Raw genomic sequence first — 70,374 nt, forward strand, 5'->3', positions numbered from 1 at the left:
TCATGCTGTGGAATGCATTCTGTGCATTGGGGCTTTAGTGAGGTTTCCTCTTTTTTAGTTCTGTGCCAACTTCAGGCATTTAACCTGGAGGTTTTTAACCTGATTTTTAATGCATTAGTTACTTTAGTTTAGAGGCAAGTTTTCTGCAGGTAATTTTTAACACAATATACATAATTGTACTAGAAAAATACTTTGGAAAGTAAATGATATTTGGAGGACCTTGATCTGAAAATGCCATCTCAAAATATGAAAGAAGAGTCACTATGTAAAATCAACTCGTTTTAAAAGTACAGCTGTAATAGTATAAGTAATGAGAACCCAGCACTTCTCAGCAAGTTCATCAGTGGACTTGGGTTATATTTAAAGGCTTCAGAGGTTAGTAGTGCTTGCATTCCTTATTATTAGAGTCTAATTTACTTGTAATTTAACTATTTTTGCTTCTTTTGAAAGATAACCTTAACATCAACATGGAAGGAAGTGAAAAAAATCATTAAAGAAGATCCAAGGTGCATTAAGTTCTCTTCGAGCGACAGGGTGAGTGGTTTGCTTTGCTCTTGCCCATTTCCAGTCTGGTGCAGGGTACAGGAGTGACTTGGTGGCTGCTGCAGTGGGTTCAGCTCTGTGTGGACACAGGTGTTAGTAGTTAAATATGATTTTTTAAAAATTTTAAATGTAGAAGGTAAGGAATAGTGTAATTAACATGTAATTACTGCTGGTGTTCAGTTGCAGGAAGTACTGGAGCTGCACCCAGTGACTGGTGTTATCTTTCCTCTTTCAGAAAAAGCAGAGGGAGTTTGAGGAGTACATCCGGGACAAATACATCACTGCCAAAGCCGACTTCCGCACGCTGCTCAAAGAGACCAAATTCATCACTTACAGGTGGGGACTGCAGTGCTAGTGCAGCACGTGGCTGTTACTCTGCTTTGCCATACAAACAGCAGCAGGCTGATGGCTGGTTTTTCCTAGTTGATATCTGTTACTGAAGTCTTTAACGGTTCTTAATTAACACAGCCCAAGTGTGGGCAGCGAGCCTGTGTTTTCTGTGCCCAGAGCACTGTTAGGTGCCCAGTCCCCAGCTGATGTGGCATCCTTCTTGCTCAGAAGATGCCCAGTCCCTGCAGCCTTCCCTGGCTGGCCTGTCTGTGGCTCCCTGTGCCTCCTGAGGGTGGGGAGGTTCCCCGGGCTCCCCGCCTCCCCCGCGCTGCAGCGGTACTCTCACACTTGCTTTCAGATCCAAAAAGCTGATCCAGGAGTCCGATCAGCACCTGAAGGACGTGGAGAAGATCCTGCAGAACGACAAGCGGTACCTGGTGCTGGACTGCGTGCCCGAGGAGCGGCGCAAGCTCATCGTGTCCTACGTGGATGACCTGGACCGGCGCGGGCCGCCGCCGCCCCCCACCGCCTCCGAGCCCACGCGGAGAACAACCAAATAGGCACGGGATGCTGCTCGGCCAGGGGGCTGGCAAACCCAAACGCTTGCATGAGCCATCTGTCAGGTTACACACATCCATTGCCGTGAATATATCCAAACATCTGAGGAGCAGAGGCAGAAGCAGCCTTAGTGAACGTAAAATGATCTCTGGGGGGAAAACCAACAACACAAACTCACATTAAAGATATTTATGAGTTATTTGGAGTATGAGTGACAAATCCCAAGGTGTGGGCTGTCTGGTGGGTCTCGGGGGGTGTGTGTGAGGTGTGGGTGTCTGGTACCTGGGGCTTTCCTCTCAGCAGTGTCCTACACGTGAGCCCCACGGGTGACGGCGTTGTGGTTTGAGTGTGTCCCACGTGTGTGCCACCAGCTGCCTCCTGCTGCCTGCACTCCGGGCAGGAGGAGGTGACACGCTCTGGTAGCTTACACTGCTGATCACTGACAGCCCACTCTGGGAACACCAGTCCCAGCTCTCTGCTTCCACCCTTGGGAATGGAACTAAATCTGTTAGAGCCAGGGTTAGAGCTGAGTGGAGAACAGGGACTGGGAGACTGAACCAGGTTTATTCACAGGCTTCTCTGTTCCTGCCCCCAGCCATCGATTTGCAGCAGTCAGGTTGCTCTGCCCAAGTGAAGTTCTGTCTAATGAGTTTTGCTCGAAGCTGGAAATCCCAGAGGTGACCGAGCAGGCCAGGACGGTTGTATAAACACATTTTTATTTACGATAAAGTGATCTTTACATACTTCTGGATTAGACTGTGCATACCCCTCTGGGCAATTCTTGTAAACTATACTCCTGTTTTGAATGTTAAACTTGTGTTTCTAAAGTTTAATTTTGAAATGTTGGGATTGTTCAGTTTATGTATTTGAACTACAATAAACCAACCCTTTTTATATATGGATTGTACAGGCCTAATCCCAATTTCTGTTGGATTTTGTTGGACTTGTGAATTTATGAGTAAAGCAAATGACTGAAGTGATATTGCCTGCATTCTTGGCTGTGCTGAGCAGAACAGGGCCTGTGGCACTGAGCAGTGTGGGGTCAGCATGTGGGCCAGGGGGGTGAGCAGAATAATTTTCCAGTTTAGCTCTTTTGTCAGGTGCTTAGACATGAGCTGGCAATGCTTGCAGAGCCAGTTTCTTTCTGCTGGTTGTGTTTACACGTGGCTCTTGCTCTTAGAGGAGCAGAGGCAGAAGTCCCTTCTTCCCTCATCCTGACAAGTGAATTCTTGTCAGCAGTTGGTGTTGGTGGCCAGGGCCAGGACTTGCAGGCTGAGCCCCAAGAGAGAAGGGTTGTTTGACAAAGGTTGGGACAGTCTGGGGAGACGTGTGGCACTGACAGCAGAATGTGGAGCTCTGAGGTGCTCCTAGTGAGGGTGAACACCCAAAGTCAGGGCGAGTGTCCCTCCCCTCTTGGTATCTGCCCCTTCCACTGGTGTGAGGGTACTCAAACCATCTGAAACCAGTGTCAGTCAAAGCCTGTGTTGGGACTGGAGCAATGAGGATTGCAGGTAACACCAAAAGTGTGAGAGCCTGTGGGACATGAAGCTGCCATCTGGAAAGTAAAATCACAACCAGCCAGGGAGGCTTGCAGGGCTGGGGGAGCCCTGGCTGGGCTGTGGGACAGCCAGGTCAGCTCATTCCAGGGCTCAGCTGCCAGGACAGACCCCCCTGACTCCCCAGCACAGGGTGGGCACAGGGGCACCCTGCTGCCCTCCCCACATCTGCTGTGGCCCATCTGCCCCTGCCAGCCAGCACGGTGCCCTTGGTCGTGTCTGGGACACAGGTGGTGCCCAGAGCAGGGTGCTGTGCTGGGGTCCTGTCCCTGTGCCCACTCCCTGGCTCTGCCAGTGTCTGGATTTCCTCTTGTTCAGCACAGCCCAGTGGGAAGCTGTGTGTTTGTTATGGCTGGTTTAGAATATCATTAACTTGTTCATTAAATAAGATGGCTATTAATTTTAATTGATCTGGTTTATGGAGACCAGATGTTCATAAAAATTTATTTGCTTATTCTGTGGATAAAAGCATCATGCCCATGTGCAGGGCTCCTGGCTGGGCATGCTGCTGGTGGACCATGGAGCTGGTCCCCCCTGGCAGCCCCTTAGGCAGAGTCCCCAGTTTCCCCAGAGGCAGGGGGACAGCCTGTGGAATCCTCATCCAGAGAGAAGGCTGGGTTTAAGGGATGCTGACATCTTCCCTACCACCATTCCTATGGCAGCCCGGGAGGTCCCCTGCCCTGCCCTGCCCTCTGTGGCCAAGCACTCACAGCAGGGCAGTGGTTAAATCCAAGCAAGCTTAAGAAAGGGAAAGAAACTCTGCGCTTTTGAAAAAAAAAAAAAGCTGAACTAAGTTCTGCCTTGTGGAGCAGCCAGATCCAGCAGCCCAGAATGTCCTGTACAGGATGGAGCAGAGCCAGGGCTGGGTTCCTCCTGTTTCAGTTGATTAAGGTCCTGCAGCTAATGTGAAGGTAAATGAGTGTCTGAGGAACATGTCCCTGACTGCACAGTCCGTGCCCTGCAGCTGCTAATTAAGGGCTGCAGTTTGAATTCATCACCAGGAGCAGCCCAGAATTGGGGCAGGGACTGGGGAGGGGCTGGCAGCTCCTTCCAGGGCTGTACCCAGAACCGAGGCTCCTGTGCAGGGGGGACCTGCGAGTGCTCCCCTGTTACACAGTGCCCCACTGCCCCACACCCTCAGGGGGCCCCAGAATCCGGGGGGGCTTGGGGATCCTCTGGCACCCCCTCAGCACAGCCCTGGCCCCCCTCAGCCCAGGAGCCCTGGGCCACTGCAGAGCCACATCCCCGGCACACGAGAGGCACAACAGGCACCGAGTCCACACAGACACGTTTGGGACAACTTTACTTCTGACACCGCAGCGCAGGCTTTCCTTACACAACCAAAAAGGAGCATTTTCTTATAAAATGGTGCATTTACTCTTGCTATTTTATTTTACCATTTCATTTTTTAAAAAAGTTACTCCTGAAAGCCATCCCTCGGAATAAATCCATAAGCCAGTGCACTTTGTTCTTCCCTTGGAATGGCTCCTCTGAAAGTGGCGTGTGGGGGCCCCTGCCTCCAGCCAGCTCCTGGTTTCCGTGCAGTCCATGAGCTCTGTGGGTGTGTAGCAGTTCCTTTCTCTGGTCGAGGCATGCCATGATGCTCATGGTGCCCGCAGAGAGGCTGTCCTGGGGGACACCTGGCCTTGGTGACTCGTGTCCGATCCCTGAAGGCCTTGGGTGCTGGGGGTGCCAGGTGCCCCCTCGGGAGGGATGGCAACAGGGTCACCCTTGTGGAGCCACTGCCGAAGTGACGGTGTTGAATTTTGTAATTGATTTCATTTGCTTCTTGCTGCAGGAGCAGTTTTCAGATTTACAGAAAATCCAGTCAGTCTTTTTTTATTGAACAGCTGCTCAAGTAAAGAGGGACCTGACCAATCTGTAGAGTAGAAAGAGGCAGCCTCGCCATGCAAAGAGAAAGAGTTACCGGTTTTATTATTATTATCATTGTTATTATAATGTAGGACTGCAGACAGCCTCTCTCTGACACAGTCAGGGGCTAACAGCAATATACAGTTGGATTTTTTTTAGGTCATAAATTAGGAACTTATACTTTATCTTAAAAAAATTGAATAAATAAATAAATTAATTAAAAAAGAGAAAGAGAGAAAGAGAGAGAGAGACAGTCAGTCACGACATGCAAGAGCTCACAACAGAATGAGAAAAATGACCAAAGCAAAGCCCAGAACTGCAGCAGAGCCCAGGGTTGGTTTGGTTTGCGATCAATGCAGGTCGGAAGCATCATTTATAAAGGTATTTCATATACCAAAGAAGGCACCACAGTATCTACAAAGCCAAATCCTCAGGAGGGTTCTGGGGCTGGGGGAGCAACCTGGCTGGAGCAGACACATCTGGAGGTGCAGCACATACCCCCTGCCCCTTAATCTTGTCCATTGCAAAACTGAACTTTTCCATTTTACGTTTGGTTTTGCTGTCTCTGTTGGTAAAACACAAAGTAATTGTAATAAAAAGACAAATGTGGAAAATGGCAAAGGGAGGCAACATTCCAATCTTCCACACAACAGGTGGAATATTTCTGGGATCAGGTTTAAAGCAATTGGAGTGGGACCACTGCCACCAGAGCTGGCCAGAGCCCACGGTGTGTTACCCCATCAATCCCTTCCCCAGCTGACAGCTCCCTCCACATCGCCTCCTCAGCCATCAGCAGAGGGCTGCTGCCACCCCAGCACTGCCTGGGGACAGGGGACAGCCAGGCCTGACATCCTCACACTATCCTGTAAGAAGTCTCAGCTCCCCCTGTGTAAATCTGGTGTCTGGGGGTGCCCCCAGTGGCCCCTGGGCCGAGTGCTCCACCGCGATCTGCAGAGCAGGAACTGAACAAAGAACAGGAAGGAAAGGAAAACAAAGAAAGAAGGAAAGAAAGAAAAGGAACAGTTGAAACCTTGTGTTTACTGGTATCAGTACATGAGACTCCTAAAGAAGACCTGGTCCTCCTAGTTAACCTTGTCCTGGAATATGTACAGGTTGTTCGTGGCTGCCACAGCGATGATGTTCTCAGAGGGGTGCCAAGCTGTGTGCAGGATCTTTTTGCTAAAGTCCAGACTGTCCACACTGATCTCGTCTTTCCTGCGCTTCCCACCCACGCAGACCTTGCGGGGTTTGAGGATGGCACGGGGCTTGCTGTTCTCCCGCGACGCCTCCAGCGTCACATCGCGCTTGGTGTTGCGGTCGAACATGCGGAAGAAGTTGTTGTAGGAGCCGGTCATGATGACACTGCAACGGGGAAGGACAGATGATTTTCACACCTTTTCAGGGGCAAACTGCTGGTGACCAGAGCAAGGCTGAATATTCAGAGGCATAATGAGATTTGGGTAAGCATTGGAATTTGTCTCAGGCCCTGTTGTGCTTTGTCAGCTCACTATGATGGCTCAGACAAAAACCACGACAGCCCTGCCAGGGGCTCACACACTTCCTGCCACCTAGCTCGGTGTAAGTCACCCCTGGATACTCATCATCCCCAGATTCTGGCAATCTGAAGCTAAAGCCACCACCACCTTCCTCCAGCGGTGGGTGACAGAGAGGCAGAACTGATTCTGTCCAGGAGAGAGTGGAACCCTCAGACATCCCCACTTGCATACAGGCTGCAGGTGTAGGTGGTCCCTGCTGCACCTGTGCAGACCCCACACCAGCCAAAGGCCAGGAAGGGGCGGCCACGGGAGCCCCTGGGGCAAAGCAAAGGGAGCATCCCGGGCTGAGGGCAGCCACGCCGCACGTGCTCACCTGTCAGACCCGTTCCAGACGCACTCAAACTTGTCAAAGATGCAGTCGTTCTCGTAGAGCGAGCACAGCTTGCTGCGCAGGTAGTCGTGGACCTGCCGGCGGGAGGCACAGGATGAGCCCCACGGTGCCCAGCACAGCCCAGGGACTGGCAGCCTCAGCCTGGCTCACAGCCAGAGCTGGCAGCGTTGGGCACTGCCTGGCACCCTGTGCCCTCCCACACTGCTGTTCTCACCTCCAGCCACCCTGAACACGGCTTGGGCACCCCCAGGCAGTGCCAGGGGACATCCCCTGGCAAAGGGTGACAGTGACAGGCTCCTGCTCTGCACAAGGCCTCCCACATGGCTCTCCCAGCACCTGAGCTTTCTCTCCTCACCCACCTTCAGCCTGGGGACATGGTGACAACCCACCAGGCCACTTGAGCCCACATTTAACCACCCTGCTTTCCACCATCTAGGGGCATAAAGCTCCCACACAACAGGTGCACACCCACCCCTCCTGCCACTGGCCCAGAGTGTGGCTCAGGAAGGAACTCAGCGGGTGCCCCACTGCTGCATGCACCTGGCTGTGCCACGCTCACCTGGTAGGTCTCAATGGGCCGGTTCTCCATGTTCAAGTCCCACATCTTGACAGTGAGGTAGTCCCGGGTCATGATGTACCTTCCACTGTGGCTGAATTTGACATCAGAGATTGAGGAGATGATCTCAGAAAAAAATGACCGGTTACTTGGGTCTTCAGGCTCTTCAAAAACTGTGCAGGAGGAAAGAACAAGCCCCAGCATTAGCTGAGGTGGGAGCTCCCTGATCTCAGGCCAGGGAACTGCCACCCTGTCCTGGCACCACAGGAAGCTTCTGGGAGAGAGCACTTGCATGATGCTGTACCCAGCACCCACATGTGCTTACGTTTATCACCCCCCCACCAAGTCCTGGAGCTCCACTATAGTGGGAAAATGTCTGAAGTGCCCATATAAATGATCTCTACAATGCAGAACAGGCACTGCCCACAGCAGGACGCAGAGCTGCGGCCTTTCACCACCAGCAGAAACCCGGAGGCTTTTTCCATATAAGAAGTGATAGCAACAAGAAAAACCAAAGATCTCAGGCAGGCAGGAAGCAGCTGAACCCAGGGCGTGTCTCTGTTGCTCACAGCAGGTCAGTCATGAGGCACTGGTCTGCCTGTGAGGACTCTGCCCTGGGTGCCTCTGGGAATGGGCAGTAGGGCCATGGCCACCAGCTCTGCTGTGGGATGTGTGCACTCTGCACTGGCAGCAGCAGCAGGGGCTCTGCTGGCACTGGGGTCCAGCACACAGGCAGGGCCATGACCAGGCTCCCAGCACACACACAGAGGAGATGCCAGGATGGGCACACAGGGGTCCAGCACACAGGCAGGGCCATGACCAGGCTCCCAGCACACACACAGAGGAGATGCCAGGATGGGCGTCCCAGCACACAGCTGGTGCTGCCCAGTCCCTCAGTGGGTCTGTGAACCAAAGCCAGTGGCCGGGCAGGGGCTCGGGCCAGCTATTTTTGGGCTGAAGGCTTTTGTGTGGCTTTGCTCCTGCTGCAGAAGCAGATCTGGGCTGCTGAGCTCACGGAAAGGATTTCTGAGCACTAATTCCCTCTTACACAACAAACCTACTTTCTCTGGCACTGAGCAGGTGCTGCCCTGCCCGCAGCAGCTCCTTCTGCCAGCTCCCTCCTCCCGCAGCAGCCTTCCCAGCTCCCTCTCCAGGGGAGCAGGCTGCACCCCGAGATGGCCCTGGAGGGGAGCTGAGTGGCCGTGGGGATCGCAGCCCGGGACACCAGGGGAGCATGGAACGGGGCGCCAGGGCAGACCCAAGCCCATGGGCCTCCCCACTCCCTTTTTTGCGCTGTTTTCACCCGAGCGCCGCGGGGCTCGCTCACACTTGGCGTGGCGGTCGCACAGGGCCGCGGTGCGCATGTCGCACAGGCGGATGGTGCCCTTGCTGCTGCTGTACACGAAGGTGTTGCAGTGGTGCGGGTGGAACTCGGCCGCCGTGATCACCTCCGTCAGCTCCTCCATGTTGGCCGGTTTGATGTCCACGATGTCTGGCAGGGCCAGTCAAGGAGCCCACGCAGCCAGCCCAGCCCAGCCCAGCCCAGCCCAGCCCCTGTTGATGTCTCTGGCACTGGTGCTTCCCCTCACCCATGCAAACCGTGTGTTCCAGGCAGGCACCACCATCACAGGGCCAAACTGCAGCATGGAGTGGCACCAGCCCACTCCAGCAGGGAAGGCCAACACCCAGCATGTCTTCTGCTAAACTGGGGACTCCTGCTCTGGTACCAGCCTGAAGACCCTCTGTGGCACACGAGACCTGATCTGCCCACCCGTGCCAGGCCTCAGTAAACGTCTTTTAGTGCAACATTGTGCCATGGTGAGTAGCCATACTGAAAACACCAATGGCAGCAAAGCCACAACAACCAACAGAAAACCCCTATGTAAGTCCCTTGGGCCATGTGAACTCCCTGAGGTTTGTCACAGATTTAGCACTCCTCATCCTCATCCATGCAAATAAGCAGGCACCACAGCACTACTCTCCTGCAGCTGCTCAGAGCTCCCATAGCCACATGCCTGTGACTGCTGAAATCCTCTTCATCTGCCTAAATCATGCCCCAGGGATTTCTCAGCAGGAAACACCATATAAATACCCTCAATGATTCGTGCCCTGTTTATTATTTCCAGTGTGGCTGTTACAAGCGTGACTGTCACAACCTCATTTGTAGAGCAGTGACTGGCAGCCTGTCACCACTGCAGGGTGCACCGGGACCTCAGCATTACGGCTTCCATCCTCCCCGAGGCACCATTACTGCTTCCATCTTCCCCAAGGCACCATTACTGCTTCTTCCCCAAGGCATCTGTCTCCTCCATCACCTGCAGACCACCCCGCCTCTGCCTGGCCCACCAGACCCTGCAGGCAAATTCAGAAATGTGTCACCCACACATCAGCTGATAGCAGCAGTGGTGGCAATGCCAGCTGAGCCCTGTGCCGTGGAGGGAGCAGCCCCATGGGAGTGCTGCATGCCTCATCTGGGCACGGCCTGGCATCCCACCAGGGGCACAGGAGAGATGAGAGGGCAGTGCCTTGAGAACGGGGGGTCTGGAGACTCTCAGTGCTCTGCAGTCAGGTGCACAGCAGGCAGCACTATTTCATGCTCCTGAACTCCTGCCAGCCTTGCAGAGGGTGAAGCTCCTGCAGCGAGGCACCACAACTGGTGTGGGGCTAAGGAGCTGTGGCACTGCCCTCTCTGTCCCCATCCCCACAGGCATGGGCACAGCCTGGCTGCTTCCCTTGGGGCTGCACCTCCCTGGGACCAGGGCCATTCCCAGAGCCACACACACCAAAGGATACTAAAACTTTGATTCGTGATTTCAAAATTCCACAGGTTTATCCTCAGGTCGTCCGCTGACATGTAGGTCTCGTAGTCGCTGTTGACGGAGATGGAGTTGATGTGGTAGGTGTGTGCGTTGGCAAACACCCTCCGGGGAGTGGCCTCCACCATCAGGTCCATGGGCCGGAGCACGGGCACCTGCAGGGCGAGGAGAGAGCGTCAGCACCCACGGGCAGGGTGCAGCCAGCTGCCCCAGCCCAGGCCAGCACCTGGCGGGGGGGGATGGCCTCACAGGGGAGACACCAATAAATGGGGCAATGTGACAGCAGCTGGAACTGGTTCTTGTGTTTTTTTGAAGCAGGCACAGGCCAAGTGAGCTTCTGCCTAAGCCACCTGGATCAATCAGCGCTGCCACAACAACCCTGAACAGCAGAGACCTCCTTGTGCCCCCTGCTCCAGCTCCAGAGCCCACCTCAGGACAGGCTCTGGTGTCACACACACCCATTATTAAATGGTAATTCAGTTTAACAAAGCTCATCAAGTACACAGAAAGACTGTGTCAAAGAAAATAAAACACTAATAAATTCAATTACTTTCTGTTTTCAGGAAGGGGGGGCGATGCCCGTCACTTTTAATTTAAAACAAAGTAAATCTTAATTTTGATTCCTGTTTTTAGCAGGTACCTCATGCCAAAGACCTGCCACTCACTCCAAGCACACATGGCACTTGTGCAGGACAGACATCCCCCTCTGGTGAGAGCTGAACAGCGCCAGGCCAGCACAGCCCTGCTGCCCCAGCCCAGCCCAGCCCCCTGCTGCACACCAGCACGGCCGGAGCTCAGCGTGCTCCACAGGATTTGGTCAAGTGGGATTAGTCAAGCTGAAGCTCGGATTGACCCCAGCCTCGAGTCTCCGAGAAGGAAACTGTAATCCGGTCCCTGGCAAATCAGGGAGCAGAGAAGTGCTCAGGGATAAATCCAGTGAGTTTTCCACCTGCCCCAGCAGCTGAGCTCCTCCAGGCACACTCCCCAGAATTAATTTCCTACCTACATAGGTTACATTCTGTGACTGCCCAATGCCACTTCAAGCTCAGCATTTTGCAGACAAAATGAGCATCAAGCACTGTTTTCATGGCAGACTTCACAGTGCAAAGTGACAGCTTCACACTGCTCAGAATTCTGTCACATTTGACCTGCCCTGTGACATGCAGAAGGGACCTTCCTGCAGGAGGACAAAGCTGCTGCCTCACTGCTCGTCCACGCAGCTGATGGAGCTGCTGCCTCCATCTCTTGTCCCTGCCTTGTCACTGAAATGCTCTGCAGAATGTGCACAAGGCAAAGGGGCAAGTCTCTTTGCTGAGGCAGAAAAGCAGCAGCAGCACAGCCGACCTCCTCCAAGGCATCTGCATCAGAGCCCCTCTGGGACTGCTGTCAGGGGAATCAGAGGCAGTGGGGCACAGCTCAGCCTCCCTGGGAAACTGCACAGGGCCCAAGAGATCCGAGTGCTTCCGCAAAATGGAGACACAAACCAGGACTGATCATGGAATTTGCCGGAACAGAGAGAGTGGAGTGGCAGCTCTTTGGCGAGGGCTCTGTGGCAGCCACAAACACGAGGAAAGCGGCACACACACTGCACCCCAGCAGCAGAGCCTGCAGCAAGCACCCACAGCACCCAGCGCCTGCCCCGGGGCAGGGCGCTTGGGGTGTCACCCCAGACTGCCCTGCACTGGGAGCGACCAAAGCCAACACATCCTCTCTTTGGAAAGGTTTAAGCCCTGGATATCACTTGTGTTAATTATCTCCTAGTATGTCCCGAGGCACAGGTACAGCAAGTGGAACTCAGGAACACACCAAGGCAGCTACACAAGGTCAGAGGGCTGCAGCTGTTAGACTGGGGGTGATTCAAATCACCAGAGCTCTTCTAATGGCAGCAAACACCTCACTACACAGCCTGAGCAGAGTTAAATATTCTTTTTGCGCTGTGTGGGTTAGAAATTCCTCAGAGGATGATGCTCATCAAGTGCATTTAAACCATTAAGCCAAATGGATGAGAAATTATGGCAGCAAGGTGCATTAGAACCCTTTTTTCACTTGTCTGTGGTTGAAAATTAAACCATGGATGGATGTGGCTTTAATTTAAAGCATACCCATCACATGGGTATGGACAATTACTTGTCAGATTTACACCAAGCTGCAGCAAAACGCTTACAGCCATTGTAAATATCTGTCTAAGTAAAATCATCAAAACATTAGATCAAATGGGGCTGGTGGAAGACTCCTCAATCTCCTGCCCTCAGGGACCACAGGCACTGCACAGCAGACACCAATAAGCATCACAGCGAGCACTCAAAGCGTGTCTGACCTCCCGGGGCAGGAGTGACAGCACTGACCCCAGTGCAGACACCAAACAGCAGCTCCTCCAGCCACACAGCACTGAGCTGCTGCCAGCAGCGCATGGGCTGAGGCAAAACAGAGGCTGAAACTTTCAAGGCAGTGAGTGAACTCCAACGCTGTTCGGTTCTCTGATATTTCAGTATGACTTTCTACGAGGGAGAAAGAAATCCCAGGGCCTTCCCAGTGCCTTTGAGCAGGGAAGGAAGCACCACCTGGGATAATACCCTTAACACTGCTGCCTTTCAAATCCTGCCTCCCAGCCTGCCAAGGGCTGACAGCCCCAGCTCTGACAGCCAGGCACTGAGCAAACCTCTCCAACGGGCTGTCAGGTACCATGTTAGGCTGGAAATGCTGCCTGAAACTTAACAGCAGATACACATCTACATGAAATATACACTGTCTTGCTGTGTAAAGAAAAACACTGCCAGTCACCGGGAACAACCCTGCACAGAGACAAGAATTAACTGCCTGCCCAGGGTTCTCAATGGCTTCATGCACAATGAACTGGGGCCCATAAAATGAGTCATAGTAATCATAGCACAATCATAGTAATAATTTCATATGTATAAATATAAAACCCACAAGTACTCAAAATGCAAATTCTGACAGGGTGTTAGTAAATTACAAGCTGCTGTGGTCTGATTAAGGTCATGACCAGGAGGAAAACTCATTTGGAGGAAGTACTTCTGTTCCTACAGAAGCAGCAGCTACATTTGGGAATGCTCCAAGCTGGGAGAGCTTCTGCCCTGCCTCCTCACTGGGATGGGGGCAGCCCGTGGGGCAGCAGCACACTGTGGCACCAGACATGGGTACCAGGCATGGGACATGCTGCCCAGCATCAGCACAGCCCAGGCAGCCCTGGCAGCTCCCATGCACCAGTCACAGCACCAGAGCTGCCCTTCAGCACCAAACTAGCGCGGCACGACGGCACTGCAGTGCCCACGGCAGCCCCCATGGCAGGCCCCACGGCACACAGGGGACACCAGCAGCAGTTTCCATCCCAGACCCACATGGAATGGCTCCTCAGCCACCACGGTCCCCCACACTCACCCGCAGCACGGTGATCATGGAGGGGTCTCGGAGACGGCCATCCTCATCCTTGAGGTTGTATCCCTCCGGTCTCTTGTCCCGCTCGCTGACCTTCCATAGCTTCACAGTCTTATCTGGGGAGGAGAGAGGAGAGCATCAAGGTGGCTGCTCCCCGAGCCGCCCACTGACAGAGGTGCCCAGGCTGGAAAACCTCCTGTGCCCCAGTGCCATTGCTGGCAGAGGTGACAGAGGTACCTGTGCCCCAGTGCCATTGCTGGCAGAGGTGACAGAGGTACCTGTACCCCCAGTGCCATTGCTGGCAGCAGTGACAGAGGTACCTGTGCCCCGGTGCCATTGCTGGCAGCGGTGACAGAGGTACCTGTGCCCCAGTGCCATTGCTGGCAGAGGTGACAGAGGTACCTGTGCCCCAGTGCCATTGCTGGCTGTGGTGACAGAGGTACCTGTGCCCCAGTGCCATTGTGGCAGAGGGGACAGAGGTACCTGTGCCCCAGTGTCATTGTGGCAGAGGTGACAGAGGTCCCTGTGCCCCAGTGCCATTGCTGGCAGAGGTGACAGAGGTACCTGTGCCCACAGCCAGCTGCGGCTGCACAGCCCTGTGGAGGAGCACGGCTGTGCAGGGCACACCTCAGGGCCCTGAAGCCTGACAGGGTGTCTGTACTCACCCAGAGCCATGCTGACCTTCCCCTTCCAGAACTGTGCAGAGCCAGGACTCACCAGGACTGGAGGCATCTCCCAGCCCCAGCAGCTCCCTGTCTCCTCCCAGCATCCCACTCCCTGTGCCACAGAGCCCCCGCAGAAAGAACGCCAGGAACACGTGGGGTAACTCTGAATAATGGTGTTTTCTTCACTCCCTCCTGGCAGGGACTCCATCCATAGTTTATCATCACTTCCACCAGGTTTCATACAAAACCCCATCATCCATCTTCATTTTCTCTCTTACACAGCAACTCCAAAGCAGTGTCAATTAATTTTGTTTTTATTAACATGCCCTATTTTGGGGGGGGGGTTTCACTATAAAATCTTAGTGTAATAGTAAGAGCAAAAAGAAACAGTATAACACAGGAGTATTTCCAAACTAATTGTTTTGATAACCTGCCTGCATATGGAACACCACCCAAATGGAAGGGTAATATCCCTGGTAATCAAAGAACTATTTAAAAACTCAATTAACAGAACATTATGCTGCATAATTAATCTTCATTTCATTTCAATGATTTTCCCCCAAATGAGTTTAATAAGTCTTTGAATTTTATTACAATGATCAATAGAGTCAATTCTATAACACAAGGTAAGTTGGTTATGGAATATAATTAGACCCCTCCTTTTCCCCTGAAGAAATTAAGTCACATCCATCTTAAGGTCCCATTCATCCCAAGTAATATTCCTAGATCCTCATGATACTTATCAGAACATAACATGGAACTGCTGAGCCCAACGTGACTGCAAATTGAAACAAAACACCTGCAGTTTGTCTTAAAAAAAATAAAAAATCCCAGGATCCTGAGAATAAAAACCGTCAGTTGTTGTCAGGCAGAAGCCTCCCTCTCTCCCTCAAACGGAGGGGCTGCCATGAAATACACCTGGTGCAGAGGGATTGAGCTCTGCCAGACCCATTGCCCCAGGACACCTGTGGGACCATGCAGGGAGAGTTTTAGCAATTATTTCCCCGAATAAAGAGCACAGAGAGGAGCAGGCGGGTGGTGGGAGCCAGGGCCGAGGCAGCGTGCCACATACCGTTGGTGGAGAGCAGGAAGTAGGCCGCGTTCTGCTGCGGCAGCCATCGGATCTTGTTGATCTTCTCCTCAATCTCCAGGCTCTTCAGGTAATCGAACTCGGGCTCGTGGCTCTGGAAGGTGCTGTAGACATTGTACTCTCCCCTGCGGTGGGGCTGGTTCTTGCTCTGGAGGGACAGGGGCGCAGGCTCAGGGCGCGCTGGCGGCAGCGAGCGCGGGGCCGAACGCCCGGCACGGCCTCGGCTGCCACCACGGCCCCTGAGAGCGCGGTGGGAAGGGAGCGGGTGAGAGGGAATGGCAGGGAATGAAGCAGGAACACAGCAAGGACGGAGTGGCAATGGAGGGGGAACAGAATGGGAACACAGTGGGGATGGAGAGGAAACGGAGAGGGAACGCAGAGGGAACGCAGCAGGAATGGATCCCACCCCACTGCCTGTCCCCAGTGAACGGCTGGGACCGAGCACCCGCTCCTGCCTGTGCTGAACCCAGCCACACAAGAGCTGCTGGCAGAGGTAGGGGCACGGGATGGGCAGCCTTGCTCTGGGCGGGTGGGTGAAGCCCCACATGTCCCCTTGAACAGGAGCTGAGTGGATGCATTCAGAATTATGCTTAAAGTTCAGGAAAAGCAGTAGAATAATGAAATGAGAGGAAAAGGAGAAATTGACTTGTACTGGAACGGCTGATGAGGTGTCTGCACATGTGATGGTCAACCACTGAGTTATCTTCAGTGTATGTAGAAATAATGTTAAAGCCTTAACTTTGACAAAAATTTAAAACTATCATCGGACCATGACCTGTCTCATGCCTTCCTTCCAGCACAGCTGAGGACAGATCCCACTGACTCAGAGCAGAGCAACTAACTGGGACAGCTTTGGAAATGGTGGGGGCCATCCCAGGTGGCAGGAGCAGGCACAGCTCCCCCAGCCAGGCTGGCAGGGTGCCCGCCAGCACAGGGCCATGCTGAAGGCTGACCACACGCTTCTCCAGCAGGCACAACCCACAGCTTCCAACAAAGCATTTGCTAGCACTTCTGAGCAAAGTTTTGGAAGGGAAACTTAATTGTTGCATCCATCTACACTGGTGGATGGCAGAATTTTGGTGGTATGAGGGGTTCTTGGGGTGGTGTCGTCCCTAAGGTGGGCACTTGCCACACACTCAGATGCGCTGCCTGGTCCCTGTTACACCTGGAGCAGAAGGATGCAGGCAATGTGATGCTTGGAAGGTGTTTGGCAGGAGGAAAACTGGCCCTGCTGATGTTAACAGCTGCTTTTCAGCTCGTAGTATGCCAGGAGAGCCCTGAGCTTAGGAGTGACACAGACGGATTAGGGAACAGCAGGACGCTTCACTTAAAAGGATAAAATGGCATTTTGCATTCACTGGCACTCACCTCCTGCTCACGCTGAAATATTACAACCCGGCCCCCCTTGTCCCCTGTTGCCAGTAACTCTCCAGTGTGGTTGAACTCAACAGTGGAGATGATGTCAGCTGGTAAAGAGAAGACAAAGACAGTTTCAGTAACTGCAGCCTGACTTCCACAGGCATCCAGGAAGCTCCATGCCCTGTACAGCGACATGCCTCGTTGGTACCCTGTGGCACCTCCATAAATCCCTGTTTTTCTATCATCTTTAACACTGAACGGGCTCAGCATTATGCTGTCATGGCCCCCTGCCCCGGCCTGTGTCCCAGCTCTGGTTCCAGTGGATTTCCAGGTACTGTGCCTGTGCTCAGTGCAGCCTGAGGACTGCTGTCACAGCAGGGGCCCAGGGCTGGGCACTACAGTGTGGCACGGCACAGCATGGCACAGCATGCTCCCCTCGTGCCCTGGGGAGTTGCCCACACCATGTGGGGTGACACAATCAATTCCTGGGGCCTGGGGAGGGCTTGGTGCTGCGGGTGCCCCCAGCATCTCCTCTCAGCACCTGGCTGATGGGCAGAGCTGGCTCCCACCTGGCCCTCGTGCCACCCTCTGCCTGGGTGGTGGTTTGCCTTCACCCTGAGGAGAGGGAGCAGGCAGGTTAACCTCACCTTTGTCCTCTCTCCCTGAGCTTCTCAGGTAGAACAGCTCTGGTGACTGCATCAACATTGCTGCTTTCCCCTGCTGAAGCTACCATCGCCTACCAAGGTGGTGCCTGTCAGCCCTCCCTCAGCTGAAAAGGCCCTGCACTGACACCACTCCCCTTCCCCACAAACCAGGGTCCATCTGCAGGATTCTGGGCTCAGTGGCAGGAGAAGCCAGGGGACACACAGAGACCTGTAAGTGCAAACGCTTTAATCTGCAGTGTTTACCCTCCAGGCAGCGCAGGGGGAGCTGCTAATGATTGGATTTATTTGGCCTATTTTTAGAAGAATGTCAGAGGTTAATTCCACAGCAATTACTGCCCAACTGGTGCTCACCCACTGCCTGGGGAGCCACTCTCCAGCAGCATGAAGAAGCTGGGGAACTGGAAGAATGACTGCAGCCCCGGAGCCTCAGCACAGGACAGGCTCTGCCATGAACACTTGGCCATATCAGCTGCCAGCTCAGCTCACTCCTGCCCTTCTCACGTCTGCAGCACCAGGGCTGGCAGGGCTGCAGCCCAGGGCTCAGGGCAGGGTGCTGGCCACGGCTGCAAGCACTGGCTGTGCCCACAAGCCATGGCACTGCCCGGGCTGTGGCCACTCAGAGCCCTCTGAGCAGTGCTCTGGTTCCTCCTGCGTGTTAGCTCTGGTGTGTGCCAGCAGAGAGAGCCTCAGAGACATATAACCTGAGCTGCCCCCTCTCCCTCCCCAGGAGTTTTATCCCAGATACAGCCTAGAAAGCTACCTCAGCAAACGAGAAAAGACCAAATGCAGCAAGTGGCCCAAGCTCGTGGTGCAGCTCGGAACACCCCTGGGGTCTGTCCTCCAGGATGCCAGCCCAGACAGCATCCCCCAAGCCCACACCCCCTGCTGCAGCACCACCCAGACAGGGCACCTGAGAGCCCCCTCACACACCCACGGGCTGCCCCAAAACAACACCTCTGTGCCCCAGACAGCGTCCCAGCTGAGCAAGAGGCTTCTGTGTTTGGCACCAAGCCTGGCTAGCAGCTCCAGCTCAGCCCTGGCTCACACTGAGGCTTCACTGCTGCAGCAGGTGACCCCACCCTGGAGAGCATCACTGTGAGCCATGGGCTGAGCCTGGTGTCCCCAGGTGTCACACGGATGACGCTGGGAGCCGGCTGGGAGCAGCTGCTCCAGCAGCAGCCAGGGGACTCAGTGGCTCTGGCTGGGCAGTGCTAACGTGCACCTCATAATGAGACATGCTGCTTCCTTCTAAAATTACTCAATTGAAAACGTACCTGTTTTGCTCTATTTAATCCTCTCCATTACCAGCTGCTGGTTTTAGGTCATTCCCTTTTCAATGAATTAAAAATAACTTTGTGCGCTGCAGTGAGGTGCTTTTCAGACATGATCTAAGGCAGCAGCCTGAGAGCAGGGCTGTGGTCTGAGCCACCAGGGCCAGGCACCACAGACACCCTCGTGCCACCCCAGCCCAGCGCCCATGTACACTGCACCCATGGACAAGGGGGTTTCACATCCACACATCCCCCAGACCTGAGCTGTACTCATGCCCATCATCAGGACTTCAGACAAGGATACCAATAGAGCCTGGATAACTACACTTTCACATTTTAAAAAAATACCCTAAATATTAAAAAACCCTCTTGTGAGTAGAAGCATCCAGCCCAAGCCCAAATCCACCCCAGCTGACAGAAGCACCATTCCCCCAGCACCCATGGTCTGGGCACTGGCTCTTTCCCTGGTGTGTCTGGGCAGTAACAGCAGCCTGGCACAGAAGAACATCCAGAGGGCAGCTGGGGGAGTCCCACAGAGGAACCAGCTCAGGATCAGAGAGTGACACCAGCTCCTTTCCAAAGGTGTCTCTGAAGCAGCCAGAGGTCGGTCACGGCTGCTGCACACCCCACCTGCACCCTCGAGAGACACGACAGGGTGGTTGCTAATGAAAATGCACATGTACTCGTGTTGAGATGATCAATAATTTATGCCCATTTCTCCTAAGGTTCCTTCAGCAGTTTTGTGACAACAGAAAGGAAAAAACCTTGCCTCTTTTTTGCTTTTTCCTTTCCTTCATCACCTCCTACACACCCAGTGCCCCAATGCGGGAATTTAAAGCAAACAGTTTCCATGGAGACCCAGCCCGTCGTCCTCCCTCCCCTCCCATCCTCCCTTCCCTCGGCATCTCTGTGCCTTCATGCTCTCATGCTAAAAATATCCAAGATGGGATTTGATTTCCGCCGTAGCGATACAGTTTTATCAGAAAAATGGGAAATTTACAACACACCCCCCTCCCCCTCTCCCAGCGTGGAGGAAGGCATGCTCTCTGCCAGGAACAGGGAATGAATGTTCTTAAAAAGAAAGAAGATAAACTGGGGAAGCTGCAGTCGGTGCTGAGACCTCCTGGATCCCTGGAGCAGCCTGCTCTGCAGCAGGGAGCTGCCCACACAGCCACCCCTCTCCTTCTGCCCAGCTGGGCAGGGGCCTGGCTGTCACATCCCTGCTCCCAGAGCACCCCAAGCACCCTGTCCTCGCTCCCAAAGCCTTCCAGGCACATCATCCCCGCTCCTGGCACATCCCATCTGCTCCAGCAGCTCCATGCAAAGGGCCCTGGTCCCGCCTGTCCTGGGGAGGCCACGGGACACCACGCCTGTCCCAACACCTGTCCCAACACCTGTGCCAGGAGCTCGTGGCCCCAGTGTGCACAGGATGACACCCCTGTGAGGCCCAGGCCACAGCAGTGCAGCCACTCCATGGCAGGGACATCCCTGGAGTCAAACCCAGCGGGCAGAGGGTGCCCCCAGCCCTCCAGGGCTCTGCCCTCTGCCTGCTGTCCCAGTGGAACATGCCTCCTTTGGGGTAGGAAGTGAGAGGCAGGTCTGTGACCACACACAGTCACGGAATCATTTAGGTGGGAAAGCCCCTGAAATCGAATCCAACCATTCCCCCAGCACTGTCAAGGTCACCACTAACCCATGTCCCCAAGTGCCACAGCTACACATCTGTTACATCCCTCCAGGGATGGTGACTCCATCACTGCAGCCTGTGCCAGGGCTGGTCAGCCCTTTCAGAGAAGGAATTTTTCCTAATATCCAAACTAAACTTCCCTTCTGGTGCAAGAAGAACCTGTCCCCTCCTGTCAGGAGCTGTGCAGAGCCACAAGGGCCCCCTGAGCCTCCTTTTCTCCAGGCTGAGCCCCTCCCCAGCTTCCTCAGCTGCTCCTCATCAGCCTTGTGCTCCTGACCCTTCACAGCCCCGGTGCTCTGCCACAGCCCAGCCCCAGGAGCTGTCCTGATGACACCATCGAGCCAATTCCTTCCCCAGACAGAACTCTGTGTTTCTGGGGCAGCCCCTGCCCTCCCCTGCCTGCTCAGCTCTGGTGCCAGGGGACAGGAGGGGTCTGGGGAGCGTGGCTCTGGATGCTCTGCTCTCTTTACTGTGCATAAATCACTCGGTGGACAGCACCATGCACAAAGCTTCCAACTGCAGATGATAATAAATTGGGAAGCACCATAAATAACAGCAAACCAGGCTGCCAAAGGAAGGATTTAGGTCATTCAAATCCCAGGCTATGAGTTGCCAAGTCGAGTTTAACACTGATAAGTGTGGGGTAATAACTCACCACAGCCACATCCCTCATCCCCCACTGGACCCCCCAAGGGAGTGGTGGCTGCAGGGTTTGCCAAGGAGATGGAGATGTGGCCCCTGGCTGGGAGCACAACCAAGCCATGGCACAGCAGCCACTCCCTGCTCTGCTCGCCCACGAGGGACAGAGCAAGTGGGACAACAACAGGTCCTGTCAATTGAGGACAAAACCCACATCTGAAACCACCCAGGATGAAGACAGCAAAAGGGTAATGAAAAATTAAGGGGCTTATGGAGGCAACGTCTGGTAATGGGAGAGCCAGAGCACAGGTCCACCCATAGATCCCCTGTGGAGGTCTCAGTGCATCCCACCTTCTCTGCATCCCACTACACCACAGCAGGAGACAGACCCTGAGCTCAGAAAGGGGTTTTGAGAAGGACACAAACATTAGAACTACAACTGACTAACAGCCCAATCCTCAGCTTGTCAAGGATGTCTGACCCTCAGTGACAGGCTGTGGTCTTGCTTTGCTCAGAAAATGGTGAGACTCTACATTTCCCTGTTTAAAAGAAACCCCTTTGGTCTCCCTTTCTGTCTGCCTCTCTTAAAACAGACAAAAAAACAAGAGCCAGCACAGTGTTTACTCTGAAAGGCATTGCCATCAGTGCTGAGGAATTCACCTCCACGGCCGGGCTTTATGTGCAGTTTGATGGGAGCTGTGGCCCTGTCAGAGCTCAGGCCTGGACACTGAAGGCACTCTGAAGGAGCCAGGAGCTTCTCTCCCCTCTGTCAGGCCAGATTTAACCCAGCACAGCCAGCAGCTGCAGCAGAGCTGGACCCTCAGCCCCCAGCCCAGCAGGCAGAGCAAGAGGCTCATTCAAAGGCTGGAATGCAACTCCCTTCCCTGCCCATGAAAAAGTGTCAGAGAGGGCCCCTCAGGTACAGAAATGGCAGGATAGAGAGGAAGAAAGCCTGGGCGAGGCCATGGAGCTGAAGGGGACAAGGAGCTGGCATCCAAGTCCACCAGAGCAGGGCTAGGCACAATGTGCAGGGCAGTGTGGGGAGCCTGGGCCATCAATCCTGCCCCAAACTGTGTGGTCCACGGCCGGGCTTTATGTGCAGTTTGATGGGAGCTGTGGCCCTACCAGAGCTCAGGCCTGGACACTGAAGGCACTCTGAAGGAGCCAGGAGCTTCTCTCCCCTCTGTCAGGCCAGATTTAACCCAGCACAGCCAGCAGCTGCAGCAGAGCTGGACCCTCAGCCCCCAGCCCAGCAGGCAGAGCAAGAGGCTCATTCAAAGGCTGGAATGCAACTCCCTTCCCTGGCCATGAAAAAGTGTCAGACAAGAACTGAACCGGGGGGGACTTTAGAGCCCCTCAGGTACAGAAATGGCAGGATAGAGAGGAAGAAAGCCTGGGCGAGGCCATGGAGCTGAAGGGGACAAGGAGCTGGCATCCAAGTCCACCAGAGCAGGGCTAGGCACAATGTGCAGGGCAATGTGGGGAGCCTGGGCCATCAATCCTGCCCCAAACTGTGTGGTCCACGGCAGGGGGGCATGAGGGCAAAGGACAGCAGAGGTTAAACTGCAATCTAACAGCATGCAAAATCACACGTGATTGATTGGCATTGATTATCCCCTGCTGAGGTGAATCATAGCCTGGGAAACAGAAATCAATTCCACTGCATTAAGCCCAGTAAGGATCTGGAGGATCAGCAAAACGCCCTGAAACACCATAGCTTGCTGACACCACAAAGTGAAGCACAGCAAGCCAAGGTCCAGCATGGCATGGCCCAGAATGGCATGGCATGGCACAGCATGGCATGGCACAGCCCAGCATGGCACGGCAGCTGCCCGACCCCTTCATCCCAGTCAGGCCAGGGCTGTGGTGAGCGAGGGATGGGTTAGTGGAAAGCACCATGCCTGAAGAGCTCCCAGCTCCCAGCCAGGGGCAGGCCCACCCCTCCAGCCATCGTGAGTCCTGCTCCTGCAGGGATCAGGCTGGGTCATGGGGAGTCAAGACTCACTCGGCACCCCCAGCAGCTCGGGCAGGGCTGGACCCTGCTCCTCATCACAACATGATGCTGCAGAGCTACCAACAGCTGCTCCTCTTCCCCAGAATGGAATAACACTCCTAGACTGAGCAGCTAAAAATACTGGCACATTCCAAATTTCTGTGCCCTTGTTACAGCAAAGAGGAATTTCGTGCTACCCAACGTGGATGAAAGAAACTCCCATCTGGCAGCAGCCCTCGTGTCACTCAGCATCCCCCACCAAGGCACACATTTCAGAATGCCAGCGTGCAAGAATGTGAACTTACATCATTCCATCATCCTGGCCAGGTGTAATTTACTGGAGCTGATGGAAAGGAGAGTTCAGGAGGAAATTACCTCATGGAAGGGGTCAGCACAGACTCCCAGGGAGCAGGGGCTCTCACAGCCCCAGGGGCTCTCACAGCCCCAGGGGCCCAGGGCGAGGAGCAAGCGCTGCTCCAGAGCCCAGTGCACCAGCAGAGACCAGGGGATGTGATGGGCTGGGCCATCGACAGGAGCAGAACAGTAAAACAGAAAGGGAAGGGAGGGGCAGCTTTCAGGCAGAGCCACAGCTAGCCCACCTGAGCAGGTGAACAGAGTGAAGCAGGGCAGGAGAGCTGCCTTTGGCCCAGCTGCCCTGGCCCCACACAGCACCCAAGCCTGCCCACCAGTCCTGCTGGGTCCTGGGCATGCACACAACACAAAACTCTTCTATCTGCATCAAGATGCACAACCCATTAACTCTTGGATTAATGGCAATTTTTAATTGGTCAGGCTATGAACACCTGAATTAAGCTGTTACACATCGCACCTGTGGTGCCAGGACAGCAAGTAAATCAAGACAATTAGCCTGGGACCCAAGAATCTCTCTAGCAGTGCAAATAACCCTCACTTTGTGAGGAAAGCCAAGAGCTGCTCTAGGGTGCCCCAGAACACCCTGCTGCCAGGAGAGCCAAGCAGCCCCAGCATCAGCCCCAGCTCTGGGTGGGTGGGAGAGGCTCACAGGTCCTACCCCAGTGAACAGTCCAGGCTGTGGCAGGACAGACCCTCTGCATGTGCACCTGAGATAACCACAAACCATGGTCTACAGGCAACTTCTTTTAAGAAATCCCAGAATATTCTGAGTTGAAAGGGATCTGCAAGGATCTCCGAGTCAGTGACTGCCCCATACAGAGACTGAACTCACAAGCTTGGCACCATGCTCTAACCAACAGAGCTAATCTTAGGGGCTTAAAAGCAAACTGACTGAGAGTTGGGCAGTTACTGAAACCCACAGTTTCTTGAATGACTTTTTTCTCTGTTTACTATTCTTTTCTACATTATTCATCTTGCATTCACACACGGGTTCATCAGGGCAGCCCTCCGTGCCTCCCTGGTGCTCCCAGGGCTGGGCTCAGGGGACAGCACTGGGGCAGTGGCTCAGGCTGGCAGCAGCCTGCCCTCCTGCCCGTGCCCCCCTGCCCTGTGCTCGGCTGCTCCCCGCACTCACTGCCTGTGCTGGCTCACACTGCCAGAGCATTCCAGGCAACTCATCCCACTGCTCTGTCCCTTGGCTCCCTGCAGGATTTATGCTGCATCCCTGTGCCAAGAGGCTTAGCTGCACAGCAGACACAACCTCCTCAAAATGGCTGATTTGGGCTTAGGAATAGTGATGGAAAATCCAAGTCCATCTGCAAAATACACCCTTAAAAAAAAAAAAAAGAGACTTTGTAAAAAGCAGCTGAGCATTGATCAAGTCCTCCACCCTTTCCACAGTAAAACCTTTAAAAATTCTGATGATTTCTGCCACAGAACTGTCAGGGCACTTCTCATGCTTGGGCATAAAGGCATAAGCAACCTAAAAAGTGGCCTGGTTCCAAAATACCTTCTGAAAACCTATGATTTCCAGGGACATCACTGGTTGCTGAAAACCTGAACATCTGACACAGGGAGATACTCACAGATGGTAACAATACTGAGCTCCTACTACTTACAAGATCTTTATCTGCAGCAGGAACACAAAAGCTGCTTTTCTCAAAAGGTAACGCCACCAGGTCTGCCCCTCAGTACACCCCTGAGTCCTGGGGACAAGCCCAGGACACTCAGATGCACACCCTGCACTTCTCCTCTGGCAGACGAAGGGTCGGTGTGCAGACACGGGCATGGATGCTTTCCAGCACACTTCATGTGCCATGCAGTCTGTCTTTCTGGTCATCCTGCTGCAGCCATCTGTTAGCTGATCAGCAAAAACTATTGACTGTTGAAAAATTTTAATTAGAAGTACCCAAATGTCAGCTAAGTCAGTAAAATTCAGAAGCAGCACTCTTTGCTCTCATGTAAAGCAGCTATTTTCAGCTTACAACCCAATTTTGTTGCCATCTTGCTCTGATGTCATTCTCTGTCACATTATTCCAGTTTGGTGCCCCTGGAACAAGCCCCGTGGCTGAGCAGGGGAGGCACAACATGCACCTACTGCAACAGGAGCTTCTCACAGAAAGCTGGCACTGGGTCCACAGGGGATCCCAAATCACAGTGCCCACGTGGAGACTCCAGTGATGGGTGCCCGTGGGCAAACCTGGGCACAGGGTGACTGAATGAGCTGCCTGCAGGCGGGTCAGCCCTGGGGGCAGCACCAAGACACAAACACAGGTGGGTCAGCAGTGAGACACCGTGGGTCTGGCACACGAAGGGGAATGGGAGGAGGCAAATGGGGAATGTGGCTGATGGAATATGAACACCTTCTGCATGGGAAACTGCCCTTCTCTGCCATAGCCCACCTCCCTGCAGTGAGCACCCGCAGGATCCGTGCCCATCAGAGTGGTGGCATTTGAAAAAATGTTCTTAACGCTCCAATTCCAACGGGAAAGCAAACACACCAACACTGTGCAGACAGTCCTTGGCATTTGTTGCACAGATTTGAATTTAACCAGCCAAAGATGGCTTAATCCAACATCTGGGGCTGTACTGAGTAAGATGGCAGCACAATGGGACTGGGGCAGGCAGAGCACCGGGCAGAGCCCTGGGCAGAGCCACCCCCTCCTCAGTACCCGTGTCTGGGCAGACAGGATATTTCAAACTGACATCAGCCACCAGAGTGCTCTGCCAGCAGCATTTCCCCTGCCTCGTCCCAGTGCCCACAGACCCCTCTCTGGAAGGTCAGCACACCCCACTGCCCTCCTGCTGCCACTCAGGGTCCTCCCTCCGGGACGTGCCCATTCCCAGAGTGCCAAAGACACCCGTGGCAGGTGGCCACTGCCAGGTTCTGCCCCCACATGTGTCCCAGTGCCACTGCCTGCCACTGTCAGCACTCCTTGCTGGGGCACCAACCCTTCACAAGGCTCTGCAGGGGCTCACGGTGACCCAGAGCTCCTGCATGGGGCCAGACCACAACACATTCTTTATCTGCTCCCTCTGAAACTCATCACAAACTAAATTTTCTGCCGACTTTAACATTTCTTCCTATGGAAGACAGATGTCTGTGCCATCATTTTCAACCTGCTCCTGGAAGAGCTTGTCTCAAGACATTTCCCTTGCAGTATTTTAATTAAACTTTCTTTCTTTCAATTTAGTTGGGTTCATTAAGTGATGTCCTGAGCCGCTGAAATGAATTGCTTAAAAGTGATTTGTGCAGCAGCTTGAAGGAGCAGATTGCAGCTATAAATGAGCCTGTCTTTGAACTTTACAAGTTTTGCCACTTGGGGTGCAGGAAGCACCCAAATGTCTCAAGTCCCTGGGGAAGGCCCAGGGTCTCTGTGGGCAAGGCAGCATTCCTGGCTCCTGCTGGTAAGTTACAGAGAGTGAAAACCACTTGTTTATAAACTGCAAGTGTAAATAACAAATATTTCTGCTTGAAAATAACAAATTTCATATATACAGCTTCTTTAGTGGAAACAAAACCCTTGTTTGTTACAGGGAATAAATTCAGGGATGTTAGAGGCTTCCAAATAGAAGCATGGACAGGCACTAGATCCAGTGAAAACCCTCTTCCCGTCAGAGGGGATTTAATTACGTTGATTCTGACAGGGAATTAAAAGTCTTTGCTGGAAGCTCTTTTTCTGGTGTCAGGGCTGTATCATTGAAGCTAAACATGGTGCTTCCCCAGGCAGGATCAGTGGAAAATATTTTTGACCAAACTGTTGGGCTGAGATAATCTTGACATTGTTCATCCACCCCAGTGCAGGGACCAGAGTCAGAGCTGAACCTGGCTGCTCCCAGCAGGGTCTTATCATCAACACAGCCACACACCAAAGTCAGCCAGAGTGCATGGAAAAGTGATCAGTCTGTTCTAAACTAGTGGCAGATGCAGAGGCACACGGAGGCCAGGCAGGGGCCGGGAGCTGCCCCTTGCCCAGACATGGCACAGCCCTGCCAGCAGCTCCACGAGCAGCAGCACACCTTGGGGCACACCCAGCCCTCCGGCCACCAAGGCTCCTCTTGAGCAGTTTGTGACTCTGCCACGGATCTGCTGTCGGGGCTATCACTGGTTCTGCTTCAAGTGACTGCCTGCCCAGCCTTCCTACCCGTGTCCAAGGGGAACGGGGGCTTCAGCTTTGCCCTGGGGCACAGCAGCTCCCAGCAGGCTGCAGCATCAGGCAGAGGACACAGCTAGCACAGGACAGCACTTTGAATGAAGCTCTGTTTGTCTGAGGATTGTGACTCCACCTTAATCACAGGTGAATGGTGTGACACCAAGGCACAACAACCCTGAACACAAGGCTGTTTCTGACACGAGAGGAGTGGGGTGAGTGTATGCTGGGGGCAAGGCTGTGGATTTTAACAGCTCTGCTGGAAAGCTGCTTCCCATTCTGATCGAAACCTAGGCATTATTGAATTCAAAACAGAAAACAAACTGCACTGTGGGCTGTGAGCAAGTTTGGGCTTCATTCAGAAGGGGAAAAAGTGAAAATGCTAATTAACCCCAGTTGTTGGAATAACGCCCTGCAGAAACATTATTAGAATGGGTCACAAATCATAAAATAATAATAATAAAAAAAAGCCACAATGCTCTGGGGACATTAAGCGATTACAGAGAGTTGTTATTTGGCTGATTTTCACACTTCATTAGCATGTGCATAATTTAACAAGTGAACGTGCTGAGGGCTGGCAACACATAAGAGCCACTTGCTTGAAACACGAACTGAAAATTGGGACACCACAGTTAGGGGGCTTCTTCTAAATCATGATGGAAAAGCAACAGACATCAATTCCAGGCCTTCAGCAGAAGAAATGGATGTTCAGGGACCACAGGCCAAGCAGAGAGGTGCTATGGGAAAGTAGCTGCCCCTTTGGACATGGCCCAGAGAGCCCAGCTTCACATGGCTGGGAGCCACCTCAAAGCCATTTAACAAAGAATTAGGTAAACCTGGATAAAAACAGCACAGTGAATCTGTGACCTTCTACTGCTCCCACTTGTCTCACCACAGAGCAGTGGGGACAGCACTGGAGCAGAGGGCAGACAGACTTTGGGAGTTACCATCAGAACAGGCAGCCTTCCAGCACACTCATTCCCCTTCCAGCAGGGAGAAACCAGGGCAGGAAACAAAGGCCATTTCTCAGTACCAAGATGGCCACATCACATGGAGGGGGCAATGCCAAGACAAGCCAGACCAGGTGCCAAACGATGACCAGACCAGCCAAACCAGCCAAACCAGACTGCCCGGGGCCCAGGCTGCTGCCAGTCCTCCTTTGCACCACAATGGCTGAGAGCCAGGGGCACCCACGCCAGGGGCTGACACTGGGGGACTGGGGGCTCCACAGCCACCAGCCACGGACCAGGACAGCCTGGACAGCAGCCCAGGGCACGCGCTGTCCCTCACAGGGCTCCCACAGCTCCCAACAGGCTGGGCTCTCACAGCAAGCAGTGTCCAGCACAAGGAGACCTGTGAGCTGCAGGCAAAGGCATGGTTCAGATGAGGGAGAGACGAGACCTTTGCAAGAGAAAAAAAATCTCTTGCTCCTTTTCCCCATAGTATGTGGCAGCCACATCTCCAACCACTGTTCCAGCTTGTAATTTCCCCATATTTTAACAGAGATTCTGCTTATGAAACTGCAAGAGGATTTAGTACTTATGAATAATGCCATGAGGTCTGGGAGATGTTTCTTTACATGATTAACTGACCACAGGCCATTTGTTTTACAACAAAGAGGCTCAATGATCCGTGCACACTGATTTATTCAGCCCTCATCTAATGCAGTGGCTGACATCTTCCTGGCACCCATATTTGCACAATGGTGGGAGGAATGCAGACTCTGCCCAGTGCTCTGCATGACAGTCCATCAGCTGGGGCAGAACTGATGGGCAGGAACCCCAGCCCATGCTGGGGGAACCCAGCTGGCACACCAGGTTTCACAGTGAAGGAGGCCAGGGTTCTGCTTCAGAGTTCTCCCTAACACTGTCCTCACTGGGGCATTGCTGTGAGTTTCACCCACATTTCTGATTTCAGATACAATATTTGTTGCAAAGATAACAGGTCTCACAAAATAAACCAGGGGAATGGATATTAGCCCTGTCATATCGGGCACCATTGACACTGTTTGCTGATGAAATACTGCTGCACTGAAACTGTGTGAGAACTGGCAAGTGGATTTCACTCTGAATAAAAGTGGAACTGACAAATGTACTGTAATTGTCCAAATTGAACAGTGATGGCAAGTACCTGGCCTCCTCCGGGTACCACACACTTTCTCTCCAGAAGCACTCCTGCGTTCCAGGAAAGGATCCTGGAAATGTTACCTTCCTTCTGAATTTGGCTCTTAATAATTGAACAAGAAACGATATGGCTACAGAAGAAGTCTGAGTTTCTCCATCCAATGAAACACAGCAATGCCTGGTTGGCTCTTACTGTTGTTTTGTTTTGCTGTACATAAATAATGAGGAGTGAGGATGCAGTACTTTGAAGTTGAACTTTGGGGTATGAGCAAAGCTACAGTGAGAGTAATAAATTATGCAAAACTATTTGTGCTTGGAATGTTAATGTTTCAAGATGATGCAAAGAGGCACTTTTTAAACCTCTTCTAAAAACCCAAAGAAGCCTTGGGACCAAACCATATGGTTTAAGTCAGCGGCCTATAGCAAGCTTAATGCTGCTGCCAGCCAGCAAGGATTTGGGCAATTAGTTTATTAATGTGTTTATGTAAACAAAGAGAAGAAAAGTTGGGGAAAGTCTCATCCATTTCTCTCTGCCAAACTTATTGAGCATCATCAAACAGAGGAAATGCAAATGTAAAAAGCTTTAAAACCCAACAAAGCCCCAGCCAGCCCCAGCACCCTGACAAGGAGAACTGGTGATCCCATCAAATGTACAGGGCTGAGTGGTGTCTTACCAGAGCATGAGGAATGGGCAAAATGTCCCAAAATGGGCAAAAAAGTCCCTTCCAACCTCAAGAGTCTATGGAACCTCAAGCAGAAAACTACCATATCACATATAGTTTATTATTATATATCCCTGACTCAGGACAAGGAATATCTAATTATCCTAATTGCTTCTGCTTTGGGAATGGGCCCTTTACACTTGGATAAAGGTGCCTATAAACAGCAGCATTTCTGCCTGCTCAGGCTGCGGGTCAGGTTTTATATGCTCTGAGAAGATTAACTTTATTCTTAGTGAAGAATTTAATTACAGGAAGCGATTAGCCAAGTGCTCCCAGTCAATACAGATGCAGTACAAGCTGTGCAGGAGTGGGCACCTTTGCTCCTGTGCAGGAAGTCCAGAAACACTGACATTATTGCAAAGCCATTTGGGTTTTAAGTGACACCAGCCAGACCCGGATCTCCACAGGCCAATTACAACATGCTGACTTAAGCAACATTCAGCAGGGCTGGGAAACCAATAAAAAGACAGCAGGAGACTGAAAGTCCATTTTAAAATGCAGGAATACTCCAGTTTAGAGGCTTGTTTTCTAACTGCAACACTGCAAAAATCAATGGCTTTTGAAAAGTAAAAGAAACACAGAAAACTGCTTGCAAACTCTGCTAGTCAGAAAACAGCACTTGCTGATAAATGTAACTGTTTTCTCTGTCTTTTGGAGGACAAGACAAAAGAATGCCTTGAATATTTGCCATCTCCTGTAACCCTTTCCACTGCATGTTAATAACTGCAGCTATTCACTAAGCAAGAAAAAACTGTAATTAAATACACCTAAAATAGCCTTCCAGCCTCCAAATAGCGCTGCCAAGGACTAACAGAGGCTAAATCCAGCAAGCCAGGAAGCTGTGTGTCAGCACGCTGACACGGGAGGCAGCGCTGGTGGAAACACCACGGTGCCCTCTGAGCACCCAGCAGGGACAGCTCGCTCAGATGATGTCATGGTGTGTTCTTCTACTGCTAATTACCACCCACAGCTCCTCCCAGCCCTGCGTGTGCACTGAGAAGGCACTGCCTGGACCCACTACTCACAAGACCACCAGCCAGGAGCTGCTGCCCTGAGCCTGACACACAGGTTTTCCAAGGGGTTGGTTTCATTTGAAGGCCTGAGACTGCATATGCAGAGGAAAAAACCCTTTTCCTGGCAAACTCTAATCCTCTGATTTCATCACCTCATCAATAACTTTGCACATTGTCAGAAACAGATGGCAGGGAAAGAAAGAGGTTTGGTGAGGCAGCAGCTATCAGGAGATCAAGAACAAAGTGCCTCCCAAAACTGGAATTCAGCTGTATACCTGTACCTCAAACCAGGGCAGGGCTCCTCCCTGGAGCAGGAAAATCACTCCCAGGCAGGGAAGAGAAAACCACATCTCCCTCAGCCTGGCTGACCCACCCCTGTGGGACAAGGCAGTGCCAAGCAGAGCGGTGCTGTGGTGCCCTGCTGGGACAGGAGGGCTGCACTGGCCGTGCTCACTGCTGCGCTCACCCCCGAGGTCACCCCACGCCCTGCAAACACACCGGGGAAGGGGGGCAAGGTGCTTTGCCCATCCCCAGCAAATGCTGAGACAGGGCAAGACGCCCAGCCTGACGTGGACAGACGCTTCCTGCACACGGGAACACGAGCATTCCTGCTGGGATGTGTCCCTCCAGAGCATGCAAGGCGCGGTAAAATTAATCTGAAAACAGCCTCACATCTTCCTTTCTCAAGAGAAAGCAGAGCCCTCTTAATTAAAGAAACAAAGCCTTTCAGAACAGTACTCCAAAGCCCCTCTGGTTGCCCAGGCTGCTCGGGTCCCTGGCAAAGGCAAACACACCAGACATGAGCACAATTTGGAGCAGTTTCTGGCAGTTCTGTGCAGAATCTTTCCCTCTGTGTCTGAAGGAGGGCTCTGGCTCACCCTGCACCACTCTCCTGCTGCTCCCACATCAGCAGGTCCGTGGCTGCACCCACCCACTTGTCCCTTGAGAAGCTGGGGAGCTGGGAAGGGGCAGGGGTGAGTGAAAGGAAAAGACAAGAGTCATGACTCCAAGCCCAGAAGGTTCACTAGAGGCACAGACAAGTGTGTGTGTGTTTGTGAGTTTGTGTGTGTGTGTGCAGCCAAGCACACAGACATGCACAGCAGCAAGTGGAGACACAAGTAACTGCCCGCAGCCATATGGGCTTTTCAGTTCACAACTGCTCATCCCCAAGAAAAGAGATCCCCAAAATGCCTGTGAACATTCCTGTGTCCTTCTGTCTCCTTCCACAGGTCAGGAAGGGGGAGATGGGTCTGCCTGCCTGAGAGAACCTTGGTGCAAAGAGGACACCTTGCACTGTGGCTGGTTTTGGCTGCTCAAGGAGATAGGTGGTAAGTCAAAGGCCTCAGAAGACAACATCCTTCTGTAACACAGACGTAGAAGCACAGCCCTCCCAGCCCTGTAAACCACACAGGACGTTGGGACCACACAGCCAGAGATGTCAGGGATGGGATCCCACACCTGTATTTAGCAGACGGAATCTCACACCTGTATTTAGCAGACAAAGCACCACGGCTGTGTCCATAATCAGCCAGGGCAAGGGAACATGTGGGTTGGGATCTACAGGCCATGACACTCCCAGGCAACCTTACATGAAAACTGACAGCAGCATTTGGCCCTGGGAGACTAACTTCGAGCAGGGCTAATTGTATTAAGGACCACACAGCGTATTGCTTTATTTGTAATGAGTTTTAGGCTTCAGAAGCTGAGAATCCCATCTGCAAGAACAGACTGTTGCAGGATTCATCTATTAATAGCCACTGGTACACACTCCCAGCTGAGGGACACAAGGAGGGAGGAGACAACCAGATGGAGATAATGCATTAGGGTGACACAAAGCCAAAAAAAGGATGATCCACTTCCCCACATCCTCACACACATCTCAGGCTTGCAGCAGGGAGCAAACGAAGTGTCACATGTGATTAACTCATAAACATCCTAATTAGAAAGTTCTTACATTCGATCAAATGTCCGAATATGACAAGACTTCAGTGTCCTCCCCAGAGCCTCATGCAAACGAGGTAACACAGCAGACTTCAGCTCCAACTTCAAAGCAAGACCCATGCCCAGCCTGGCATCTGTAAGATGCTGTTTATGAAGGGCTTTGAGAGCTGCTCGTGAAGGTGTGTTGGATCAGAACCAAGTGCTACTCTTCTCCCATCTAAGCTACACCCAGATCGAATTCTCAAGCGCCTGACTCAGGCTGACCTCCAAATCAGCCTGTCAGCAGAAATTGTTGCCACTGATGGCAATGATGAGGAACTCTGACCATCTAAAGATCCAGGGGAGATGGATCTGGCCTCACCGCCACCAGAAACAGCCCCAGCTACAAGGTAATCTCTGCACAGCATCATCTCCACAATCTCGGGTGAATTCGACCATTCAGTGCCACAGGTACTGATCTCTGGCTTTGTTTTATGCCCAGTGTTTTTCTGCCTGATGACTTCCATCAAAAAGCCAATACCCTGTTATAGCTGGAGTTGCTCCATCAGTAACACCTTGCTGCTGCACTTTGCAGGACTCCTAATGAAAAATATTACATCAAGTTGCCAAATGACAGCGTGAAACAGGATCCATAGCCAGATCTGTGCTGCAGGAGAGCTTGTACTGAGCTCCACAGAGACAGAGGGGCTTCCCTCAGGTACCTCCAGGATGCCAGCAGCACGACAGCCCATCAGCACTGGGTTTTCTCCAGCACCACAACACACTGCCTAGCAAGAGCCCGGAGGCTCCCCACAGTGACTGTGCCTCTGGAGTGCTTTCCACTCAACACAAAGAGCACAGCAGAAGCACAGCTCACAGCTCAGAGCATTGCTGAGCAAAGCCAGCAGAGCTCCTGGGACTCCCAGGCAGCACCAGGCGCTGGCAGGGTAGCCATGACCTAGAGATGGAAATCATGCTGGGTCTGGGGGCTGCAGAATCCCCAGACCAGAGCCCCCTCCTAAGGCCAGGGTGGAGAAACACCATCACCAAAATTTAGCCAGAAATCAACAGTTTGTCACTGCTGAGAGGCGCAGGTCCCTGTTTGCTCTGGTGCCTTCAAACAGAGCAATTTGTAGAAGGAAACTGCTGCAGAGACACTTGCAAAGATTCTGATGGGACTCTGGCTTCTGCCAAGAAATCAGGCAAACAACCAGACTGCCCCTGGATCCCTGCATGACTCGTATCCTCCAGCTGAGAGTGCTACCCGAACAGATCTTCCCAAGCAGAGGCAATCACAGGCAGACATCTGGCACACCATTCCTGCTAGCCAGAAATTTTCAATGGGAAACCAGTTACAAAGCAACACTGTTCATGCTGTTATTATAATTAAGAATCTGTCAGCCTGCTGAAACGAAGGCCAAGTTTATTTAGGGATTGTGAGGGAGGGCTCTCCAAAACAGCCTCTCTAATTCTCCCTCTTCCATTCCCCAGATCCCACAGAGATGTGTGTTTCCACGGACAACTTGCTAGCTGAGGTTGAAGCAACCTCCACCACTGCTGACATCTAGCCTCCAGCAGCAGACCCCATCCCCTGCTCTGGATCACCAAGGGCAAGGGTCCCCCTGATCACTGCAGGGGTTTCCAGTGAACTAGAACAGCAGGCACGTCCCACCCGCAGCCAGGTACAGGCGGGTGAGCTCCCACTGGTGCTCCTCCTGCCTCAGGGGCCATGCCATGCCCCTGCCTTCACTGTGACACAGCTGCAGCCAGCCAGGGGACACCAGTCTGGAGCTGGCTGGCCGTCACTGTGCACTGCTGTGGCACTGCACTGCTCCATCCCCAGCAGCAGTCAGGGCGCCAGGGCAGGGTGAGAGCAGGGCAGCACCACAGGGGCACGGACTGTGGAGCCACACCAGCTCAGGTCACACGTCAAATCACTGAGACACATCTCTCTTGCCATGAGTTTGCTGTCAGCTGATGAGGGCCCAGATAGCAAGAATGAAAACACCAAGATGAAACTTAAAAAACCCATTGGTCTCCCAAAGTCTACAACAGCTTGAAAGTGATCACATTTAGGGAGCCCTGCTTGTGTGGCTGTGTTGGGCTGGTTCACTGAAGCTACAGCTGAACCAGAAGCTATTTTGGGGTCCAGGGCTTCCCCCGCTGTTGTACATCTCAGTGAGCTCGTTATCAGCATTTGGAGAGGTTCAGCTTTGATACCCCTTGCACTAAAATGAGTTGCAGATCAAACCAGGCAGTCAACAGAATTTTTAAATTAAACTACAAAATTATTTAAAATCCCCTTTGAGGACGTTATCACAGGGTTAACACCCACTCTTGGCTTGAGATAATACAGCAGCAATAAATGGTAATGTGCTCTATGAAACATGATTTATTTTTGCTGAGCAGGCTTGGCATTATAAATCCCAGCACTCTTAACATTTAAAGTTGTTATTCTAATGACAAAATAGACATGAGGGAGATAACAGTCTTTATCTCCATTAATGTTTTATTGTTGTTCAGAGAATATGGATATGGACTGATCCAAGCATAGGAAAATCACAGCAATTTGTTTGCACATTGGGGAAGCTGAGATAATGGTTGTGTTTTATGACCACACCAGGGAATCAGCTGAAATGCAGGACAGAGCAGATCAAAATGAGGGATTAATCGGCTACTTTGGTTTCTGGTTTATATTCCAGTTACATTTCCCCTCCCAGGACCTGCCTTAGCATGACATTAGGAGAGATGGCCCAACAGCTGACTCGTGGCACCCGAGGAAGTGAGGAAACAGGCTTTGAAGGAAACAAAAAGGCTGCACAGCAGTTCTGTGCAATGCAGACAAGCAGCACTGCCACGGAGGCAGGATCCTCCTGGATATTCAACTGGCTGGAAGTGACTCTGCTCTCCCTGAGCCCGGCTGTGGGGGCCCTGCAGCTCCCTGTGGTGTCCCAACACAGAGCTCCTGACCTGCCTGGCATCCTACCTCCTTCCCCAGGTACACACCACACCTCAGAGGACCACAACACCCTCTGTGAGCTGAACCTGAAACAGCGAGCTGGAGCTGCAGTGAGGGCTGTGCTGCTGGAGGCTGAAGCAGATAAAAGCTGAATTCCAAAACAACAGAAACCCCAGACAAACCACACAGCCACCTGCCCCATCCCGATACCCCCTGGGCAAGACAGGGCGACCCCTTCCCCTCAAGGAATCAGGCGCATAATGCATCAGGGAAAAACAACAACCACTGCTGCCCTCAATGAGAATATTGACTCCAACAGCTCAATCACACCTTTTCTGGGAGGATGGCAGGGAGGTGAGCTGGGGACAGCATTCCTGACAGCACACAAACAACCCACCAATGTGCACACATCTGGCCTCCAGTGCCCAAATGCTGGGGTGGGTGGCCACCGTGGCATCTCACCCTTCCCCAGAGCACTGGGGTCAGACCCCGGCCAGTTCCAGGTTCGCTGTGCCTCAAGTGCCCCTCTACAGGGCAGGGCAATCGCCAGCTCCCCAGGTCGTGGGGATTTGGGTGGGCTGCAAAGAGCTCAGGTGCCCTGCCCAGGGCTCCAGTGCCCGGCAGTCACAGCAGCTCTGCACAGGGATGCTGAGCTGAGAAGCCTGGGGGTCTTTGGGTCAGCTCCAGGCGCACCGGCTGTGCAGGAGCTGCACCAGCACTGGCTGCCCGGAGCCCCGCTGCGTGCCTGGGCTGCTTGGGCACCCCGGGGTGCCAGAGCCGGGGATCACCGGGCACTGCCGGGGTGCCCGAGCCGGGGATCACCGGGCACTGCCGGGGTGCCCGAGCCGGGGATCACCGGGCACTGCCGGGGTGCCAGAGCCGGGGATCACCGGGCATCCCCGGGGTGCCAGAGCCGGCGATCACCGGGCACTGCCGGGGTGCCCGAGCCCCTGCCAGCCCTACCCGCAGCCGGGGTGCCCAGAGCCCGGTGCCCGAGCCCCTGCCAGCCCTGCCCGCAGCCGGGGCTTTGTGCCCGCTCAGCACATGGCCGCGGGGCCGCACAGCCGCCCGGGGAGGAGCAGGGAGCGAGCAGCCGCTGTTTTCGGGCTGCCTGCTCAGCATCCTGCGCGGTGATCCTCCGCTCCGTGTGCCTCGCCTCCGCCCAGCCGCACACCTCTCACAGGGCACGGGCGGCACCAGCTCCCGCAGCAGCTCCGAGCGATCCAGCGGCTGGCACGATATACTCAAAGGAATTTTTCCACAAGCATTTATTCCCCCAGCCAATCACTAACAAGCAAGTCCGGACTCAATAATCTTGGAGGGCTTTTTCAACCTTAATTGTTGTATGATTCTGTGCCTGCTGGCAGGGGTACCCCTCTGCTCCAGCTTGCAGAGCTAGGGAAGCTGATGTCTGCCACGGCATTGAGCCCTCCCACCTACTGACCTTCCAGGCACCAGATCTCACCAGCTCTTTTGGGAGGAGGCGCCAGGGCTTTGGCAAAGCCCTGCAGACTCCTGTTCCCAGGAGCAGCCACAGGAGCAGTCTGCTGGGTCAGATGAGGAGCACATCCCACCCAGGGTCCTGTCTCCAACAGACAACAGGTGATGCACAAACAGCAACCGTGCAACGTTCCCACTAATATCTCCTACCCTCTGCAGTGCTCAGCTCGGGGCTCATCAACCAGAGGTGGTCTCTCTACATTTAGTAAATCCTGACCACTCCACCAAGGCCCTCAATTCCATTTCAAAACCTGATGACAGGGCTGTCCTGGCTGGCACCCCAAGGATCACCTGCAAGCACCCACAGCACAGCTCGGGGTCCTGGGCTGGAGGGCCTGACCAGCACTGGGTTCTGACCTGCTGCAGCTGGTCCCCAGAACACGCAGACCCCACAGCAACAGGGACCAGGGTCACTCCAGGCTGTAAGGCCAGAGCCCTCTGCGTGCTCTTGGTGCCTGCAGGGAGGGACCCAGCTTTCCCCAGCACTGGAGAGGCAACAGCTTGGTTCTTGCACAGAACTGAGGAGACAGACAGATGCAAGCCAGCACCAGTGACCAGGCACCTCCTCACAGTCCATCTGCAGTGGGTCAGTCTCATCATTACCTGCTCCCAGTCCTCTCAGTAATCTCTAGATTACAGAGCCCCTAGGCACATCTATTCCCTCATTAATCTGGAGATTAAAGCATCCCCAAATCGGCTTTGACGTAGAGCACTGCAAACACTTGAGTTATGCTGTGCTTCTGCAGCAATCCCAAATTACAGTACAGGATGGACCCACAGGTCTGTAGGTCCTTCCCACCTGGGGGAGGAACAGGAAGGGATGTCTAAACACAGTACATGTGCATAAAGAAAAAGCAGAAAGGATGTGACTGTTTTGTAACTGAGTACTCATGTGATAAAACAACTTCACAGAGGTTCCTGGATTAATTCAATCTCAACCCAGATGATCTCCAAACAACAACTTGCATCGTTTGCAACAACAGAAATACCCAACAGCTCTTGCCCTAACCCCTCACTGGGAAATGCTTCACTTGGTGCTTTCCTGGAGACCACATGCAGATTTTTAAAAAAGCAACCGCCGTACACAGAGAGCTGGAGGTAAACTTCTCTGGCATCAGGGCAGGGAGGCACTGGCATCAGGGCTCTTCCTGCAGCACGATGGCAGGGCAGGGACACAGGCAGGATGGGAATGACTGAGATGCTGACAGAGAGTTACAGAGGGCGTAACAAGATTAAAGCAGGAAAAGGAAATATAGGCTTAGTGATAGATTTCACAACAGCAAAACCTACTCCATTTGGGAAACACTCCCCCAGGAGATTAAAGACTTGCAGGGGCATTAGCCAGACCCAGGGAAGGGGTGCAGGGAGCAGCCATGCAGTGGCCCAGGAGTGGCTGCAAGGTGCATGACTGTCCTGCCCAGCAGGGTCAGCCCTGGCACATCCCCAGGGCTGTGCAGCTCCAGCAGGGTCAGGCCTGGCACGTCCCCAGGGCCGTACAGCTCCAGCAGGGTCAGCCCTGGCACATCCCCAGGGCCATGCAGCTCCAGCAGGGTCAGCCCCGTGCCTGCAGGGGAGCAGGTCCCTTGGCAGAGCCATTGGGAAACACAGACGTCCCTCAGGGGATGCCAGGATGGTCCCCCATAGCAGCCCCACACCACGGCCATGGGACGTGAGTACTCCCAAGGATCCTGCTCCAACAGCACAACCACCTGGCCATGGCCCCTCCCCAGGAAGCCCAGGTGAGACCACTACTCCTCCTCCCATTGCCATGCTGAAATCATGGCTGCCAGGGTGGGACCATGCCGGTGCTGCCCACGGCCACTGCTGGGCCTGGGACGGGTGCACTGTGCCCGTGGCCAAAGCACACCTCAAAATGCACACCCCACTCAGAGACTCCTGCCAGTGCCTCCCCAGAGCAGGTCCCGGGGGTGCAGGCACCCCTCACGCCCTGGAAGAGTTCCTGCCTGTGGCACCACGCTGGCAGGAAGGGCCATGTCTCAGTGTCTCCACACCTCCACGTGAAGGGTGACTGCCACAGCTGTTGTGGGGCCAGGGCCTGTGGACTCTCCACACCAAGCCCAGGACATCCAGCCACAAAGGAGGGAGCAGGGATAGGGCTGCAGAGGTGAATTCCATTCCAGCAGCCAGGTGCCCGTGAGAAGCTGGGCTGGGCTCCTGGCTGAGCTCACAGATGGGGACAGGACAGGCAGGGCCAGCTCGGCCCTGGCCCACCCAGCCCTGCCACCAGAACCCCCAGCCCCAGGAGGATCACGGCCCCCAGGCCAGCCTGGTGCTCAGCACCCCTCCCTCATCAGAGGACACCTGCAGCAGGGCAGATGTGCACAGGCATGGAGAACCAACACGAGGCACTGTCCCACTGGGATGAACCACGACTGAGCTCCTGTCCCCCCTGAACCTGCTGAGCACAGGGCTGGGCAGGGCTCAGGGCAGGGCTCACTGAAAGGGTCATTCATGCCATTCCTCTCTTGTCTGGAGGTATTTACCCAGCTGCCAGCCACTGCAAGGACTCTGAGAATGCCAGGTGAACAGCACTGCTGCACAAAACAGGAGACACCACAGCTGGAGCCCAGAGGAGACAGGTGTTTTGGGTCCAGATGTTGAAATGGGCCAGCTTGGGGCAGGGGACATGAAGGACCCTTAAGGACACATCTCCAACAAGCACATCTAAAAGTGGAAGCTGCTCCAATGGTTGTATTCAAATGTCTCAATTTGTCCTACTTTTCTCTGGGCACTCAGCAGAATTGCCAATGAAGACAGACTTAAGCAAAACAAGAACAAATCAAGCACATTTTCTGGACATTTTTCATGTGAGATCTGCCATTCTGCAGCAGTGCTCTGAGATCTGAGCTGGCATTGCCCCGGAACGCACTCGCCCTGCTCCCTGTGCCCGGCAGACCCTGTGACACAGCTGGGGACACGGGCTGCACCTCAGCACCTCCCTGGCAACCCGAGTCCAACCAGTACAAGGGCCCCGTTTCTTCTCAGCAATACTCTGAGCTGCACGAGAACAAGGCATTCAAACGTGCACTTGTGAAATACCATCCTCACCCCACATTTGCATGAAAATACCAGACCTATTTAAGTGACAACGACACTTCACTAAAGCAAATTACATAACCGGCTATTTCCCTCAGCTGACACACCAGAGACACCTTCATTTCCAAAGCAAGTCTGCACTTGCTGCACAGCATTTGGAAGGATTTTCTTCTTTTTAAACCAGATACCACTGCGTTTTAGGCGTATGCTGCTTTCACATGTAGAAAAAATAAAACTGAAAATTTTTATCTTAGCAGAATCTACCATTTCAAAGTGCAGTCAGCCTCCCTGTAGCAGAACCACTGCATAGAGTAAGGACAGCACGAAGGGAATAAAAACTCCCGGCTGATACACAGCCATTAAATCCCCTCCTGTACTTCCCCTGCCCTGCCACCGCAGCAGGGATCACGCCGGCTGATTCGGTCATCTGCTGCACAAATGCCTCTGTCTGCTTCATTTCTGCCGAGAGGATTGCTATGGTTCCCTAGTACGACGCACAAGGTCCTTCCGAAAATGCCAGCATACAGCCAGAGATACAGACAGACTGGATCTTGCCACTGAAAATCCCCAGGCTCACCAGCAGAAATCACTGCGGGCTCATCTCAACCCTCCACCCCTTCCCACCAGGAAACCTGAGCTCTCAGCAGGTCACAACAAGGTAGCATAGCCTCATTTTATATTTGCTGGCTGTTGCAGCTGCCTTTTAGAATGCAGCAACGGCAAAATCATCCTTCAGAGAGCACAGCACATGGTGATGCGAGCCAGACAGCCGGGAGGTTTGGGAGCTCAGTCCCGCCCTGGCCACAGCACCCTCCTGGAAGCCCTGGCCCACACCACCCCTCTCAGCAGAAACGTGCTGTGGCCTCACGGGTCATCACTCAGCCCCAGGGCAGGTCTGCCCACCCAGCCCCACAGCACGTCCTGCTGACCCCAGCCCACAGCGTGGAACTCCCAGGCAGAGCAGCAGAGCCAGGGATGCCCAGGACAAGCCCTCCCCAGCACCTGGGGGCTGGCACGCTGAGCCCTCCCATTCCAGCTACACACAGGCAACACAAACAACCATTTCTTTGCTCATCAGGCATTCAAAGCTTTCCATTACTATATCAAGCCAAAGATTTTCCACTAGATAAACCCTCCTTTAGCCATGTGACAAAATTCCCAAAGTCTGGCTTCCTCTAAGTCTCATGAGGATGACACAGTAAGTGAAAGCCTCTTTGGCTACTAATTAAGCTACGAATAAGCCTGCTCAGTCTCTGGTATGGAGTCTGGTTTCTGAAGCCACATTGAAGGTGTCAGTGCTACCAGAAAGGGTGGGGGCTCCGTTTTGCTTTACATCAGCTGCACTTTCCTCCTGAAGCGAGAGAGCAAAGGGAGGTTGTGACAGAGCTGATGTGAAGTTGACAGCTCTTCAGCTATCAGGGAAGGTAGCAGAGGCAACAGCAGCTCCATCCCCATCCCTCCTTCACCCCTCGCTGCTGGAGCTGCCTTTGTGGTGGCTGCAGCAGCGTGTGCAGGCTGAGCTCATGTTCTGATGCCTGAACCGAACATGGCCACATCATCTTCCCTGCTCTTGAGCTATTATGGGAAACCACTTTCAAATGCACCATGAGCCTCGCCAGGGCTGTGACATTATCCATGTGCAACAGCCTTGGCATCTCCTTGCATCGGCAACGCACCAGTCAGGATGCACTTCACTACACCTTCCCGAAGCGGCTCGTAGTGAAAATAACCCCGAAACAACTGCTCCATTGACGAGATCTGCGCCAGCGTTTGCCGTATTCCCGCACCCAGAGCGCGGCTTCAGCCACCTGCAGCACCGCGAACGCCCTCAGGGGCCGAGGGAGCGGATCCGGGGCCGCGGCCGCCGCCCGCATCGCTCCGGCTGCGGGGGCTCCGCATCGCTCCGGCCGCGGGCTCCGCTCCAGCGGGGAAGGGCTCGCGGGAGGGTCGGGACCCCCTTTCTCCCGGGGCGGAGGAGCGAAGGCGCGGAGCTCCTGGAGGGCCCGGCGGGGCTGCGTCCCGAGCGCTGCCGCGGCGCCTCTCGCTCGGTGCCCGGCTCCGCCGAGGGACCGGCCCGGCCCGGGAGCCCACCCGGCGGCACCCGGCGCTGCGGGCGGGCCGGGGGCTGCGGGGCGGCCGCACCTGCTGCGGGCGGGCCGGGGGCTGCGGGCCGCGCTCACCTTCCGTGGCATAGCTGTGGTCTCGCAGGAAACTGCTGCTGATCTTGCGGGTCTCAGCGTCCTCCTCCATTGACGGCGGGCAGGCGGGCGCGGGGCGTCAGCAGCCGCAGCCGCGGATCCATCATCCCCCCCCGCGCCCTGCTCCGCGGCGGCGGCCGCCAAATGCGGCGGGGGGGGCGCAGGGGCGGCGGTGCCCGGTGGCTCCTCCCATACGGCACCGACCGGCACCGCGCGGGCGGGCGGAGCGCGGCGCGGCCCCGGCCCCAGCCCCTGTCCCAGCCCCAGCGCCATCCCCGGCCCCGGCCCCAACCCCGGCTCCGATGACGGTCCTGCTCGGAGACGCACCTGCCCCAGGAACGCTCCCGCCCGGGGATGCTCCCACCCCGGGAGTGGCTCCTGCCCGGGGGATGCTCCCACCCTGGGACAGGCTCCTGCCCAGGGATTCTACCACCCCAGGAGAGGCTCCTGCCCGGGGATGTTGCTGCCCCGGGCCGCTCCTGTCGCGGGGTGCTGGCATACCTGGTGACGCACCTGCCCCGGGGACGCTGCTGACCGGGGATTGCTCCTTCCTGCCCGGGGCGTCACTGCCTCTGCTGGACCCCTGCGCATGGGGAAGCTCCTGCAGTCGTCAGGCAGAAGGACTGCAGCTCCCTGACCTGCCCGCCCAAACACAAGACCCCAGGCGAGGCTGGCAGCAGACCCTTTTTGGCAGAGCCAGAGCATGCGAGCGCTGGCAGTCCCGGGACAGGGGATGCAGTGGGGGCCGTGGAGGCCATGCCAGCAGTGCTAAGGAGGTGTGTGCCCACGGGCAGGTGGTCCAGGCTCACCCTGTCTTGGCTTTGGAAGGGGATGGGAATGGTCAGTGACTCATGACCCCAGCCACGCAGCAAAGCACACCCTGGGCAGCAGTGAGAGGACAGCCACTACTCCCCACTCTTACCTCTGACCCACAGTGTCCCTTCTGCCCCCTCCTCCACTGCTCAGGCAGCTGCTGAAGGGAAACGGGTGCACAGACCCAGCCGGGGTCTGACCCGGGGCTGCACCCCACTGCTCCCCACTGCTGTCAAGACCCACCTCAGCACTGTCCTGGTTCACTCTGCACAGGAACATCATCGGTGCTGGGCACTGGCCGGGTGCAGCAGGGAGCTGGCACATGTGGGCACAGGCCTGTGGCACCTTCCTACTGTGTGCCCACCCTCCCAGCACCCCTCGAGACCCCCACTCCATGGAGGAACTGCAGAGCCATGGCACAGGAGCTGCTTGACAGCCCAGGGCCACCTCAGCAGGGAATGTAATTGTTACTGGAACAGGAGGATGCAGAGGGAATGGACAAAGATGGTGGATAACATTGTAAACACAGTGGTGCACTGCAGCTTGATTTCCTCTCCCAACTGTAGTATCATAATTAAAATCTCATTGGGAAGGTGCAAGATTTATTATTATTCTGCTGAGATTCACTGCCTGCTTGGGGGCTGCTTATTCTAGGGGAAGCACAGGAGAGAGCACTTCTGAGCAAGAGGGCTCAAGGCCTCCAGTATGTCCAGTATGTACATCTTTTGGACAGCATGTCCCAGACCCGTGCTGCGCCCAGCACACCCCCACAGCAGCACACCCAGCACACCCCCACAGCAGCACACCAGTGCTGCACAGCCACAGCAGCACCCCAGCACACCCAGTACACCCCACAGCAGCACACCAGTGCTGCACAGCCACAGCAGCACCCCCAGAACACCCAGCACAGCAGTACACCCCACAGCAGCACACCAGTGCTGCACAAGCACAGCACATCCCTTGGAGGAGTGTGCAGACACTCTCAGACGAGAGGCAAGAGAGGGAAAGCTTGCTCTACCCACTGTGACCTTATGAGGAAAGGTGAATTCCCAGGCCCACAGCTGCCTGCCTCCCCAGGATGTTTTCTGACACGCTGTCACATAGAGGCTGATACAAGACATTGTAAAACTGCACCTTGGAGAACTCTGGCACTTACTCGTGTGCATATATAACTTCAGGATTTGTCAGTCAACCACATCATGTCACAGGCCACTCATTAATACAGGGATTACTAATGTGACAAGCCAGAAGCATTCATCAGACAGGCATAAGCATGGAAGTCTCCGTGCCCCAGCCTTCACTGAATTATACTAGGATGTGATTTACTTGCTATAATCACCAGGCACATGTTTAAGTCAAGAAAACACCTTGTATTTGAGGCTGAGGTTGCTCTTGGCTGCAGTGGGTGGGAGCCACAGGCTAGTCTGAATTCAGTCCCTGTGGAAAGGCACAGGACCTGGCCATGGCTTTGCAGCACAGCACATTTATGCTGACCAAAGCTCTCCTGCAGGCCAAACACAGCCACAGCACTAACATCATGCTTTAGAAATAATTTTTATGTTGCTGGCAGCTTCTCGTGCGTGCAACATCCCAGGGGAGCAGACCCCAGCACACCCCAGGACTGGAAGTGCTGCTGGCTCTGCAGGCAGCTGGCTCCTCTGTCTGTGGGGTCTCCCGAGGGAAGGACACGGACCCCGCAGGAAAAGAGAGATGGAGAAAGATTGAAACTGCACCACAACACTGTCCCCAGGAAATCCCTCTCTGTCTACAAGCTACACTCACCTGCAGGTGTCCTGTAAAAGGCAAGAGCAGCTTCAGACAAGAAAAATAAAGACAGATTTTGAATAAGAAATTGTTACCACATTACCTCCTCCCACCAGATCCCAGATGCCAAACCTCAGGCCAAAGGCAATGCCCAGCTGTGTAACAAGCCCCTGCAATGCCTGGGAATATCATAAACACAACCAGGGACCTCTTTCCCTTCCTTTTCAGTAGACACCATCTTCAGTGTCTTTTCATTTTAACAAGTGCCAAGGCCCTTCTCCTTAAGTAGCAAAAATCATTCCCCCGTTGTGCATGAACTATACTTACGTATTCATAAGTTCTGCAAAGTTTTCCAGTGCACTGTATCATTTAAACAGATCCAGAAGTTACCTGTTTGTTATGCAACACGCGTAGGAGCTGCATCATGAAATCCATTTATTCTCAGCTTTTTAAAATCCAGGAACAAGCCTTTACAATAACTAAAAGCATTAGCTGTCCTAAGCAGGAATCCATTTGCAGATTAAATTTGCCAAAGGTCGGCTTGTAGCTGTCACAGTTTCCCAAACCCCCAGGTGTCTGCCATGTTCTGTACTTTGACATCTCCTGAAGAGCCAGGACACTTTCCACTCCAATGATTTTTGCTTCAATTAGAGAGGCTGAAGAGTTCCATGCTCAGCTTTCTGTGGGATCTGAACAGTGTGTGAAGAATAATTGAATCAAACTTCCAATTTTATGCTCAGTACAGGACTTCCTTCACAGCGTTTATTTTACTCTCCCATCCATGAGCACTCAATCTATTTTCCTAATTGCTCTTTGAACAATACCCTCATCGTTTAAGCATTACATACAGATAACAAAATTTCCTTTAAACTTGTAAGAATTATTTCTGTTGGTTAACTGGGCTCAGTGCCCTCAGTGGGGCACCAGCTGGTGGACAGAGCCAGAGGTCAGCCTGTGTGTAGAAGCACTGGTGACAGCACCTGCCCATGGCACAGGGGACAGGCTGGCAGTGAGAGCCCCAGGGCCCTGTGCTCTGCCTGCCACAGGTCTGTGAGCAGCACAGTGACCTGGAGCTGCACGTAGACACTGCTTCCCCTCTCTGTCCCTTCCCCTGGGTGGGACAGGGAACTGCTCCTGGAAGCGGACATGCTCTCACTCTGCAGCATCTCAGCTGGGAATGCCTACAACCCCACATGTTAATAACTTCACTAGCCCCTGTGCACCCTCTGCTGTCCTCTGGAGCCCAACCTTTGTGCTCCTGCAGTGCTGGAGCTGGAAATCACAGAGCTGACTGTGATTTCACTGCACTAAGTCAATCTGGTTTTCACATTTTCTCCTGTGTAAGTCACATAAGAAGCTGGGGAAGCCCACATCTGTGATGAAGTCCCGATCATATGAACCTTAATTAGCATGACTTGAGGGAGGCAAATAATTTACCAGATTAAACCAAGATCAAGAAAACTGAGAAGCCAGGTTGCATGCAGAGGACAAGCTGCAGCCCTCTTCTTCCCATATGGTGAAGAACAAGAGTTGGGACCTCGGGGCAGAAAAGGGAAGAATCAGTTCATTGAATGCAAAGCAGGTGAAGACTTCTGCTCCCCAAAGGTCAAATGATAAATTGATCTCCTTGGCCTTGACCCCTGCGGTGCTGTTACAGGTGCTGGTACAAGCTGTACATGATTAACAGCGTGCCAGTAACGAGCACTGCACACACCCAGCCTGGCTCGGGGAGCAGCTGCTCCCCAAGGGCTTTCCCTCCTGCCTGCACTTACACCAACCAGCTTCTGCTGCATTTTAGCAGCTTTCTTCAGATGCAGTCTTCCCATACTGAGCACTTTATGCCAGGCTTTAGAAAAGCCCAGACATCTTCCTGCTCCTCAGATTTCTGCTATAATGCAACAGCTGCACAGCAACAATATAATGCACCTGTGCAACAGCAACATAAACATGGTCCAGGAAAAACTTCCTATGAATTATTTCTTATTCTATTCTACAGATGATCCAGCCATAACATACTTATTACCTCTACATCATTACTAAGTTATACTATTGCTAAATACACTGCAGAACACATACAATATGCCAGGAATGGAATGAGGCACAGAATATTTCATGAGGGTCTGAGACATCAATGTCTTTTAAAGGATACAGTGTGAACAGTTTGTCACATGTTCCTCACATCAGAGATATAATTAGCTTAAATACTTACACAGTAAATAGGATTTGCCACTTCTGCAGATTAAGGCCACATGCTCCAGCACTGGAGCATCTGAGCCAGTGTAGCACAGTCTACGCTAAGGAAGAAGTTTTTTCTTGAAAACAGCTACTCTGAGCCACGCTGCAGTCGAGGCTTGTCCATGCTGGTGTTTTGTCTGCTCCTCTGGGTTTGGGTTTTACCTGGAGGAACAAACTCCACCACAGGTGATAGTGGAAGGCCAAAAAGACATTGGCTGGGTGTCTGGAGTGCAGCACATTGCAGGGCACGGGTTCAGGTCTCCTGGGAGCCCTGGGCACCCAGCACAGCCCAGGTACCAGCAGTGCTGCAGCAAAACAGAGCTGGGCTGAGGGGATACAAGGGGACATTGCTCACGAGAGAACCAGAGAGGAAGTCTCAGGCTGAATTACTAAATCGAGCACAGAATGCAGAAATAAAGGCAGTGTTTTGCTTCTTGGATTTTCCTGTTTTATGTTCAGTTGGGGAAGAAAATCAATGTGTTAATTTGACTATTTCATATGGAAATACAGCTCTCAAAATGTTTTTATTAGGTTGGGTCACCCTGTGGGAGGGAATATGTGAACTCACACGTGCACTTGAGTGGAACAGCTACAGCTGGCTGCACACCCAGCCCCTCCACCAGCCACAGCCCAGCCAGACCCTCCCCATGGCATCAGGGCAGTGCCTTCCCCAGGCTGAGCCTCCTAACATATCAGGCACCAGGACAAAGGAAAAACCAGCTCCACAGGGCAAAGATGGCAGTCACACCCCACAGCAACAAAAACAAACAAACAAAAAACCCTGTAACCATTACACAAACAACAATCTGCAAACTGTTAATCCATCAGCTGATGATCAGAAGAACCAACAAAAGAGAAACAGGGATCAATCATCTGAGTACTGAAAAAGCAAACTTTGTCATGTAATGTATTTACATTGGACATTCAGACGATTCCCCACATACCCTGGGGTATTATTTGCAAGAATGACTATTTAACATTTATTCTGTTAAATTAGCAATTAATATGCAAAATTTCATATGGCCTCAAAGGTGGATTTTATTTGAAAGAATGTTCACCAATGAAACACCAACACATCCAGGTCACTGTGAATTGTAGTTCCTAAACTGCAATTACTTCACAGCCTTCAGTTAATTGAATATGTCCCACATCAAAAAGTAGTGAAACCATGCTATAAATAAAAATAGGGCTGCCCAAGTCTTGAAACACAAACACAGTAAGTTTCAGAGCACTGGGGACCTGAGGCTGGGTTTACTATCTTATAAAAATCATTCTGCTTGTTCTCAGATGTCACCAGCAGCAGCAGCAGAGTGAAGCCCACACAGACACAGCCTGGCCAGCCTCACAAAATGGAAAGCAAGAAGGCTAATCAGTCAGAGTGAACTCCCCAAAGGAAAGAAAACTGTGTGTCTGGCAGAGCAGCACTCCTGACCTGCACAGGGATTAGCTGAAGTTCCACAACTGTCAGAAGGATGGATGGTGACCCAAAATCAGCCTGGTGGAAAGTGCAAAATGGGATACAGCAAAATACAGCTGCTGCTGCAATGCTGAGAGCTGGGGAACCAAGAGAGCCTGTCAGGAGTGATCAACTCACCTGCTGTTTCCACATTAACAGGAATTTGTCAATTTTTAGTGGCATTTCACAAAGCAACAGCCAACATGAGCGAAGGGCCTGCCCCAGTAACCGTGCTCCCCCCGCGGTGCCCTGGCAGCACCCCAGGACCAACCAGCCTGGAACCCAGCAAGGCACGGGACAGCCAGCCTGGCTCATGCGTGCTCTGGTTAGCCCAGAACGTATTCCAAGCATGAAACTATTCCGGTATTTTCTGGGGGAAATAACAAGGGGTCGTCACAACGTCTCTGATTCCCTGTGGTGTCTGTGGCCCAGGAGCAGGGCACTGAGGGGGCACCGAGCCTGCAGCACCCGGGCAAGGCTGGAGCACGGCTGGAGGCTCCAGGGAGGCTGCAGGGAGGCTGCAGGGAGGCTGCCCTGCTCTCCCCTCACAGCCTCACTTGCCATTATACAGTACATTACAGCAGATCCTCCCACAAAACACAGACCCCAAGAAGGGAACGTGCCAGCTTAAACTCAGTTTGTGTTCGAAGCTCATGCATTGCCAGAGGGTCAGGCAGTGTTACACTGATCCTGTTCAATGTTTCTTATGTGCACATGGTGCTAAATCCAGTTACGTGCACTACTCCTCTGTGACTCAGAGCCACAAATGGGGAGCGGCCAACGACAGCAACCGGAGCAGCTCCAGCCTTTCAGCTCCAGCTCTGCCCTGCCCAGCCCTGCCCTCCACCTCACCCCAGGTCAGCCATTCATTCTCTGGGATCACCTGAAATTCAGCATTCCAGTGTGCCCCATCATTCCTGGGGTCCTCCAGGTGTCTCCAGGAAAAAACGGCAGCTTGGGAAAGGTGGCACTGGGGCTGGCCCAGGTCCCCATCCCTGGGAAGGTGCTGGGACCTGCTGGTCCCCTCCCAGGTAGCAGAAGGGGCTGCTTCATCACAAAACTGAAATATACCTCCTTTTTGAATTCCCAGTGCAAGGGGCAGCTTTGGGGAGCCCTGCCTGGCACTGCCAGCCTCCCACTGCTTCCAGGAAAACTGACCTCCTTCCTGCAGGCTCCTCTTCAGCCACGGAGCAGGGACAGCTCCCAGGAACAGCCGTGGCTGCAGGGAGAGAAACTTTCTCTTTGTGTGGTACTTGTTTACACTGATGCCCACTTTTGGAGATCTCCAGCAGGGAAGACGGGATGATAGTGTCGCACGAGGACAGAAATGGGCTGGAAGAACACTGCACTGGCAGGGTGAATATAGAGGATGGCCCAGGACATCAGCCAGGTCTAGGCTTTCCTTACACTAAGGAAAACATAACATAACAAAACATAAACATAAACAAAGCATAAAACCAATTGTGCTACCTAAGAATCTTCGTGAAGTACAGCTTAGGGGAGGGGAAAAAGAAAAACAAGAGACACCCGGGGAGCCTTAAAAGTTTGCCCGAGTTCTCAGAATGCCAATGCTGTAAAACTAATATTTGTATGCCACTAATATCTACATGTAATCTACCTCATGTCATTTGAAAAAATAAACCTGGAAAACTGTTACTTAATAAAAGATATCACGTCTTATTAACGTTCATATAGTAATTATGAAAATCACATATCCATCTGTTACGCAGTCAGCAAACAAGACAAACGACTGTGTTATGTTAAACAGATTATAAAATGCCTGGGGGCAGGAGATCTAATAGCCCCGACCCAGCCATGAATCAAGCAGCAACACAGGCTCCAGCACACTGGAACACACTCGTGCCTCTCCCAAGGCTTTTTCCTGAATTACATATAACAACATCAGCAATGAGGTCAGTATGACATTAGGCATAGAAGTCTACATTGAAATGTGATGATGTAATCATTACGATTTTATTGTCCTTTAAAAAAATTACTTCCTAAAACAGACAACTACTCCCAGGAAGATGAGAGTGGAACAATATGCAAAGTAACATTAAATCCAATTGCCCTCGTAAACACGGGAATACAGCTACTTTAATCCAATTGAAGAAACAAAACTGCTTCTATTCCTGTTATGTTTGTGAGTGATTTCTGAACACTGAAAGGGAGAAACATCCGTGGATGAAGAGTAATTGAATCGTTAGCATGAGCGCTGCCAATCCAGCCGTGTGCTCTGTGGACACCCAGTGCAGTCCCTGGAATGCTGCACACCCACCCTTCACACCCAGCCCATGCAGCCACTGGTGCCAGCTTGTGGCAGCCTCACCTTGAGGGCTGACTCAGATCTTGTGCTCATTACAAGGAGGCAGCTGTATCTCACAGGAGGTCACACATATTAGCAACTCCCTGCCTCTGCCAGCAGCACGCAGAGCACTGCCACAGCAGCATGTCCTGGGCAGAAGGCAGAGCTCCCTGCTCCCCCACACGGACCACAGGCACCTCTGGCATCTCCTGCTTCCCCAGCTCGACCCCAGCACCTCCCACACTTAGCTGTCTCAGCCCTTCCACTCCAACCTGCCTTAACTTACAAGGAAAATCACCTTTCATCCTGCTGACTGCAGTCTATTTTAGACCTATCCACCACCAGCATACACATCTTTTGCCAAGGGGCTTTGATAAAGATGCTCTGGTTCTTGATTTCCTGAGACCCAAATTTATGGGAACAGAATGTCAAAGATGTAACAGCAAGGTTCCCCTCACTCCTGCCCTCCAAAAATGGGTGTCAGAAAAATATGGGCATGACAGTCCATCAAAAACATTCTCTGTGGCCTTCACAGACTCAGATGTGAAAATTCATCAGTGTGAATTTTATGGCTTTTAAGTTTCAACAACATGGGGATTGAGGTCAAGCACAGCAAACCTGAAATATCTTTCCTCTCAAGGACAACTACCCTTGAGAAATTACAAAGCCAGCACAAAAAGGAGAAGGAGATTTCAGAGCAGCCCAAGCAGCAGGGGACTGTAATTCTGCAGGCAATGCCTTTGCTGTGCACGTGCTCACAGTCAGGACACAGAACCCTCAGGAAAACATGGGGAACTGTTTGCCTTCAGGAAGGCACAGGACACCCCTGGCAGCACACAACAGCCCTGGGCAAGCCCTGCTTACCCCACATGGGGCCAAGCCCTGCTTCTTGCTCTGCACCAGGTGTCCTAGGGCCAGGAATTGTCACTGCCATCCTTCATCTTGTGAAAATGAGCAACTCTTGACTTTCCCCAACCACGAGCTGCAGACCTTCAGGCTGGTAACTCTCCTGAAGTCCCCCCAGGGCCCCATCCTGGGGACACAGGCTGCCCCACCACGGGGAGCAGCAGTGCAGCCACAGCTCTCAGCCACACAAGCTCCCACTCTCCCCAAACCCCACAGCCATGATGGGGACTGGCTGTGCCCTGAGCTCACTGCCTGCCTCCTGAGCCTGCTGCCCAGCACCTCTGGCTCTGGCTCTGGACACAGAGCCCCCTCCCTCGGGATGCAGCCACCCCCTCCCCACGGAGCACAGGGAGCATGTCCCCCTGCCCACGTCCCCACGGGGCTGGTGCCTCTAGACCCCAAGCCCAGAGCTGGACTGGCCAAGCAAGTGCCTGGAGCAGTGGAGGACAGTGGCTCTGACAGCCAGACACACTCCCCATGCAGGGTCTTACAGCCCTGTTCCCAGAAGAAACCAAGCCAAAAGTTGCACTGTTGTGCAACGCTGCACAGAAAGTAAAATAGCAGCCAGCAGCACTGGAAACGGGCAGGGACAAAACTGCTGATGAAATCCACAGGAGCTGGTAAGAACTCACTAATGTAAGTGCTTAATTGTACTGCTGAGTGTGCAGTGCCAGGACAGGAGGTGGCCCGTGGCCGTGGTCAGCCAGCTGACCGCTCGAGAGCACACGCTGCAAGAGGAAGCACAGAAAACAGTGCTGAGCTGTATACTGGAAAATGTATTACTAAATGACATGAACTTGCATTTGAAAGGAACTGCTGATTGTGAATAAATCTGCCATATGGCTTTACAAAGCTGAGTGTTTATTTCCCAAATATAGCCAAATCAGCCTCTGACAGCCTGGTTTTCTTTTATAATCCATGTCAGAAAATTATTTAGAGTGTAGTATCAAGCACGGTTTGTGGAGTGACTGGTGTAACACAAGCAGTTCACAGGAAGAGCAGCATCTCATGTACAGCAAGTAGACCTGCACAGCTTCACCACAACAACATATTTAAGGAATTTCAGAGACCTTTTTGGGGACCTTGTTTTGCAAAGCTGCCTGCAGAGAAAAAAATGGTTAAATCTCAAACCATCAGGTTTTTAGTGTTTTCATTGGTCCCATGTGTGGCCCTGTGACCCTTCGTGTGGTGACCTGTGACAGTCCTGGGGGGGCTTGGTGGAGATGGCACCCAAAACCCAAGGGGCTGCAGGCTGTCGCTGGGTGTTTCCCATCTGGTCTGCCGAGCCAGGACAGCAGCTAAACACGTCTGTGGGTCTGACCTGAGCTGTGCCCGTGACTGTGGAAATGCAGCCCCTGATGCTGGGCAGAGTGGGCACCCTTGGGTCTGGCCCTGGGTAGGAGAATGGTTTCAGCAATTCCACCGATATACAAAGCTGAGTGTGGCACGGACAGCAGAGACAATTTCCCTGTTCCTTCCTGTTGGTAGGTCATCCTGACCACACCACACTCACCATCCTGCCTTCCCCACAAGTGCTCAAAACAACTCCATTTAAAGGCAGCCGCAGCCCGAGATCCGCTCTGAAGCTCAGCCCCCGCCAGCTGCTCTTCCCTCTCACTCTGAAGCATTTCCCTGCAACCTCCATCAGGTCCCTTCCGAGTGGGAGGGATGACAGAAGGCACCTTTGTGCTGATTTAAGCACTAACTAAATATAGACAACAGGGGAACGCTGGGAAGCTACAGCTGAACCCATCTGTAGTGAGGAAAACACAGTCACAGAATGGAAATATCTCCAGTGATATCTTGGAAATATGCTTATAATTCAGCTTATGCTTTTGTTGGAGCCGTTCGACATGGAAAATTGCAGGAAGTCTTAGCTCCAGGACGCCTGTAGAGGCCGATGGTCACACAGGAATTGGATCAGAGTGAGAGGAGTGGGGAGCAGCATCCCGACACAAACCGGAGGAGAAGAAAAATAATGCTTTAAAATCCTCCAAGGCCAGGATGGAGCACTCACAACTAAAATTTTTGGGAAAAGAATCCCTGAGCGAAATTTCGTGTCATTAAAGCCGAGCGCTCGTCTCGCAGGTCAGCGCCGGTCGGGGCCACTCCGAGCATCCCCGCAGCGCTGTCAGACCGGGGGGGTCGGACCGGGGGGGTCGGACCGGAGGGGTCAGACCGGAGGGGTCAGACCGCTCAGGTGTATCTTTGGGCAGAACTCTGAGTCCCTGCCGTGTCCATCAGACATCTCCCCACAGGTGGAGTTTGTCTCCTGCAGACAAGTAATATCTAATTGGTTTTTTTAAGATAATATCTGCAGCTTTGAGGCCTGGAGACAGAGCTTCAGCACGGATCACACACAACACCCCCAGGGAGTAATTTAAGCAAACCACAAACATGTTGTGACCCCTTCCTGGCAGAGCTAATCGAGAGCCACCATTTCAACTGCATTTAGTCAAAACTTCCAATACTCCAACCTCAAAGACTGATAAAGCTCGATCTTAACTCAGTGCTCTCCTCCATCAGCCTTACACTAATGGCCTCTCTTCATGTAATTATAGACTATTAATTATACCAAACCACATCTGTATGCTTTCGCAATCACACCGTTCCTCTAATTCACACACCATCCTGTAGAATTAGGACTGCTGTAAACTTAATTTCTGTGGTTTTCCCTCCAGAGTCATAAGGACTTCCATCAAACTCACAGCTGCTGGTGTCTAATTAACTCAGGTTGGAACCATTGGAATGACTCACCAGGAAAATAAACCCACTTGTGGTCAACACAGCAAGAACAAAACTGACAATCTGGTAGTAAGTGTAATAGTCATCATAAAAACAAAGGCAAAGTCTCCAAACCAGGAAATGAATTATTTTAGGTTCACTCCAGGTGAAGGATTTTGTGTGATTTTGGCTCTCCTGCATGTGGACAGGGGTTTGCTCTGAGCCAGGACTGAGGGCAGCAGAGGAGCCTGTGGGCCCCCAGGCATCTGGTCCCTTCAGCACTCCATCCACCTCCAGGCTGGGGCAGGGACAGGAGCTTTGAGGCACGTTTGAAACAGTTCCCAAGCAGAACCTTCCTTCCAGTTGTTAACTGGCCTGTCCTACTGATCCCACTGAAACCTGACCACACTTTCTGTGGGTACCCATGGAGGAATCTGCTGGCTGGAACATATGAGGAAATAATTATTACTTTTTACATGCATCACTCAAAACTATTTAAAAGGCCAAAAGCCTAGCCTAGAGGCGCCCCTAAGGTAAAGAGCTTAGTTTTAAGGCACCTCTGGGTGAGCTTTCATCTTAAAGAGCCCTACAAAGCTAACCATCTAGCTTAAGGGCACCTTTGAGCTCAGCTTTAGTATCAGCTCTAACATACGTGACTGAACATCCTGGCTTTCATGTCACCTCCACTGGAACCTCCTAAAATGCTGGTTCAGAGCCTAGACACAAATTGAGAGATGTGAAAAACCAGAAAATTTTAAAAGGATTCGGAGAAAAAAAACCAGAGATCTACCTCAGGGCTACTGAAACACAGGCATCGCTCCACTCTGTGGAGCATTTGTGAGCCAGATTTACACAAATATTCTGGAAATTACACAAATATTCTGGAAATTATCATAACTTCCAAACAAGAAAAGAGGCAGGAGCTACTCAAGAGATGACAGAGGAGTTGCTGTGACTTGACAAGCAGCAGGGATCAGAATTCACCAGTGCTGTGTCCTGCGCCCTCGGGAGAGCTCCGGGGGCTGTGCCCTCCCCGGGGGTGCTGCAGGACAAGGGCTGAGTGTGCCCAGGGGCTCACAGTCCCTGCCCTGTGTCTCGGCAGCTGCAGCCCGGGCAGAGCCTCGGCGCGGGGCCAGCCGTTCTTCAGAGGCCCTGAAAGAAACATTCATTGCCAAACACATAATATTTACCCCACTGGGTTTTTTTAAGCTATTTATTAAACTGCCTTTTCAGGAGGCAGCTCTGACCTGGGCTCTCTTTTTGGTTTTGCTGATGAGTTAAGGTGGAACAGGGTCCTTTAAACTCTCCAGACCTCAGTTTTACCCCAAGTTTATCGTATGCACCTAATCATGGCCTACGAAAGAGTGCCGTACAAATTTCATTCTTTCTATATTGTTTGCTATGGAGAAGAATGAGTAGCACATCAGTGCGACATTTTTTCTTTAACTCTTTTTTTTTCCCTCAGTCCTGTCATATGACCTCCCTTAAAACAGCACACAGGTGTGCTTCTCCACTGAGTTACTCGTTCCCGTACAATAATCGAGAAGTGACTTGTTCAGGACATCTTAAGGAACTGTACCTTTGGATACAGTCAACGTGAAAACAAAATAAATCTTCAGGAAAATTCTCAAAGAAAGAAGTTAAGAGTCGGATATCTATTTGGATAATTTGATCTGCTTAGAACTTCAGAGAAACTGTAAAACAAAAAAGTTTATACTGTCTACTACAGCAACCCGAGCAGCTGTAATAACTTAGCCTGGAGTGTCATCGTCTGCTGCCAAGTGCTCCTTGCGTGCCCCTTTCATTCCACACCCTCAGCAACCAAACCGCCCTCCAGCGTTCACCTGGATTTTCCTCTTGGGTCAGGCTGGCAATTCAGTCGTGTTCACAGACTGATGGGTCTGCAGAAAACTGGGTGACAGGGTGGTGGTTTTCATCATTAACTGATTTTGTTTAGGGCAAAAGAGGAAAACCGCCGTGGTTCCACACGGGGAGCAGCAGTGCCGGGAATGTAAATCCCAGGGAGCTGTTTGGTGCCTGCGGGTGATCCGTAGCCCCGTCCGACAGCTCTCACACCGCGCCGCACGGGGATGAATCCGCAAGAACGGGCTCTCCACTGCGAGAGTCCCACGGCGGTCTCGGCAAACACACTCCCGCTACTTTGCATTCCTACCATGGCAATGCAAAGTTGAAACACTGCTGAGAACATTTCCTTTCCCCCAGATTGCTGCAGAGCCGTTTCGCCAAGACCTGGAACCACGCTCTGCCGGTCGGTGCCCGGGGGCGGGCGGAGCGCGGCAGGATCGTTCCGTTTCCTCGGGAATATCCGGATGCCTTTAAAGCCACATCTACAGACCACACGAGCCTGGAGCCGTGCAGCCCACGGCCGCAGCTCCCGCGGCTCGGCGTTTGCCGAGCGAGGGAGGCCCCGCCGCTCCGCGCCCGCCCGCGCCCCGCGTACCTTCCGCGTGGCAGCCGGCGGAGCGGAGCGCGCCCTGCGGCCCGAGCAGGTACGGGAGGTACCGCGACAAGCATTTCATCCTCCGCGCCGGCCCGAGCTAGGACACCGACCGACAGCGGCGGGGAGAGCGGCCCGCGGCCGGGGGAGGCCGGGCCGGCTGCTGGCGGAGCGGAGCGGAGCGCCCCGGCCCCGCTGCAGCCGCAGAGCCCCGGGCCGCCCCAGCCCCCGGAGCCGCCGCCGGGGCCGCACCGGGAGCGCATCCCGGGAGCGCATCCCCATCCCGGGAGCGCATCCCCATCCCGGGAGCGCATCCCCATCCCGGGAGCGCATCCCCATCCCGGGAGCAGCCGTGTCCTGACGCTGCCGCACGCCCGGAGCCCAGCGAGCCACCCCCGTGCCGCACCAGCCCCCAAGAGGTTTCACCTCTAAAGCTCGCGCTAATCCGTTTTCTACAGTAGACTCCTAAGAGTCAATCTATCAGAACAGGGCAAGATCTCTAAAACTTGTTTGCTTTTGGCAGTACTGAATGTAGTTGAAAGCACTGTGATATGACAATGGCAGTCAGAAACATCATGTACTTCACGTTTAACACTGAAATCAGTCTTTGAGCAGCTGAAAGATGTCTCAGGCCTCCCCTCTATGCACAAGGGAGCTCATTCATCCCCACAGTTGCTTTAGTTAAAGGATCCATTACACCCCGGGTTTCATCGGGACAAGTACCACGGACTGTGACACCATTCTCCAAGTCAAAGCAAGGAACAAGGAGAGAACAAAATTAGGTGGTTTATATAGATCTGTTTGTGTGGCTTCTGTGTGGTTAAGAGCACACAATTGCCACAAAATTAATGCAGAATTATAGTTGGCAATATTTGAAGCACCATTTGAAAGTCAGAATGACAGTCTGTTCTGCTGGAGGAGGTAGACTCTGCTACATTCAAAGACATAGAGCATTTTAATAATAGTAACATCTCTTCTCACCTGACCATACACAACTGTGTGCTTCCTAGTCACTAAAGAAATCACACTGTGCAAGTTCAGGATGCTTGGATATTACCAAGAGTTCTGAAAGTCAAAAATGTGTTGCAAAGACTAGCATAATAGTAGCTAGTTATGGATAAACTACAGATGAAGGTGAGGCATCTGTAATGCCACATTTATGACTTCATACACGTGTGCATTCACACACCAGCACAAGAACCAAAGCCCATCCCACATGGGATCACTTGTGTGAGCTTCCTCCTCATGGTCATTCTGTTTGTGCCTGTTCAGGTTGGATGCATAGCATCACCTTTTCATTACTAGATTTTAAGTATTATTCATCAGCCTTTACTGTTGTGTGAGCCCAGATTACCCCAAGAAAAAATTGCAGGAGTCCTTTCCTGCCATCTTGCCTCTGGGTTCATCCACTAAATCTCCAGTGGTAAAAAAAAAAAAAAAAAAAAAAAAAAAAAAAAAAAAGCAAAGCTTACAGCCCTCAGCTGATATGATAAGTGGTTACATTAAGAAAATAATAGAGAGCAAGAGAGGCAACCTAACATTTCATTAATCCTAAAGCAGCAAACAAGTACTCCTGATCAGTTACAATGATCTGCAGATTCTACAGTAAAAGCTCAAAACACCTGTAAATAATTTTAAAACCCAGAACAACAACAAAAAAATCAGTAAAAAATATTTTGCTTTAATAACTATGGTGGTATTTTTTTCTAGAGATTTAATATATTTTTAGATATTCTTCAGTGTTGTGCCCCACTGTAGTCTCTAGAGATTACAGACTGAAACCCTCTTCTGCAAAAGCAGCGTAACAGAAGTGCTGCTGAAGCAGGACAGGTGACAGTGCTCCAGGCAGAGCTGCCTTCCCACCAGGAGAAGTAGAGCTCTGCCCTCAGAAGCCTGGGCCAACTCAGTCCTCTTGGTCTCACAAGACTGCTTTTAAAATGTCATCACATTTCATGGACCACAACAAAATATAAGGAGAGTGTCTAATAACCCATCTCAGTTCCAGAATTGATTCTGGTAAAGGTTATAGTGGGAGAAGCTGTCTCATAATTCCATGAAAACTCTAAATAAAACACCTGAAAACCAAAAGAAAATCTATTTCAAAGCCTATTGATATGATTAAGCTATAATGCCTTCAAATGAATTCTTGGATCAATAGCTAATTTAAGAGGCCCATCTCTTTCAGATGCACAAGTACACAAAGAGAGCAGAAATCAAGGAGCGTGGCTTAGCTTGGTCCCAGCAGCTCCCAACAGCACACAAATGACCTCCCTGCACACCAGCTAGGCAAGATGTATGTGACAAGTTATTTTAGGTCACAGCAACAAAAGGAAAAATAAACTTACATTCTGTCACCCCAGCATCTGTAGTTCCTTTTACTTGACCGAAGCACCACAGCACATCCTGCATGAGACTGCCAAATCCTGCCAGGAAAACACATTCAGGAAGACACAATCACATTGGTACACAGCTTGTCCTTTTTAAAATGAACATACACGCACACACACGCACACACATGCACATACAAGTGCAATCTCTGCATGAAATGAATATCTGCTCACCTGGTGTCATCGTTCCACGCTAAGCGCAAAGCCAGCACTGCAGAGCCAAGGGCATCGTGCCTGCCTTATGAATCAGCCTCTGTTCTCCCGTGCCACGGCAGGGCTGTTGGGAAGCGGAGCCATCAGAGTCAGTCCCCTCCACATCACTGGCAGCAGCACAGGAGTCAGGAGGCCCTGTAGTCATGGTCTTTGTCACAGCCTCCCTCCGTCAGAATACTAATGCTCCCAGTCACGTCCAGCACAGTTAAAGAAGGAGTGAAACAGAAAAAAAGAACTGCTGCTACTACCACAAGAAATTTTTTTCACATTTGTGGTCAGTGCAGTTCTGAACTGCTTGGCAATGAACCTGAGCAGCATGGAGCTGCTTTACAATACATTATAACACTTTCCTCAAAATCTGCCTGCAATCACAAGTGCCTTATAGCTGCTTTAAAATGTTACTACAGACATTTCTATTGAAAGGCATATTATTAAGCTGTAGTGCTTTCAACTGTGTTTGCTGCTGCAGCATACTCTGTGTTAAGACTCTCTAAGAGAAATTAGGATTTCATCTACCAATGCTCCTTGTTTTCTTGACAGCTCAGCAGAATTTCTCTTTCTGTAACACAGTTTTCACTGTTCCACAAAAAAAAATTCACTGCCTCAAAGGACAACTTGTTTCCTTTCATCCTAGCACACATTTTATCTCAAAGAATTTCCAGGCATGAAGAAAGAAGGAAAATGGAGCCATGGGGACCAGTAAATTTCATCTCAGCTGTTTTACACACAGGTGAAATGTGTAACAGAAAATGTAGGTATTTCACAGTTGGCACGTGTGATATGGGCTCAGTCTGGGGTCATGCCATGGAGAACAGACCTGTTACTTCTCTACAAAAGTAAAAGAAAACATGGGGCTGGGAGACAATGTCCAGTAGGGGATATGACCAAGTTGTATGGACTATGCTGTAGCCTAACTGGATGTCTGTGTGAGATTTCTGTCTGATTTTATTTAGATTTTTGTATATTAATACAGGTATATATCAAAAGTAATGTAATCATCTGGAATGCATAATAGGTACAAAGTCAAGAGTGAGCTTTATTGGATTATTCAAACCAAATACAAGGAAAAGATGGAGCTTTAAGGGTATGAAAGGGGGCCCTCTTTTTGTATGTTGGAGATGGGTGATTTAAAGGAAATTGTTGTGTTTTTTAAGGTTTATTGCTAACTTAATTTGTGAAATTTCTCTCTGGACCATGCAGACTTCCCCTGTAATTTTTGGAGTTCTTTCTCTTGGCACACCAGTTCTTGCTTTAAGGATGGAATTTCACTAATGAAGTACATGTCTATGATATTGATGTATGGGAAAATCTTGCCTGCAATCTTGGTCTCTCTCTTGCCAGTATGCAAACTAAAAGCCTTTTCATCCCAATAATTTGAAAAAATCTTTAAAAAATCAGGTATGCCTGGGGAAAGGCTGCACATGGATATTGATTCGTTTTATCTGTACTGCGTCCAGCCCTGGGACTGAACGAGTCCAAATGCTGGGGAAGAGCATCTGTTTGAGGTGCACACGACAAGCCTGGAATGCTGATGGGAGTGGATGATGGACACAGGGATCCTGTCCCAGTGGGAGAGATTAGGACACATACTAGAGAAAAGGAGTGGGGAACCCTTTTACATCCCAGCCACCCACTGACGCCTTGTGTGACAATGAACCAGTGTTAACTAATGTGAACCAGTGTTGACTAACTTCCATTTCTCTGCAATGAAAAGTTGTTAGCCACTGTTAACCCAGCTTGCTGGAGATGAGCTGTCACTTTGGATTCTGAAGTCCTGTCCTGCCTTAAATTCTAGTGACCCCTAGCTGAGGAATCCTAGTGCTTCACATTCTGCAGCCAGGAAAAGACATTCCTCCGTGTGTTCTCTGAAATGGAGCTCAGATTCTATGGAAATCTTGCTGGGATTGGTGTGTTTAAAAATGCAGGTTCTGGAACACTGCGGTTTGCACTGTGAAAAGGATGTCCAAGCTATTTTCAGAAGCAGCCACCTCACAGATATAGCAGAGTGGGTGCAGGTGCCATCATCTGTGCTGAGTCAGCGGCCAGGGAAACTGTGCATGGGATAAGGCACCAGGGACAGATTTGCCCTTTCAGAAAACACTTAATCCCTGATCATGGGCGAGCCTCCGCTACAGGAGGGCACCCCTGGGTGGGCCACACCTCTGCACAGCCTGCAGTGAGTTTTAACCTTGATTAAGTATGTATATCAGTGCCTACACTTTGGCACTGGCAGCCACCTGCAAAGCATACAAGACAATTCTCATTCAGAAGGAGCTGTGGGCAGTGTGTGGAGGTAAGCCCGCTTTAATCACAGGAGATGCCAGCAATGGCTATTGAAATCTGACACCTTACAGGCATCCCATCATGTAAAGTTTGGTGGAAGATTACAGCTGAGTTATGGCTGCTCAGTATAATTCCCCTTCTTTAAAGACTTATGGTTCCAGAAAATACATAGAATAAGCGTAGCAAAACTTCTCTGTTTTTGCAAGCCATTGATAAAAATTAATTTGATAGTTGAACCAAAAGTATAGTTAGCTGAATAGTTAAAATTATAAAGGTGAATAGAACTTAAAAAAATTATTTTTTAAGTCAGTGGCAGCCATGAGGGTCTTTGCCCCCTGTGACCTCTGCAGACCCCAGGGGTTTGCCTGGCATGCCCAGGCTGGGGGAGAGGTGGGGGTTATGTGCTGGAGGAGTGTATGGGTTGGTGGCAGGAGCCTCCTGGAGGAGAGGAATAAGCTGTGCCTCCTCTCCATTAGAAGGCACCAGAGATCCACCACGGCGCTCCCGTTTCTCAGGCCAGGAAAGCTGGTGGTGGCTGTTGCACATGACAGAGAGACCACTTCAGTCCCCTGAGTTTCTTCTCTGTATGAGTGAAAAAATTCCCCAGCTTGGGACATGCCTCCTGTTTCTGAGCTGACACAGTAGAAAAGCTCCATTTCTTGAGAAAACTGGGGGACACATTTAACTGATTTTTTTTTTTTCCCCCTAAGTGTGCTTTCTTTTTATTGCAGACCAAAGCCCCAGCTCTGGGACAGGAGGCTCTGTTTTCCATGGAAAATAAATCCCTCTGCTGCACCAAGCAGAATGGTGTTTTTCCACTGCCCAGTGGGGAACAGAGTTGGCTGTTTCTCAGGAGCTGTTGCAGATCTGCCTTCTGTCCTCTCATTTGCTTTTTCTTTGGCCTACTCAATAATCAGGCTTTAATATTTCATTTCTGCAAACATACAAGATCCTGAAACTCTTCAGATGACCCACTCTGGACTACTACTTTTGTAATATCTCCACTACTGATTCCACTAGATTTACTGGGTTTGTCCTGGATTATAGCTTTTGTTGGAAATAAAATCTGAATAATAATGTTTAGAAAAGGATTCTAATTACTTAAGGTAAAAATCTTCAAGCTTCATGGAAGTCACTCACATGAAAAGTCAAATAGAAAGGATTCTCCATCCAGCAAATTTTAGTCTATTCAGGAAAAGCTGCTTTGGATAGCCAGAAAACCAAAAGTGGATCCTCTGAAAGGCAGAGTTTGGTCTTGGGCATCTCCTGATGCGGGAGCTGTGGATAAATCACTGCAATTCCCTGCAGCGTGAACACCTTATCCTACCCACCAGAGATGGTTTACTTCAAAGCACTTTGTTGCTTGATTTCTGTGTGGTAACTGCTGGTTCCTCATCCTCACTGTGAGGCAGTGCAGGTCATCTCCAAGACAGGAGCTGGTGTCCCGACCTGGAGCCCACCTGCCCCCAGAGCCCTTGCACGTGTCCTCACCTCAGAGCTGGGTCCTGAGGACAGATGTCCCCTGGCCCAACCCAGCCCTGCAGGAATCCAGCGTCTTTCTCCCTCTGCTGTCCATGGGTCTGTATTTCAGACGATCTGAATTGGTTTAGATAGTTTGGAGAGACCCAGCTGTGTTTCAGCTTATTGGTTCTTCTCTAAGTAACACATGAAATTGCTAAAACTGGGTAACTGCTCTGATTTCTGTCTGCCCTGGGGCAAGGACGGCTCTTCCTCAAAGCTCTGGGAGTCTGAGCCTGCTCCTGGCACTCAGGAATGCGAGCAGAAAAGCCAGTGTCGGACGAGTATGGACAATGGGGTGGGAAATGCGGTGTCTCTCTTCTTATGGGATCCTCCCAGGGGGAATGCGAGCGGGCCGGGGAGGCAGCGAGCCCCGAAACTCGGCCGTACCAGGATCAGAGGGACCGAGGCCCCGACGGGGCTGGCCCTGGAGCTGCCCCCGAGGCGGGGCTGGATGCGCCCGGGCACGGAAGGCGGAGCCCGCAGCCCCCTTCCAAAAACAGCAGAGGGCCAGGCAGGAGGCGGATAGAGGAGAAAGGAAAACCCCGCGGCCAGGGGCGGCAGAGCGGCCGTCAGAGGGACTGTCGTTCCTCGCAGCAGGACTGGGACGGGGACAGGGACAGGCACAGTCCCAGGCAGAGGGACAGGGGCAGGGACAGGCACAGGGACAGGCACGGGGACAGGGACGGGGACAGGTAGAGGGACAGGGACAGGGACAGGGACAGGGACAGGGACAGGGAGAGGACAGGGACAGGGACAGACAGAGGGACAGGGACAGGCTCGGGGACACGCACAGGGACACCTCCCTGGCGGCGCGGCGGCCCCGGGGGCGGTGGCGTGTCCGTGGCCAGTGTCGCTGGCGGTGCCGCAGGCTCCTCCCGCCGCACCGGGGCCCGGCCGGTTCTCGGCTGCTCTCCCCCGCCGGCGGTGCCGCCCGGGCCGGCGGTGCCCGCTCCCTGCGAGCCCCAGGTAGGCGCCTCTCGGTCGCGCTTTGGGGCGGTGTGACCGCGGGCGGGGGGCTCTCGCTGCTGGCCCGCTGGGACGCGCGGGGTCCGGCGGCAGCTCCGCCGCTGCCCGCAGCGCGCTCCGGCCGGGGTCGCGCTGCCGGAGACCCGGCTGCGGCCGGGAGAACGCAGAGACACCCTTCGCTCCGGAGGGGACGCCCAGCGCGCTGATGGTGAAACTCAGGGCGCCTCTCCTCGCCCCTCCCGAACGCCGGGGGAGTTCGGGGTCATCGCTGGTTCCTCCGGGACCCAAGCGCAGGGCGATGTCCCTCCGGGCTGTGCAGCCGCGCAGTCCCAGCTCCTCGGCGGAGCGGTGCTCGGGTAGTGCCGAGGCGGTGAGAGAAATTGCCTGTGAGCCCCTGGAGGCAGCCGTCCCCTTCCAGGTTTCGGCAGTGCCCATCAGGGGTGTCTCCACCGGCGCTGCTGGTGCCCATCCTTCGGCCGAGCCGCAGCCCGTCCCCGTCCCCCTGCGCTGCCGTCCCCTCAGCACACCCTGCTCGCCCTGCAAACCTCGCAGCTGGCTGCTCTCCTCCCTTTGGCGTGGGGCTTCCATTCATGGCTAGTGGCCAGGGCGTGCTGGCGTGCGCGGGGCTGGGATGCTCCGCCTGCGCAGCCCCGCGGTGCCCGGGGAGCCCCGAGCGCTGCGCAGCGCAGCTGAGCCGGGCTCCCACCCCGCGTCTTCTCAGCGTGGAAGCGCCAGGAAATCTGGCCCAGGAAAGGTAATGATTTTAATAGTTTTGTGACTTTGCAGCGTGAAACAGTGAAAGATTTATCATTTCCATCCCCCGGCTACACTTTGTAAAGGTGGAAATCCTTGTAATTATTATTCAGGCTACTCAGGCTAGCTTAACTTCAAGCACTCCTTCCTCAGAGCTTGTATGTATGGATGTATTTTCAAAAATGAACTTGGCTCCAAACTGCTGTGCAAGGAAGTTTCCTTGGGAACCTGTGATATCCTTTATGGCTGTTGCATCTGAAGGTCTATTTTTATTCTGAAGAGTAAGTTTTGGGGCTCAAAAAGAGTTACTACTGTGGGTTTGTTTGAGACTGAAGGCTCGATCTGTTCCTGCCAGAAGCACTGATGGGAATTGTAAACATTTGCTCCTTCATTTGTTTTATTGCTGGATCTTGTTTCAGTTCTGAAATGGGAAATTAAGATTTTATTTTGGTTAGCTGGAGAAAAGGAGCTGTGTATGCTGGTGGGGTAACTCACTGTATCCCATGACAGACCCAGTTCCCAGTAATTCTCTTTGCTCCAACATCTTTCTTATGATTCCTCCCTTTTCTGCTTCAGTACCACAATTTTGTTAATTTAAAGAAGTGAAGTTAGGTAGTAGACATTTCCAAAGCATAGATCTGAGAAAATGATCAGTGAACATATGGATGCCCTGGAGAATGCTCTGGGCTGGACCCAGTCCAGATCTTGCCACACTGGTACTCCCTCATTTTGTTCTTTTTAGGCTGTGTACTTGCAACAAGGAATAAAGGTGTATGTCACAGGGATGTCAGTATCAAAACAAGCACATAAAGGTGCATTGCATGTGGATGCTTTAAAAATATCGTGTTTGCTGTACCTTACAGAGAGTGTTCAAGCTCTCTCAAGTGTCAGTAAACCCTACAGACATGTCAGGAAAGATTGGAAAATTCCTGTGCTCCCTGCTAATGAACAGACCTGTCCCCTTGCAGTGGGAGAGGAAATCCAGTCACTGCAGCCAGCATCAAGCCAGAAATCAGGTTTGCTGTTCTGTTCATAGTTCATATCCAAAAATAATCTGAAGAACCTGAGTGGAAACTATATCTTGATTTTACATGGAATCTTTTGGTTAGAAATACCAGAATTGTATGATTTTTTTTTCCCAAATGAAAGACGTGTGTAACTGCTTAAATCAAAAGGTTGACACTGTGAATTTCTTCTTCCGTAGCTTTTACCCTTCCACATGGCCTCAGTAGTCAAAAGTGCCTTTTGGCTTTATCTAGCCAAGTCAGTGTGTCCATTTATTTTGGATATTGGTCTCACTACAGTTAGTCACCCCTGAAGCTACAAAATACATGCTGGATGATACAGAAAACATGAGCCAGATCCCTGGGTCTGCTGCTGTTCCTACCCTTCCTGCAGCGGGCAGCAGTCCTGATCTGAGGTACAAGGTTATGGTGTTGCTGGTTCTCCAGTGAGCTCCATTGCAATGTGCTTGTCCCTTACAGTCAGTCTTGTCCCCAGAACAGAGAACCTCCAGTGAGACATTCACAAGCTGTAAATGATGAACTTTTGCTTCCTGCCCTCTGCAGGATGCATCAGCAGGACATTGCCAAGGTCTGGCAGGACTGACCCACAGAACTGTACCAGAGGAGCAGAACCCAGAGGAGTGGAGAGTGCTGAGCCTGGGCTGAGCACACCATGGGGGCAAACACCTCCAGCAAGTCACCGCCCTTGGATGGGAATGAGGAAGGTAAGGACTTTTCCTGTTGTTGTCTGGGGCTGCAGAGCTCTGCAGTGCAGACTGGCTGTGAGGGTGCCAGCCAGCACTGTGCTGAGCCTGCAAACCCCTGGGTGTCCCAGGCCAGCACAGTGTGTGGAGGTCAGCAGCAGCAGCAGCAGTGTGCCCGTGGTCCCTGCAGAGCTGTGGTCTGGTCTTGGGGTCCCTTTTCCCTCCCCTCCCAGCAGCTCCGAAAGCAAAACTGTCAGCAGAGGAGTCCCTGGGGCACTGCCAGGCACCTCCGAGGCAGAGACAAAATGCTGCTGCTCTGGAGGCTGGAGAGCTCTGTTCTGGAGGTCCCAGTGTAGGGAGGAGTGGTAGGGAGAACGGTGGGAAGGTGGCTGGAGCGATGGGTGCTCCCATGGGTGTTCCTGGTGGCTGCCCAGCTGGGCAGGACTGCCTGCAGGCACTGGGAGGCCAAGCCTGCAGGCTGGGTTGGCTGGAAAAGGAGCTGGAAAACTACTGCTGGGAGCAGTGCTGGAGGCCAGGGTCCCTGTGCTGCCAAGATCACAGAGACAGTCATTAAAAGATTGCTCCATAAATATATTTGCTGTTGCATGAGTCAGCTTGCTGACTGCCATATGGGCTTTCACCTAGGTACAACAACAATATGCATATGTAGATAAATACAAATACACAGTAATAAACATAAAACATAAGAGGAGCTGGATACCCCACCAGTGCTGTTCCAATGGCAGCGGTGTCCCTGCCAGTCTGCAGCTGCTCAGCAAAACCAGCTTCAGTTTCCAAATTATTAATGCAGCTGCTTACAATTTTTCTTTGGTTTTCATATTTTTTCCATTTCTGTAGTGCAAAAGAAATCTGTGCTGTGACGTTTTCCTGAAGATTTTATCCCTGGTGCATCTAAATGCTCAGTATTGGCATTTCTCATAAGCAACCACTTACGCTTGCTTGGGTTAATGAGCAGTTCTGTTCCTCAGGGTGGTGTGCTCTGGCTGTGGGATTGCCCTGGGAGTGGCTGGTCTCTGCTGGGTCTCTCTCTGGGTTCAGTGTTACACAGCACCAGCTTCTGTGGCTGAGAAACACAACACCAGGAAAGGCCCTGTCCTGACCCTGCCTGATCTGCAGTGACAGAGGCTGACCTAAGGAACTTGCCTTTGAGGCTGAGCCATAGAGAAAAAAAGCCCTGTTAAACACACTAAGTTTAAACAACACCCAAGTCTCCAAAAGGAAGAGAATATTTCTGGGGTATCCCTCATTTTTCTCAGCTCATAGGGATAAAGAAGTGGAAATAACATAATATTCTCAAATGTTTGCTCAGCCACTTACTATTGAAATGTTGCTCTTTCTTACAGTTACCTTCGACCATTTTGAGATTTTGCGAGCTATTGGGAAGGGCAGCTTTGGAAAAGTGAGTGTTTTGGAAACTAATCACCATGTGGGCAGCTGGAGATGTAACTGGGTGGAAATAGATGAGTTGGAGGCTCACATGAGAGTACAGAACAAAAGCCCATGCACTATCAGTGAGCCTTGACCTTCAATTCCTGGTAATCAGAAAGGAATCAGCGCCCAAATCCTTTTCTATTCGGTAGCCAAAAATCAAAGCCCAGTACCCCTTAAACAAAGCTGGAGATTTCCTGTGAACTGAGTAACACTTCTCAGGAGAGTGAGGATCAGGTGCTGGTCCCAGTGTTTGACCTGTAGCTCTGTGCTGGAGGGGGCTCCCAGCAGTAACTAGTGTGGGAGCATTTGACATGATGGTTAGTGAATGGCATTAAATAAAACGTTGACTTCTCTGTGATTCCCTGCCTCCCAAGCTGTGATGATAAATTCCTTCCTCTCATCTTCCCTCCACAAATTTCTCTTTGTCTGAAATTCCCAAGAGATTCCCAGGCAGTGTCCAGTGTTGCAGCGTTGGTGGATGGAGTTGTGCCCTGGCAGTGTCAGCACTGCCAAAGCTGCAGGAGAACACTCATGTCACTGGGTTTTACCTGGCAAAATTTGCTGACAAATCATCTCTGTTTTATCCCCTGATTGCTCTCTTAGGTCTGCGTGGTGCAAAAGACTGACACCAAGAAGATGTATGCCATGAAATACATGAACAAACAGAAGTGTGTGGAGCGTAATGAAGTGAGAAATGTTTTCAAGGAGCTGCAGATTATGCAGGGCCTGGAACACCCTTTCTTGGTTAATTTATGGTAAGAGGTGGTGCCTTGGCTCCCTGCTTGAGTCAATGAGAGACGCTTTTGGGATCAGACCCTCCTCATCTGCTTCAAGCCTGTCTTGGGAGCAACTGGTGAATTCCATTGACTGGGGCTCTTTTTCAGGAGAATCCTGTTTAGTTAAGCAGTTATCTCCCTTGTCTCCTCAGACAGCACAAGGGAGTTTATTCATGTGTCCCTTTGCAGTGTCCCCTGGGCAGGTATTGGCTATCACCATAACCCCACCTGTATTTAAAGGAGCTCTTTGCAATCACCAGCAACTTCTGGCAGCATGGGATTGATGGCCAGGCAGGGCTCTTTGCTGGCTGTCCCTTGACATTTCTTTCTTCTTAAACTTGTGAGTAATCAGTAAGTTTAACCAGTAACATTCCAAGGTGTGTGAGTTCACATATTGCATGATAAAGTGGCCAATATCCTGTAGGTTCAGTATTCCTCTAGGGTCATGGGTAATTACATTTATTGGAAATTGGATTTTTTTTTTAGAATAAAATATAAATTATCAATGCTAAACACACACAAAACCACAAAAAATAGTCTAAAAGACATTGAAGATCAAAAATCCTTGATTAATTCTTCCTTTTTGAAATCTTCTGTAACCTGAGTGTAGTTCAGTGAACTCTTGGTATTTTGCTGCTATTGCCATTTAGACTGGTTCTTGTTGGGGTATGAATGGTAAAGATGCAGCTACACCTCCCATATAATATCTCCAAACTTGTCTTTCCTCCTTGAGCACAAAGCTCCAGGCAAAGCTCA

At 52.2% G+C, this 70,374-nt stretch overlaps 3 protein-coding genes across 8 annotated transcripts in view; 2 read left to right on the forward strand and 1 right to left on the reverse strand.

The window, feature by feature from the left end:
• The window catches only part of TCERG1 (transcription elongation regulator 1), a 28,369-nt gene extending 25,958 nt beyond the window's left edge, over window positions 1-2,411 (forward strand). For all 5 annotated transcript variants that reach the window (XM_039701270.1, XM_039701271.1, XM_039701273.1 and 2 more), the window contains 3 exons: window positions 451-534; window positions 779-879; window positions 1,232-2,411. In XM_039701270.1, the coding sequence (XP_039557204.1) occupies window positions 451-534; window positions 779-879; window positions 1,232-1,433 (387 nt within the window). In that variant the 3' untranslated portion in view covers window positions 1,434-2,411. The remainder of the gene's footprint in view (window positions 1-450; window positions 535-778; window positions 880-1,231) is intronic.
• A 1,862-nt stretch (window positions 2,412-4,273) lies between these two features.
• Window positions 4,274-60,149, reverse strand: PPP2R2B (protein phosphatase 2 regulatory subunit Bbeta). Of its 2 annotated transcripts, XM_039701698.1 has the most exons (10): window positions 60,121-60,149; window positions 59,905-59,982; window positions 16,638-16,735; window positions 15,252-15,417; window positions 13,518-13,630; window positions 10,096-10,273; window positions 8,630-8,794; window positions 7,306-7,475; window positions 6,729-6,820; window positions 4,274-6,221 (listed from the first exon to the last, which is right to left on the reverse strand). In XM_039701698.1, the coding sequence occupies exons 1-10, from the start codon at window positions 60,128-60,130 to the stop codon at window positions 5,942-5,944; spliced, it is 1,350 nt and encodes a 449-aa protein (XP_039557632.1). In that variant the 5' UTR covers window positions 60,131-60,149; the 3' UTR covers window positions 4,274-5,941. The 2 variants fall into 2 exon arrangements, with proteins under 2 accessions (XP_039557632.1, XP_039557633.1); XM_039701699.1 differs by lacking the exons at window positions 59,905-59,982; window positions 60,121-60,149 and adding an exon at window positions 42,881-43,070 and having other exon boundaries at window positions 5,878-6,221.
• A 4,583-nt stretch (window positions 60,150-64,732) lies between these two features.
• The window catches only part of STK32A (serine/threonine kinase 32A), a 17,844-nt gene continuing 12,202 nt past the window's right edge, over window positions 64,733-70,374 (forward strand). Inside the window, exons 1-4 of the mRNA XM_039701691.1 lie at window positions 64,733-64,929; window positions 67,251-67,411; window positions 68,755-68,810; window positions 69,446-69,597. Coding sequence (XP_039557625.1) covers window positions 67,360-67,411; window positions 68,755-68,810; window positions 69,446-69,597 — 260 coding nt within the window. The 5' untranslated portion in view covers window positions 64,733-64,929; window positions 67,251-67,359. The remainder of the gene's footprint in view (window positions 64,930-67,250; window positions 67,412-68,754; window positions 68,811-69,445; window positions 69,598-70,374) is intronic.

The sequence above is a fragment of the Passer montanus genome, unplaced genomic scaffold (assembly GCF_014805655.1).
Source record: "Passer montanus isolate IOZ18808 unplaced genomic scaffold, ASM1480565v1 scaffold15, whole genome shotgun sequence".
NCBI classification, from domain to species: domain Eukaryota; kingdom Metazoa; phylum Chordata; class Aves; order Passeriformes; family Passeridae; genus Passer; species Passer montanus.

Coding starts and splice junctions, on each gene's coding strand:
- PPP2R2B (XM_039701698.1), bottom strand. Junction 16,736..59,904: donor AGATGCTGGGGTGACAGAAT/GTAAGTTTATTT, acceptor TCTCTTTACCAG/CTGACATCATCTCCACTGTT. Junction 13,631..15,251: donor CTTCCTGCTCTCCACCAACG/GTATGTGGCACG, acceptor TCTCCTCCCCAG/ATAAGACTGTGAAGCTATGG.